At 38.5% G+C, this 72,089-nt stretch overlaps 1 protein-coding gene across 1 annotated transcript; it reads left to right on the top strand.

The window, feature by feature from the left end:
- The first annotated feature begins 29,710 nt into the window (after positions 1-29,710).
- Positions 29,711-47,668, top strand: LOC148028013 (oxidoreductase-like protein, amino-terminal protein). The gene is made up of 2 exons (XM_087688983.1): positions 29,711-30,309; positions 47,438-47,668. The coding sequence occupies exon 1, from the start codon at positions 29,765-29,767 to the stop codon at positions 30,263-30,265; it is 501 nt and encodes a 166-aa protein (XP_087545109.1). The 5' UTR covers positions 29,711-29,764; the 3' UTR covers positions 30,266-30,309; positions 47,438-47,668.
- Positions 47,669-72,089: the final 24,421 nt, after the last annotated feature.

The following is a 72,089-nucleotide window of genomic DNA, read 5'->3' as shown; positions in this document are numbered from 1 at the left end:
TTTCTTAGCATAGAGCTTGTGTGTCCTCGTGGTCTCAAGGACGATGCAAACTTAGGGTTCATGATCCTCCTCTTCCTTGGAATAAACCAATGTGTCATCAAAGAAGAAAAGTACAAAGTCATCAAGATACGGTCTGAAAATGTCCTGTGTTAGCCTATTAAATGCGGTAGGGGCATTAATCAATCCAAAGGACATTACTGTGAATTCAAAATGACCATATCTGGTATTGAATGCCGTCTTAGGAATATCCTCATCCTTGACGCGGATCTGGTAGTATCCTGACCTCAAATCAGTTTTGGAGAAGATTTTTGCTCCCTGCAATCGATCAAGTAACTCGTCTATCCTTGGGATAGGATATTTATTCTTGATGGTTACTTGGTTCAAGCCTCTATAATCAATGCAAAGGTGAAGTGTTCTATCCTTTTCTTCTAGAATAAGACTAGAGCCCCCCCTAAGGAGAACTGTTGGGGCATATGTACCCTTGGTCCAATAGCTGTTTGACTTGTTCTTTTAACTCAATAGCTTCAGGAATGGACATCTTGTAGGGCCTTTTTGCAACTGGTGCAACACCTAGCATCAACTTAATCTCATGGTCAACTTCCCTAAGCTGTGGTACTTCTGTCAATTATTCCAAGAATACATCTGTGTACTCTTTTAACCATGACAATTCTTCATTAGAGTCCTCTACCTATTCCATCTTGTTGAGCTTGATCAGATAGACGGGTAATCCTTTCCTTATCCCTTGAGCTATTCGTGTTGCCTTGGCTAGTTGGATCTTTGGTTTACATGCTCCTCCTTGAGTTGTAACTAACCCACCTTTAGGATTCTGAAAAGAAACTTGGGCCTTTCCATAATGGATGTGAGCATCATTGGGGACTAGCCAATCCATCCCGAGTAGGCACTCATGGACCCCTAGATTTATTACCCTAAACTTAGCAAATGTGGGCTCTTTTCCAAGTAGAAATTCCACCTTAGCAGTTTGTCTAGTGCAAGTAATTTCTTGCCCGTTTGCCAATTCGACAAGCAAAGTTGGTGCAGCTACAGCAATTATTCCTAACCTTCTTGCACAAGGTGGTGAAATGAAAGAATGAGTACTGCCACAGTCAATCAGAGTTTTGAATTTCTTACCTTGGTAATCCAATGGAGTTTGGATCACTGAAAATTGGTGATTCGGCCCCTTTTTATGGAGAGTAGCATAAACCGATGCCCTCTCAATCTCAGCTTCCATGGATGGGCCTTCTTCTTCATTGATTTCCTTAATGGTGACATTGGAAGTTTTTGCCCTTCCCATTGCTGCACGACCGTGGCCACGGATAGATGTGGCTTGCCCACTGAATTTTCCTTGATGACGATACTCGCAAAGTTTGGGACACTCTCTTTTGAAGTGCCCAGGTTCCTTACAGTAAAAACATCATAGATTCTGGTCGTTTCTTTGTATGGGGACAAAGTCACTATTTGCATCTTCCTTCAGCTTCTTCCATTGGCCTTGACTCTGTCCTTGAGATTTTTGCATCCCTAGATTCTGGTCTTTGTAAGACCAAGGTCTATTATTCCCGGATTTTGGCTAGACTTCTTGGGCAATGGGTCCCTCTCTTATCAATGCATCTTGTAAATTCAAAGGATGCATTGATTCCAAACAAGTGTGGATTCATCCCATCACAGAACTTTGAGACTTGTTGGGAAATACTCATTGTCGGGGTGTATTTTAACAAGGAGACGAATTTTGGATTGTACGTCTCCAGAGACAGACCCAACTGTTTCAACTTAAAGAACTCTTTCATCTTCTAAGTTTTGGATGCAAGTCGCATGTACCTTCCCTGCACTGCTTCTTTTAGTTATCCCAAGTTACAGTGCTTTCCGTGACTCCTTGATCTTTACACCACTACATTCACCAGAGCCTAGCTTTGCCGGTGAGTTTGAGCTTGGCAATCATAGCTTGGTTTGGAGGTGTTGTCCTTGTTGCACTGAAGTAATCCTCCATGGATTCAATCCATATTTCAGCATTGGCTTCAACAATCTTCCCTTTCCCGTCAAATTCTGGTGGTTTGATTTGTTTGAGAAGAAACTTCTTCTCTTGAACCTCTGTCGGCGATGAGTAACAGGATTTTGCTTCTGTGTTTGGGGTTATATCTGGATTCAATTTAAACTTTCGCATTAAGATTGCATTTACACATCTCTTCTCAACTTGTCTCTATGCACATATTATTTTTCATCAACACTATGCAACAAGTCATATAATCATAAAATTTATCATCTATTCATAAAGAGCCATAAGCCTCAAGTATAATTATTCGAGGATAGATAGAGATAGGCTAGGATGATTTTTCTTTCAAGAGATACATCAGCGCCAGGTTAATAATTCCTTATTAGATTTAGCTATATGGACAGAATAGTAATATGGGTTTGGGGAATGGATTCTTAGGAAGTGGTAAGTCATGGGAAGTTCAAGAAATCCCAGTTTTTAATAGCCATGACATTTGTATCTCCCCATTATTTTAATTCTATCTGCCGGCAAGACTTTGACCACCTCCTCATAGATGCAGTGAGCATATTCTACCTATTGGCATTCCGATGTGCAAGTTTGAGTTCACACGTGCCTAATGGAAGATGAATATCTTGATAATCTTCAAGTCCTCCAACCATTTTAGCCTCTTCAGATTGATTTGAAGATAGGCAAACCGGTTGGCATCTATGTAGTAGTAACCTACACTCCAAGTCCAATACCTTTCCACATACACCAGTGAAGGGTTGTACAGGTGATCCAGGATCCCCATCATACTGGTTCATCTGCAAGAACTTGAAGGATTCATAGCAGTCCCGAACATGATATGAAATATAAGGAACCTGCTCCATGCCTCGTAGGACAACAATCCAAAAGTGAGTAAACGAAAAAAAAATTCTAATGAAAACATCACTTCACTCTTTCTAATTTATTCTTATCTTGATTGTGTTATTTGTTGGTTTGCTTTGATACCAACTGTGATGAGTCCCAGACCTTGACACGTTTTCTAGCCCATCAAGAGGGAAATCTAAGGGGCACCGCCTGGCACTCTTGAAGAATGTCATAGCTTTAGTCAAATAGCGACTCCCGAGACTTCCTCACAACAGAGTGTATCAGCCAACCCTCTAAGGATCAACCTAAATTTTTTGGAGCTCTAATAGATAGGTCATTCTAGCAACCTTCTAGCATCGGGGTCTTCAGATGATCCACTTTGCACAGAACATCTGAACCAAAGCAGATCCGTACCGCACTTGGTTCAAAGGGAATGGGAAATGGGCGGGATGCACTACTAAACCTCTTTGTCCATAGGGAAATGTCCCATTCTAGCCCCCTAAAATAGTACAAGCCAGGGTTCTAACCTAGACATCCTAAGGCCAACGTCTTTATTGACTTTTTGAGAAGCCTCTTGGCTCATCGAGACCACCTAGCCATTGGGTGTATCCGTGAGGGATTTACACCCACCTCGGTCCCTTGGTGATATGAACATTTTTTTATTTTTTTTATTAACTAAGAGCACATTAGTGAATATGTATACAAACAGCTTCATGGATTAGTCCCATTAGACACACATTCCTTCATGTAATCTTATGCATTTACACGAAGACAGTATCAAACAAGTTTTCTCAAGGAAAGGTATTTATTATATTGAGAATCCATGTGAAGTACAATTTTTCATCCACTGTACGATCCCACAATCCCTAAGGATGATGTTTCATTTTTCCTCCAAGATTTCACCGTTACAATAGTAACAGGGGCCTCGAGAATCCATCTCGAGCATGTAGACTATTTGAGTAGGACATGGAGGCTGGGGATTTACAGCTAGAGCCCCCCTTGGCACCCAAGCATCCTCCTACGATCAAACTAATCCATGGAGAGAGCTCTCATGGTGGGTTCTTGGTCCACATTCCCGTCACAGTTATTTAGAACCCCTTGGATAGGGTTGGCGGCCAGCTAAGGGTGGCTTGGCACGCCCTTCCAAAAATTTAACCTTATTCATTATACAAGATTCTTATGAGAGCTTTCATCAAATAATCCTTTCACAAACAATGCCCCCTAAAATTACAAGCACAAACAATAATATGGGCGAGTGCTCAAAACACCTGCTAAGGTGGAGTTCCTTTTTGGATGCTTAGCATTCAACCTTTGGATTTTTCTTGCCTTGACATCAACTGCAATGCCCTACTGTGGGGATAGGGAATACCCTTGTTCCATCCTTCATTCTTATGCAATAAGAACAATAATTTATGCAATTGGACTTACATTCTCGATTGGCAACACCCATTAGTTTTCGAATGGTAAATTTTTCCTAAGTTTTGTAGCTCTTAGGTTAGATTTGACTAAAACCAATTCGACTTTGTATTGCTTTTTGATCTATCTTGTGGTTGAATTCTTAGTTTGTTACTTTTGAAAGAATAGCCCAACAAAATTTCCTCTTACAAGCTATCTTTTGTACAAATTACAATGAAGACCACATCTTATGTACAATACAATCAAAATTATATCTGTGATATCAAGAGAATCGGGATGCAAGATTTAACACCCTTGAGAACAAATGCTTTCTATGTAATGTGCGATCCTTCATGCTTAATATGGAGATACAAGCTATCTTTCCTAAACACGTCTTGAGATGCCATTCCTTACATTAATTCAATTCTAGAAAATTCTCTTAAAGATGCATCTTACAAACAAATGATATTGGTGCATACATCTCAAGAGAGCAACTTTACAAGTCCAAGACGAAAACTTTTATCTCTTCCTATGAGTTACTTACCACATTTATCCACTCTTCACGTGCGGAATCATGCAAGCTTTGTTAGTTGCATGATTTTATGAGTGTGAATGGCCTACGATTTACAAGTTGCACTTCTGCAAAAGTAACTTTAACAATATGCGCCAATTTATTCAATTCCATATGCAAGAAAACATGATCATTTCAATTGACCATTTCAATGTAAGATCATTTCAATGCAAGGAAGTATGATCTTTCACAAAACGAATCTCTTTCCTTTATCTACTATTTGCTACGTAGGAAAGATTATCAATAGCACCTGGTTATTCAAGGACGTATTATCTACACCCAAACTCGAGTTGTTGTTTGTTGTACTACCTCGACCAGTAACTCAGTTGGTATTTGTGGGATTTCCATCAACACGAGGCAATCTTCGCTTGGGGGCCATCCTAGGATACCTTTCCTTGGTAGATGGCTTGCTGATTATATGCCTCACAAAATTAGTGCATGGGAACCCTCTTAGGGGGGGGAAAGCTTGGAAACATCTTCTCTCTTACTCCTCTCTCATTTCTTGGCTACGCAGTTTGACAAGGGGAGGGAAGGGTATCACATTGTCCATCATAAGGGAGGGAAGAGTTCTTTTATAGGGAGAAGGAGGAAGGGGGGTGGTATGTGGGGTGGAGGTGCCCTTCTCCTCACCCTCCACCTGACGGCTTGCATGACGACAGCCAATTTTGGACTACCTAGGTAGAGGGGTAGAGGTGGGGGGAGAGGGAAGGGAGGTGGCACACGTGTGCCCCTCTTCCCTCATCTCCATCATCATCTTCTTCTTATTTGCTTCCCTTCCCTCCTACCAGTTGGTGGCATCAATAGGGGGAGGGGGAGTGAAAATTTTTGAAAAAAAATTAGCAAAAATTTTATATTAGGGAGGGGGGTTCCTCTGGAACACACAAAAGAGGGGGTTACATTTCGTGTTCAATGACCTATGTGATGATGGATAGGAAGTCACTAAGTCATCAAATTATGGTGGGGGGCTATTATTTTCAAGGTAGGGGAGGAGATCAATGATGTTAAGGTGACAATGGTGGCTTGTATTGACGTGAAGCTCAAGAGGGTGAAAGTGGCGACAGTTAATGGCAATGGTAGTGTGACAATTAGTTCAAGTAAGTTCATTTTAGTTTAAAACATTTAAAGGTTTGTGGCCTTAAAATTCATTGAGCCTTGAGTCACATGCGATGGGGGCAGGGGGGATTATTTGAAATGTTACATCCTCTTTTCCTTAAAGGAATTGAGATGTCCTCATCTAGAAAGAAACTGAGGATGTTGTTTGCATAGGGCTTCCTCATCAATCCAAGTGCCATCCTCTTTAGGGTAATCCTTCCGTTGGATGAGGTATTCATAATCGTCATCCTTCTTAGGTTTCTCTCTTTTACATCAAGTATTCTATCATGTTGAAGCTCAAGGACTCCTTGGCTTGGCATTATAACTTGTTGATCATCAAAAATAAGATTAGGGTTGGGTACATAACCCTTCAATAGGCTAATATGAAATACATTGTGAGCTTTCAAGTGTTCAGGGAGTTGTAACTTGTAAGCATTGAGTCCTAGACACTTGAGGATCTTGTATGGCTAGCAATATCTTGGGCCCAATTTCTTGAATTGTCCCAAGGACAAGAAACTCTTCTTAGGGTAGACATGGATAAAGATAATGTCTCCTTCCTTGAAGATTCACTCTTGCCTTCATCTATCAGCATATGCTTTTTTCTGATCCTTGGTAGCTTGGATATCTTGCCTAAGAGCCCTAACTTTCTTGTCCATTTCTTGTAAGATATTCTTGAAAATTCCTATCTTTAAGGTAGGATAAAAAATGTTGAGTGGTATAAGACATGATTGACCATATGATGCTTGAAATGGAGTCATCATAATGCTTTGATTATAGGTTGCATTGTAAGAAAATTCAAGCAAGGGTAGATATTGTATTCACCATTTAGGTTCTCTACAACAATAAGCTCTAAGTATGTCTTCAACAACTTGATCTACCTACTCAGTTTGACCATTAGTTTGGGGATGCAAGTTGTATTGAAGAAAAGTTGTGTACTAATGGCCTCGAATAAGCTCTTTTAGAAATGAGAAGTAAAGAGAGAATGAGAATCACTAATGATCCTCGTAGGCAATCCATGAAGCTTGAAGATATCCTTCACAAAGTGCAATTGTGATATCTGAAGCCTTGTAGTTGGTCTTGACTGAGCAACCTTTGTAAGCATATCCACAATCACTAAGATTGAGTTTTATCCTCCTTGAAGTGAGGGTAAACTAACTATGAAATCTATGCTGATAAACTTCCATTTCATTTAAGGTATGTCAAGTGGTTGGAGTTTTCGCGACATCTTAATATGTTCAACTTTTACCCATTTGAAACTTAGGCATTCATTAACATAAGTACATTGTCTTTGAGATTCCCTCAATTACAACTTCTCCTTTTATGGCATTGAGAGTCTTTGCATAGCCCGAGTGTCCTAAGAATGGGGAGTCATGAGCCTCCCAAAGTATCTTCCTTTTGAGTTATTGACTCAATGGTATGCATAGTCTTGTCTTGAGGTAGACCAATCATTCATCCCTAGAGAAGTCTTGATACTTGAGCTTGAGTTAAGGGTCTATCTCTTTGGCTTGGATATCCTTTAGCATTTTCTAATACTTTGGATCCTTAATTGCTTCGTCTTTGGCCATCTCTATGATTAGATTGATGGGCATTGATAAATGGTAGCTAGAGATCTTGCTTTAGAGAGTTCTTCTAAGATGAGAGTACTAAGAAATGCTTTATAGCTTAGGGCATCTACAACTGCATTCTATCTAACACTGATGCTACCTCATGTTTAGATCTGGCTAAGTGAAGATCCATCTGAGGCTTTTGTGGTCAATGACTAGAGAGAATTTATTTCCAAGAAAATAGTATCTCCATAGTTTTGAGAGCATGAATCATTACAAGTAGCTCTAGATCATGTTGCATATTTCTTCTCATGAGCCTTTAGTTTTCTAAAAGAATATGCTATCGAATGACCTTCTTGCATGAGTACATAACCTAATCCAAGAGAGATTGCATGAGTCACAACTTCAAATTCTTAGTTTAAGTTAGGTAATTAAGATAGGAGTTGTCACTAAGATTTGCTTAAGCTTTTCAAAACTAACTTGCTCAATGGGATTCCATATACTAGTAGCTTGTTTCTTGAGTAAGTCAATAAAGGGTGTAGTAATCAAGGCATAATTCTTAACAAAGAATACGTACCATTTGATTAGACTCCAAAAGCTACGTACTTTCTTAATTGTTGTTGGAGGTGCCCACGCTTGCACATCCTTGAATTTGGTAGGATCCACCCCAATCCCCTCATCAGATGTTATGAATCCAAGATACTCAATTTGTGGGCATTTGTTTTGGCCTTCTACTAGCCAGGTTAGTGCTGTCCTCAAGCCCTTTTGACATGACAACATGATCCTTGTATAGAGAACTCTGCTACCAAAAATTGCCACTCTTAGGTTTTGATTGAAGCTCTAAGATAATTGCCTTATCTTGAATTAATGTGTCTCGCAAATCCAACAGGCACATTGCTTCAAGGTGTGTATCGAGTGAGGGGTTTAATCCATGGCAAAACTTTGACATCCAGTAGGGGATGCCCATGGCTGGGGCGTACTTCAAAAGAGATACAAATTTTGAATAGTAAGCCTCTAAACTTAGCCCTAGTTGTTTCAAGTTGAAAAATTCATTTATCTTTAGGGGAAGGTACATTGGTGGAAGATATCACTTTCCCACAACCTCCTTTAGCTTTTCCTAGGTGATGGTTTCCTTGGAAATCCCTTGGTCTTTATACCATTTTTTCCACAATGGTGAGCTTCACCATCAATTTAAACTTGGTTTATCATAGCACCCTACAATAGTAAAATAATCCTCCATGGACTCGATCCAAACTTGTGCTTCAAATTCAACATTCTTTCCCTTACTATCAAACTCACCTATCTAATTTTCTTAAGAAGGAATTTCACTCTTGTGCTTTGGCTGGGGTAAGAGTAGGCATAGAAGGCATAATACCATGGGATTGAGAAAATTTACATGGTTAGATGTACAATGTGTATGCCACAACTTTCATCTCTCTCTTAATTTTTGCAATGCTAGGTTCCACATATTTAAGTTTACAACATGAGCTTAGTATAAAAGTACACAATCTTGAATGAATTTGAGATTCTTTTCCATTATTCATGGTTGTGATAATGCTAGCAAATTTTTATTACATCAAGTAGGAAAATTCATTTGTATAGATAAGGAAGGGACAATAGACAGTTGTATTCATAGCTCAAGGTGCTTACAACTTTTCATGATAGAGAGTTACAAAAACTCTAAGAATGGAAGTCTAATATATGAATTTTATAGTAAGTAGGTGGGCTTCTATCAATATCCAAGAATATATATTCTTGAGGAAGTTCAAGGAGACCTTCGACATGGGAGCCTCAATAACCACAAAGTAGCCTTGTACAATTATCCTATCAGTTGGGATCACTTTTGTTAATTCATCATAGATCTAATGGTCTAAGAAAATCTGTTAAATGCTTGTAAATAATGTAGGGTTTCTTTTGGATATGGAAACTATGAAAGCATTAACAACTTTCAAATTCTCCATCCACTATATTTACTTTTTGTCTATTGTAGATATAAGGAAGATGATCATCATTAATGTAACAATATCTCCCATCCCAAACCCAATGTCTTTGGGGATCATACAGTTGGTTCAAGATACCTATCACTTGACTTCTCCATCCAAAATCAAGAGAATGTAGAGCCGATGTGTGTATTTCCCAAAACACCAAGAAGCATTCCCAAGCTTTGTTACTCTATCAAGATCCAATGTGCATTAAAAAAGAAAAGTAAACTTTATTTTTTTAATCTTAAGTTACTATTTTCATAAGTTCTTTCAAACATGCCTACGTTTGTGACTAATCTTTTCTTGCGATCTAGTACAATGTGTAACATGCTTGACTAAGAAGCCCTCAAACGCCATGATTTTAGTGGCCCATCAAGAGATTTTCCTTAGTAATAATGTTGCTCGGCACTCCTTGGAATAACACGAGGTTTGTCACCTAGGTTCTCTCGAGTCCACTTCACAATAGAAGGTTCCAATGGTAACCCATGAGGTTCGACTTGAATTGAGTTCAACATATGTGTTGCACTTGGTTTAAAGAGAGTGAGAAAAATAGGAAAGTAGTTACTACAGCTTAGTTACACTTGTACACAACATTATTTCCATCATATTGTGCAGCACTACTAGAAAATAGTGTGGTGGTAGTTAATATTGGGAGAGGAGCGTGACATCTTGGGAGGGGGTGTCGGTTAGGATTTGTGGCCACCGTGTGATAGGAAGGAGGGGCACTATCGTCGGGAAAAAAAAAAGGAAGAGAGATTAGCAGGGCATCTGCTACAGATGGCTGCGAAGAAAGGGCCCAAAGTCTCTTTATCAGACATAGCCAACGACGAAGCCCATGCACTTCTTCAAGTGGTGTTACTAGAGCTGATAGCTTTGCACAGAAATTATGCCCGATAACAATGGAGCACGTGAAGGAAGGAAGATAGAGAGAGAGAGAGATGTCTCATTTGCCTAACTGAAATGAAGTCCAATCCAAAGAGGGGGGCGTTGGAATTGAAGGGCAGCATAGTGATTTACTTCTCCAGCATCATCTCGATTCAATGTTTGATCATCTGCGCATCAACACCCTTCAATTGAGATAGAGAGAGATATATATTTCATCTCGACATGAATAGGAGGGCGCCATTCTTTTTCCTGCAACTGTTCAAAGTGAGAGAGAGAGAGAGATAAAGCATCTCTAAAGCAAGATTAAAGTCACAAAACTCATCAAGGTCACAATCAAGAAGAGCAAGAAAGATGAATTGCTCCATCAATGCCTTCATCACCACACGACGCCATATCTCTCTCTCTATGTGAATTCGGAGCTTCAATATACTTGCCTAATCTGAAGTGGTAGGCTGGATGAAGAGTTTTTCCTCTTCGAAACGCCTAATCTCGTGCGTGGTTCTGTGGCCAGACTGCCAAGATATTCAATTAGTTCTCTCTTTCTCAATGAGTCATCGCCTGTGAAGACACCATAGCCATGGATTTAAAGCTTTTAATTAAAGCTTAATAGCTTTGAACTTATAAAGACCATTCCTATTGCCATAGAGCAATAGTCACGCGAGGGTCGGTGGGAGAGGAAAAAGAATTGATAATCTCACGATTGGAACGACTGGCCGGACCACACAATTGCCTTGGCTGGACTGCAAGAGGACGCGGACCCCAAAGACGCGACAACGACCCGCGGGATTTACAAGTACGTGCCTAAACCGTTTATAAAAAATAAATGATATAGCATGAGTAAATGTTCAGTTTAGTATTTTGAGAAAATGCCTTGAAACATGTTTTCCTGTGCTGAGTGATTGTCTGCATTTATGTGCACCTGAAATTATTTTCTAAAAATCAAAAATACTGAAAAATACTCTAAAATGGTTCAAAATTGACATATATGAATTTTTACAAAATTTTTGGTTGATCCAATATGACTTATGATATTTTTTTATAAAGGCTATGTCCTTAGAAATTTACTAAAAAAAATTCATAATATTTAAAGGAGGAGGAGGAACTTGAGTAATCAGGGGAGTAGCTGGTTGTTGAGGGAGATGACTCCATCCTTATCCGCCTCACTCGAGGTGAGGTCTTTTTACTCTTCTTGACTTGAGAGTCCTTCTTCCTTCTAGGAAGCTTCTCAGCAATTGGATGCTTTGCACCTTCACCATCAATTGGTGCAATGGTGTTTCTTCTAGTATCACCATCTTTTGGAGGATTCGGTCCTTCATAAGTAGCTTCTTCCCTTGCCCTTAAGCTATCAATCAATTGACGTACTTTGAGAATTTCCAACAGGGAGGCAAATATTTTGGCCCTAAATCAACTGTGGACGTAGAGCAATTATCCTCTTGGAGTTGGGGTTATAACGATTGTGCGCAAACCATAGTTCTACTAGCAACACACTTTGGGCTAATAGATGCAGTAGAGATAAATACAATTAGTGTATCGTACCACTTTGATTGGTATTATCACAGCTCTTACCGAACCTTTAGAAGAGTGGTCTGGGATGATGTGCTACCCTGGATACGTGTATCCAGAGGTCTAAAAATTACTTTTGACACAAAAGACGTCAGAGAGGTTGCTGAAATCTTAGGCTTAATCCCCGAGCAAGAAGAAAAGTTGCCTTATGGGGAAATAGACCCAGAGTTGCCAACTATTTTGAACCTTCTAAGCGCACACACAAGCAAAAACCTAATTTTATAGCTTCGAATAAAACGAGCGTAATTTTGGAGTATGACAGTAAGAGCTAGTTTAGTAATCGTGGATGAATTCAGAAGAGAGACGAAGGCAGCAAAACGAAGCTAGAGATCAGCGAGCTAGAGAATGAGCGGCGCGACAGAAGGCTTGGTTATTAGAAAGGCTTGAGAGGGTCAACGCATTACTGAACTTGGGGATAGACACTGTGTCTAACTCAAACGTAGAATCTTTAGAGCCTAACATCTCATTTGATAAGACACCATCGAAGGAAAGTGAAGCAGCTTCATACCAGTGGGATCGAGTGGTTTCAAGCACTGATAGTCCTACTAAGGTAAAGAGTACGCAAAGTGAGAGTGTGGGGAGTGAAGCTAATGCCACTATAGGGAGTAACAAATCTACATTTAGTTCGAATTTAGAATTTACTTTTGGGATAAACTACTTATTTAAAGCACCAAAAGAACCCTTGTGGATAGATAGAGTGACAGATTTGGGATTACGTTCTTTGTTTCGCATTCCCCATTAAAGAGAGCAATCAAGAACCGTATATGACATTTGATTAAGATCCTTATTCAGAGAATCCAAGGAGCCCGTGTGGTCTGACTCTACTTCAGATTTTGGACTAGGAACACTATTTAAGGAAACAATGGCTCGAAACCCAGTCAGATTAGCTGACTTTACGCAATTTGGGGGACTGTGGGACGAAGATCACGATGCCCATTTGCAAAGATTTGAGGTTACATGCCAGATAGGGCAAGAGCAACAACAAGCTCGTTCAATGCAAACGAATTATAATTATATGGATCATAATAATACAACTTATGAGATTGGACCACCCAATCAACCTTTTAGGCCACGAGGATTGCCAACCCTGGATAGGCCTCCAGTACCCCGAAACAATTATAATAGTGATACCAAATCGAGGGAGAAATTCTCCTTTTAGAAGAAACAATGGAAATTTTTGTAATCCAATGGGGCAGGGTGAACAACAGCGGCCTAGGGGACCAGTAATTTGTTATCGATGCCAACAAGAAGGTCACATAGCTACGTATTGTCAAAATGCACGTAAAAATCAAGACTATATTCCTCTTTGCAGGAAGTGCAGTGGTGAAGGACATTATGAGGAGAATTTCCCTAAGAGAGAGGATAACAAAATTACTGACAAAGGTAAACAAGCCTTTAATGAACCTTCAACGTCTCCTGCAAATTTAGTTGAAGTAGAAACAATAAGGAAAGATACTGGAGTTAAGTTAAAATTTATACCTCGTAAAGTGACCTTTAAGGCTGACCCTATGATTGGTGTCATTACTAGGGCACAAAAGCAACAACAAAAGGAGCAAGGTTTAGAGGAAGAGAGTCCACAATTAAACGGAGCAGTTAAGGATAAATCTAAGGACATAGATCGTAATGTAGAACTACCTGAATCGGATTCTCCACAGCATTCCTCTGACCACCCATTATTACCTGTGCCCTTAGCAAATCCTAAGATTCAAGTGGGAGTAGCTCCTTTTCCTGAAAGATTGATTCCTCCTAAGGAAGGAAGTAAAGAGCAATCGGAAGTAGGAAATAAGACCTATGATCTTTGGGCTGCATTAGAAGAAATATCATTGACCATTAACCTTCGGCAATTGCTAGAAATAGCGCCTGTTTGTCAAAAGCAACTTTATCCTAAATTAGTTCGGCGTCAAAGGAAGAGGATTGAGATTAATGCTTAGCAAAAATTCTTCCAAAAGAAAAAAAACTAAGGATGTAAAAATAGTAGATTTGTTTGTGGATCCAGGAGCTCCAGTCATCGATACTACTATTAATGGCCACTTGCTACATGAAGTGCAGTTGGATGGTGGCTCAGCAGTTAATTTGATGACAGAACAGGCAATGCAAGAATTAGGGTTGAAGGATCTAGAACCTACTCATATTGTTTTACGAGTGGCTGATCAAAGAAAAGTAATTCCTTTGGGGTTACTGCGAAATGTGAAATCAGTAGTAGCTGGATTAGAATTTCAGGTGAACTATTTGATCGTTCGTTCGTAGACAAACATTTCATCATATTCTGTGTTGCTAGGAAGACCTTGGTTATACCAAGCAAGATGCATTCAAGACTGGTATAAAGGTTCAATTGTGATTGGTCCTAGAAATGATAGGGTTAAAATACAAGTTATTTCAAAAGGGTTTTTGAAAGAGTCAGGAGATGAGGCGGTTAGTGAAATGGATGAGAGATCCAACGGTGAGTTTTATGATTCAGAAATGGAGAGGACTGATCATGAAGGGCCTTATGCCTGGTTATTTAAAACACCACACCCAGTTGGAGCAGAGAAAGTAGAGGTCAACATAGTACATCAGCCTCACAAGGTCGAACAGATGGGTATTGGTGAATATGCTGTAGCATTTTCCTCCGACAATGATTCGGATAGTGATATTACCCATTGATTATCTACATCCGAAGATATAACCCTAGACTACTTAATGCTTTCTGCAAAGGAAGCAGAATACTTTGATGATTCGCTTGAAACACGTTTTCAATTATCCACGGATCAAGAAGAGAATAATCAAGAAAATGAATTTTTTGCATACAGTAGGTCAGAAGAGGTTTCTATGGATGAATTAGAGGAGGAAGAGATGCTTGAGTTAATGACATCTGAGGTGGCTGACATCTCAATAACCTCTTCAAAAAGTATGGAAGAAGATGATGTTATTGATAATAATAATAGTATGCCTGAGAGTAGGATCTTAGCAGCTCTTCCTTATGGGGAAAATGCTTTACCCTTTGGATTTGGACAACTGCCAGATAGAGCCAAAAGGATTTATTATTACCAGCTAGAAAGAAAGGAAAGAGAAAGGAGAAGTAGGCATGGGTGCAAACCCTTACAAAGACCACTATCTCGTGAGGATGAGGATGATTCATCTTCGCCTTTTAATAGGTTTTCACAGACTTCTCGTGAAGATCATGGTAATTACGTTAGGATTATTAGAGAATTGAACGAGGCATTGGAAGTAGTGTGTGAGGCACGTTGATTGTTGTAAATGAAGCAATGAAGAAGATTACTGAGTTGCAAAAGGAAAAGGCAGAGTTTCAGTTTAGAGAAAGGCGACATCTAGATGAAATCTCGCTTTTAGAATTTTATTTAGAAGAACAGAAGTCTAAATTCAATAATGGGGAGTTATAGATGGAACAAGCTCTACCTATGGATATGAATTATTGGGAAGAATATGGAAAAACTAATAGGTTTTTGGAAAAAGATAAATCTAAGGGTACTTTTGAGCCAAAGACCCAAGAGAAAAACCCTACGAGTGTTCCCTGGTTGTGTCATTCTTTTAAGCGTTCCAATGGAATTACGCAGAAGATGTATCGCTATTCTAGGGGACCATTAGTTGGTTATCAACGAGCCCAATCTGAACCCACCAAGGTCAAATTGCAAAATATGCAAGAGGTGGTGTTGCCTCATCCAAAAGAAAGAGTAATGGATTTTACTATCTATGGGGCTGGCCAGGAGCCACAACTTAGATGGTTTGAACCTGCAACACCTAGGAATTTTATGGAACTGAAACAAGTCATACATTATTTGGGCTATCGGATTCAGGGCAAGGAAAATGAGGATTTACATTCGTTAATTCTCAAGCTTAAAGATAATCAATGGTCTTGGAGTGTAGATGATCAAGAATGTTTAGAAAAGAATAACAAAATCTTACGTCGATATCGTCGTAGGTTACATGCTCAATATCCATGTAATTTAGAGCAGATACCTAGCGTAATTGACTCTGTAAAAACCTCATTGATCATGAAATCTCATAAAGATTTAAATGCCAATAATGGCTGTTTAGATAAATATTGGAAGGGATATACTGAAAACTCCTTTCCTGAGATAGCAAATGTCTATGGAATTGAAGCGGATGGTGCTACTCAAGATAATCTTGCTATTATTCCTTATAAGGCTTTACCCTTAGTACATTCTGTGAATGTGAGGGAAGAAACACCAGAATCAAGTACTAGGCATAGTCTGCTTGAAAATGTATCGATGCAGATATCCGAAGATGTGCCTACAATTAAGCCATAAAGAATAGCTTCTCTATTTATTGAAGAGCCTGCAATTGAAGTAGTTAAACTTAAAATGGCAGAATGAAAATATTTAAATTTAGGAGACCAATTGGAATCACCACATCGTGAAAGATTTGAAGAAGTCTTACGAGTGCACGTTGACGCTTTTGCTTGGTCATATAAGGACCTTAAGGGTATCAAAGCTGAACTATGTCAGCATTATATTGATCTAGAGCCAGGCACGAAACCCGTATGTCAACGTCAACGACGGACAAACCCTGTATATGCAGAGTTAGTGAAGGCTGAAATCACTAAACTTTTAGATGCTGGGTTTATATATCATGTTGCATACAGTGAATGGGTGTCTCCTATTGTGGTAGTACCCAATAAGAATAGTAAGAAGATTCGTATTTGTGTCGATTATAGAAAACTGAATAGCAAAACACGTAAGGATCATTTTCCTCTGCCATTTACTGATCAGGTACTTGATAAGGTTGCTGGTCATGAGCTGTATTCTTTCATGGATGGATTTAGTGGTTACAAGCAAGTACTAATTCATCCTGAAGATCAATCCAAATCTACATTTACTATTGAATGGGGTACATTTGCTTATAAAGTAGTGCCTTTTGGTTTGTGCAATGCGCTTGCAACATTTCAAAGGGTTATGATTGCAGCCTATCAAGATTTTCTACGTCAATGGATGGAAGTCTTTCTTGATGCTTTTTGTGTCTATGGGACGGCAAAAGAAATGCCTGAGCTACTAACGCAAGTGTTTGAGCGTAGTGATGACGTAGGTATCTCCTTGAACCCTGATAAATGTGTTTTTGGAGAGCCAAAAGGAACCTTATTGGGGCATATCGTTTTCTAAGGAAGGCATTGCTATGGATCCAGCTAAAATTGCAAAGATTTCTGCACTTCCACCTCCAACAAATCTTAAGCAAATGCGTGGTTTTTTAGGACATCTAAATTATTATCGAAGATTTATTTTAGATTTCGCAAAGGTGGCATCACCTTTGACAAATCTGCTACGAAAGGATACTCCTTTTACTTGGGATGATGTCTGCCAGAAAGCATTTGAATTTCTTAAACAGAAGTTTATTGAAGGACCAGTATTAGCACCCCCAGATTGGACAAAAGAATTCCATATTCATGCCGATGCATCTATGTATGCTGTAGGGGCTGTTACGTGCCAAGCAAATGATAATAAAGTGGATCATCCAATTTATTATGCAAGTCGAAATTTAAGTGATGCAGAAAGGAATTATACCACCACTGAGAAAGAATGCCTATCAATGGTATTTGCGGTGGAAAAATTTCGTCATTATTTATTAGGGAATAAATTTACCATATATGTTGATCATGAGACGTTAAAGTATTTGCTTAATAAAGCAGAACTTCCAGGATGTGTGATTCGTTGGATGTTGTTATTCTAAGAATTTGATTTTCAAATAGTTACTCGTCCTGGTAGAGCTCATGTCTTAGCAGATCATCTATCACGATTATTAACATCAAACAAGGAGGAAGGTGTGGAAGATGATTTGCCGGATACATCACTTTTTACTGTGGAGACACAAGTTCCATGGTATGCTGATATTGCAAATTTTTTGAGTACTGCTCGATATCCACCTGGTGCTGATAAGCGTCGGAAACGTCAGATATTAATGCAAGCACGCTCTTATGGATTATTAGGGGGTTACCTTTATAATTTTTTTCCACGCGAGGATATCTATCGACAATGTGTAAGGGAAGATGAAGTCCTAGTGGTTCTTAAGGCATTGCATGATGAGCCGTGTGGTGGCCATTTTGCCGGTGAATTGACTGCAAGGAAAGTTCTATTAGCTGGTTATTGGTGGCCCACCCTATTTAAAGATTCTTATTATTATTGCCGAAAATGTGATGTATGTCAAAGGACTGGTCATCCTTCTAAAAGTTTTGCAATGCCTTTGACACCCATATTAGCATTAGCACCTTTTGAGAAGTGGGGAATTGATTTTGTGGACCCAATTGATCCACCTACGAGATATCGATCAAATCGTTATATTTTGGTCTGTACTGACTATATTACAAAGTGGGTGGAAGCAAAAGCGCTAAAGACAAATAAAGCCATTGACGTGGCTAAGTTTATGTATGAGAATATTATTACACGTTTTGGTTGCCCACTAGAATTAGTAAGTGATCGAGGTTCCCATTTCTTGAATGGTCTTATCAGCGAGCTAATGGAAATCTACAAATCTAATCATGGCAAATCAACGCCTTATTATCCCAAAGCTAATGGTCAGGTTGAAGTAACCAATCACATTATTTGTGGAATTTTAACTAAAACGGTTGCTCCTCACAGGCGAGATTGGGATGAACGTTTATATGAAGTGTTATGGACCTATAGAACTACTTATAAGGTGACAGTGCAAAATACACCCTTCAATTTAGTTTATGGAACCAATGTTATATTCCCTATTGAGCAAGAGTTGCCCACTTTACGAATAGCTCTATCATTACGACTAGATGAGGTTGAATCTTTGAAACAACGGATTTTACAATTGGTAAAGTTGGATGAAGAGAGATTATTAGCTCTACAAAGTCTAGAAGCAATGCAAAAATGTCGCGAAGAATGGCATGACCAGAATATTAAAGTACGGGAGTTTAAAGAAGATGATTTAGTTTTACTTTATGATAATCGTTATTATAAGTTTCCTGGGAAGCTTAAAATTCGTTGGTTAGGACCTTTTAAGGTTGTTCAAGTTTATGATAATGGTTCTCTTGATGTGCAAGATATTAATGCTGAAACTGAGATATTTAGGGTCAATGGCATGCGCCTTAAACATTTTGTGACTTAGGATAGCTAGGTATAGTTAGGGTAGTAGTTAAAATAATATTTTGACTAATCTACCTTTGGATTTCTTTTCTTTCTTGGGGGGTTTTTTTACATGGGATGCAGGTATGGTTTTTTTGTGGATGGATGCACTTTACCCTTGTCTTGATGCTGATAGTTCTGATCCTATTCATGTCGGGCCTTACGATATTCCACGTTTTCAGACGCATGACAGGTTTTTATATGCATGGAGGGGAGAGGCCTATTGTGGTTCTTCTTTTGTGATTATTTTTTGTTTACAGTACCATCCACCATTTGGTTGTAGGTCTTGTTAGTGGCATTTATTTGTGCATGCTCAGCTCTTGTGTTGGCAGTGTTGCACATACTTTCGACGCTATGGTACCACTGCCATGTAGGATATGATTGGTTATACCTACCAACGTCATGATTATACTAGTTTTTTTTCTCCTGAGCGTGGTGCTGGTCAATCTAGGGTAGGTAGAGAGTAGGCAGAATTTGCGAGATATCGTTCTACTATCTACAACCTTACTTCATCTTACCATGATTTGCAGACTAGAGCTCCATATCCATGTTGGGATTATATCTGTTGGTATATGGATGCGACTGAGGGGCATTCTTTAGATGCTTTACCAATGGCCCCTATGCCCTACTATGATGATGAAGCTTCGGCTCCGCTCCATGATGTGATGGAGGTTCTCAGCGATGCACCTGATAGCGGATCTGTGACCTCTGATGTGCCTATATTAGAGGTTTTTCCTGAGCATCCTATAGCTGATAGTTTAGTTTATAGGTTTGACTTAGATAGTGATGCTGATTTCGGATTAGGATTATTGTTTGCACTAGAAGATCTTAGAGAGTTTGAAGATTTTAGTTTAGATCTTTTGCTTTCTTAGTTTTTTTTTAGGTTTCTATTTTATTCTGCATTTATTTTTAAAAAAAACAAATAACCTTTAAAAAAAACTTTTAGAGTTCATGTTTTTTTTAAAGGTTTTAATGCACTCTAGTTTCATTCTTCACATAGTTAGGTAGCTAGCTTGCACGCACAATTAGGGTATTCCTTTCAGTGCTGGAGTTTGGGATACTTAAGTTAGTGAGGTGGACAATTCTATAGGCAAGAATGGTTATCCAGTAGAAAACTATACTGCTCTAAACAACTAAGCAGTGGAAGCATTACGATAGCCTAGTTGATCAAAATTGTGACATGAGCATACGACAATTCTTTTGTCAGGGGGAAAGTTTTATTTATTTATTTATCTAACCCTTTAACATTGTACTGTCTAGTGAATGTTTCATGTGCAGATTTGACTATGATTTTGAGTTACATACTGTTGCATGCTTCTCTTGATGATTCTCGGCGTTGCAATATCCATGTACAAATCAGGTTGTTTCATACCTATACTCTTTATCTATATTCATTCATTTGAAAGGCAAAGTACAACAATAGAAATTGATTGAGCTGACTCAGAGATTTCAATAGCCTAAGTAATTATAGAAGAAATATTTCAAACAACTATGAATGACACATATCTAATTCTGTATATATGAAGTCCACTCACAAGGGATAGGACTTGGCACTAGGACGAGATTAAAAAGGGGGTGATGTGTGTGTATAACATAGTGAATTCCATTGTATGGATATCTGATTAGGAATCCTATAGAGTTTTCTCCTATCTTTTGATCGCTTTTCTACCAATACCGGGGATAGCTGAATAACAAGGTTCTCTCCACAAAATTTTGACTAGGAGTAGCGTGGAAGAGAGATGCTGAACTGGTGAGTATTCTTTGCTTATCATTTGCCCATGTAGAGTGACTAGTATTATGCGCTAGATTAGATTCCTCGAGCAAAGTTGTTGAGCTGAAATGTTTGATTGTTCAATTAAGTGATGTATTCTTAGCTCTCTAGTTGATCTTTATTTTTAAAAAAACCTATTTAACACCCAATCCAAATATTACATGTTCAGAAGAGTCTATATATTTATTCTTTTAAAATTAAAAAAATGAAATGAAAGAAAGAAAGAAAGAAAAATGCCTTGAGATTGCAAGGTTTGAAAAAAAAAAACCAAAAGAAGATAACCATCGCCTCTGAGGTCCTGGTAGGCTGTAGGGATTTTCTTGACGGGTGCCCTGCGTCCGATGCCTTGCATCTCTTTGAGGTGGGACCTTTTGGAAGGAGAATAAATGTATATACTCTTTTGACACTGAAAAGAATGCCATTAAAACTTAAAATTAAAAGAAAAACTTTGGACACTTGGAAGCAAGGGATCATTGGCTGGTTGTTCTAGTAGAACATGGAGGGTTAGCAGCTAAACCTTAGGAGTCCTATTTGGTGTTATAGTATTAGCTTACCTTGTTTGGGTTCTTTGTTAAGTAACGATCTTATTAGTGAGGCTATTTCAGAAGCAATATTTCTAGTAGGATAGTAGTGTGGCAATTTATTGCCTCGAGGGATTATTGTTGTTTAGCGGCTCTAGACAGCTTCCTAGTTGGTATATTCTATGCAATGGATGAAGCTCTGTTATGCATTTTAGTGGGAAAAGTGAGTAAGCGGAATGTTAGTTTGCACAAGTTTTTCCATAATTTCCTTGACTAATTTCCTTGACATGTTTGTATTGTTTGCGTTTTAATATGACACCAATAAGTATTTTTTCTACCTTTGTAGTATCTACTAGTTGTCCATGTGCGGTTTTGCAGATCTTGTAGTTGTGCTCGTGAGGACACTTCGCAATTAAGTGGGGGAGAGTATATTTTTTCTTTCGAAATTGCATAGCAGTGCTCGTGGTAGCTGTGTTCGTGATGCTGGATGTTCGTGATGTAGTTGTGCTCGTGAGGACGCTTCGCAATTAAGTGGGGGAGAAAATGACAACACCTAAAAACACGGCATTTATTGCAATAATTTTTTGGCAAAATTGTATACAATTGATACCTTATTACCAAATTTTTACATGAATTTAATGCAGATGCGGTGTTCATTGTTGTTGTCTTTGGAGGCTGTGTCCTTGCAGTCTGGCCAGGAAATGTCGGTACAAAACTCAACTTTTGGCCTGTGTACAACCAAGAAAAACTCTTATATCTCATTTGCAAGGCAATGGGCTATGGAGACCAAGAATTAGAGACTGTAGGACTTTGCAAAATGAAGTTCTTTGAGCTTATGCAATCCACATCCTTAGAGCCACTAGAAATCATGTCATCCATGGAAGAATATGCAGTTCTCTTTGAGTTTGATGAGCTAGGTTACAACAAAGGAGAATTGTGTCAAAGCCCTCAATAGGAAATTGAGATGGGACTAAAGGTACAAGAGCATTACACAAAGATGATCCATCATTGTGGATTCCCACTTATAAGATGTCTGACCATCCCCTAGCTTTCAAGGATATGAATAATGGCAAGAGAACCTAGAAGAACTAGAGAGAAGGTACTAGGAAAAAAAAATAGACTTGGCTATAAATTTTGACATTAAGTTCTTACAGGAGGATATGTTCTAAAAATCTATACCCTTGACCATAGTTCATATACTATGCTTAAGTTAAGGGAGAGCACAGTTAGAAGATCAATAGAGCAACAAAATATAGATGCATTATGGGGAGATTTTTAGCTTCAAAAAGACACGCCCAAAAGTGAATATTTGGTATTGAAGCCTTGGGGTGTTTGGAAGTCTCAACTAGAATGGTAGCATGCTATCTTGGAATTAGACAACATTATTTAGTTAGTATTCTAGTATTCATGGCCTTATGATTGAGCAGATCTACTTTACTATCCTTATCCCAAGTGATACAAAGACTATAATCCATAGTGCCATGATCGGACAAATCTTTTGAAGTTTTCTAACATCAATACTCCAAGAGACAATAAATTAAAGGTATTCCAACCACAAGACCTTAGGCCTTCCTCTGACACATTCCTCAAGACATTTATCAAATTTCATAACTACCAAAAATTATGTTTGCCTCTTGTTAAAATTCACATGCATGTGCCAATAGTATATGAGGATGGTCTACCACAACTATTCTTCAATATCAATACTTGAATAATTAAAGTTACTACAGCTTAGTTACACTTGTACACAACATTCTTTCCATCATATTGTGCAGCACTACTAGAAAATAGTGTGGTAGTAGTTAATATTGGGAGAGGAGCGTGACATCTTGGGAGGGGGTGTCGGTTAGGATTTGTGGCCGCCATGTGATAGGAAGGAGGGGCGCTATCGTCGGAAAAAAAAAAGGAAGAGAGATTAGCAGGGCGTCTGCTACAGATGGCTGTGAAGAAAGGGCCCAAAGTCTCTTTATCAGACGTAGCCGACGACGAAGCCCGTGCACTTCTTCAAGTGGTGTTACTAGCTGATAGCTTTGCACAGAAATTCTGCCCGATAACAATGGAGCACGTGAAGGAAGGAAGATAGAGAGAGAGAGAGAGAGATGTCTCATTTGCCTGACTGAAATGAAGTCCAATCCAAAGAGGGGGGCGTTGGAATTGAAGGGCAGCGTAGTGATTTACTTCTCCAGCATCATCTCGATTCAATGTTTGATCATCTGCGCGTCAACACCCTTCAATTGAGATAGAGAGATATATATATTTCATCTCGACATGAATAGGAGGGCGCCATTCTTTTTCCTGCGACTGTTCAAAGTGAGAGAGAGAGAGAGATAAAGCATCTCTAAAGCAAGATTAAAGTCACAAAACTCATCAAGGTCACAATCAAGAAGAGCAAGAAAGATGAATTGCTCCATCAATGCCTTCATCATCACACAACGCCATATCTCTCTCTCTATGTGAATTCGGAGCTTCAATATACTTGCCTAATCTGAAGTGGTAGGCTGGATGAAGAGTTTTTCCTCTTCGAATCGCCTGATCTCGCGCGTGGTTCTGTGGCCAGACTGTCAAGATATTCAATTAGTTCTCTCTTTCTCAATGAGTCATCGCCTGTGAAGACACCATAGCCATGGATTTAAAGCTTTTAATTAAAGCTTAATAGCTTTGAACTTATAAAGACCATTCCTATTGCCATAGAGCAATAGTCACGCGAGGGTCGGCGAGAGAGGAAAAAGAATTGATAATCTCACGATTGGAATGACTGGCCGGACCACGCAATTGCCTTGGCTGGATTGCAAGAGGACGTGGACCCCAAAGACGCGACAACGACCCGCGGGATTTAGAAGTACATGCCTAAACCGTTTATAAAAAATAAATGATATAGCATGAGTAAATGTTCAGTTTAGTATTTTTAGAAAATGCCTTGAAACATGTTTTCCTGTGCTGAATGATTGTCTGCATTTATGTGCACCTGAAATTATTTTCTAAAAATCAAAAATACTGAAAAATACTTTAAAGAAAAATCATAGTTTACATTTAAATAAAATGTGTTATCTATCAATAAAAATATGGATCTTTACATGAAAGGCTAAAAAGACAATTCTTGATTTGCTGATGAAGTTTTGTAAGCTTTAAAATGAAAACAAACAATAGTCTAATTATATTCTATTGAAAGAAACATTTTCATATAAACATGGTGTTTTTATTTTGAGTAAATAAAACAATACGTGATGTACTATTAAATAACACAAGGATGGGTAAGAATGAGAGATACAATAGTATTTTATGATGTTTGCTGATGATAAGAGAATTATAACCTTAAATTTAAATTACAAATATCAGATAATCATTTTGATGGCATGAGGGAAAGCCTCAGCATCCATATTTAGGATCTATATTTTGTTCGAATTAAAAAATGATGATCTGCTGATTGCAAGGAAGAGTGGAGGGCAACTAGGACTAACTGATAAATTAAAGGAAAATATGGGGATTTAAAAATGAACTATGTATGTGTTTACGTTAGAGTGCAGAGAGTATCTGTTTTTATCCTGATTTGTATTTAGTAAAGAAGAAGAAAGAAAGGACGTTATTCTCGCAAAACGAATTAATGATTGAAACACTAAAAAGCAACGATGAATTGCAATACGAAGAGGGAAAACATTACAAGGAATTAAAATTTTGGGTTTATGGTACGTTAGAAAATTTGTTTTGAATGTTTGCTATCACTTAAATAAATAAAAAGAATTAATTTTAATCAGTTGGAGAAGAGAAATATAAAAATGAATTTAAATGGAGATATTCAAATAGATCCAAGGGATCTATACCTTGAAACAAATTTCTTAAAGTCAAACATCAAAACTTCCTGGATAAACCGGCACTAGTTTGGCAGGAGCAAATTATGAGGAGCTGCCCCTGAGAGATGGGGAGAAGCCATAGTTTTCCTAGGTTAGCATTCTAGTACCCAACATAGAGACCTAGTTGTTTAAAGAAATGAAATATGAGATTGAATAAGCTTACTAAGTTTTGTTGAGACGATTAGTTGGACTACTGCTAATAAGTGTCACGAATAAAAAGGAAGGCTAGACTAAATTGCAAGAATTAGTTATCAAAATCACCTGTTTAGTGCAACAACTCTTAGAAGTTGGCTTGCCGACCTGGTTAAAAGTGGCTTGGTCTTTGGCCAGTCAACAATCATAAGTCTTGAATTATTTTAGGTAAACTACCTAGGACATTGGAGATATTCTAACACAAGACTCACTTAGTGGTCATCACTAAATAGTTTCTCAAATGTGTATCTTATTTCCCAGAGGAGCATAAGTCCCTAACATTTTGGGTGAAGGATCAATGAATTCTTTTATTTGTCCCCTCCTAATAAGAGTCATACATACATGCCCTAGGTAGGTCTATCTTAACTATTTTTAAGGTCTTCTAATGGATTAAAGCAAAAATATCATATTTTTCTGAAGAATTCAACTTGCTTAAATTTTTCTTTAATGACAAGCACAATTTATCTTATCAAAAAGGAAATTGTCTAAGTACTTAACTTATGTTTTAACAACATAATGAGTTGGTTTCTAACTAATTAAATCCTTCATGTTCTATCTCTAAATGATCAAAGATACCTTAAATTTGTAATATGTATATTTTAGCTAAGATGATACCTTATGCAAAAATTCTAGTTTGATTTCTCTAAGGTTAAGTTTCAATGAATTTGGTTAAAATGGACTTTTCATCACTTGATCCTAAATTTAAGAGATTTCTACTATTTTGTTCTTTATTTATTCAAAAAGGAAGAAAAATTTGGCATTAAAGTTTCAAATTTTTCCTTTTCTAATTGATAATTTTCTAAAACCAATAATCCTAGATCATTCATCCATTATTTTCATGCATTAAAATGTTTCCTAAATCATGAAGCAATTGTTTTACAATGAAGGAAATATTATTTCATTTCCTTTTAATAATTTAAACTTAATAAAGGGAGAACCTAGGATTGATTGACTAGCGATGGGGTGTTATCCCCACTTGCAACTCCACTTATAAAGCTTCACTTCTTTGGGGCATCGTGGATGGAGAGCTTCTTATGCACGATGCTCCTAACTTTAGTGGTCTTGATGATGCCCCATGTAGCTTGGGTAGCTAAGAAGGAGATGATTGTCTTTGCAAGAGATGAGGGAGACTTTGCAAGAAGCAAAGTATCTTCACGAATGGATGTGCCTTCGAGATGATGAAACCTTTGGAATGGTAGCCTTCGAGAGGTTGGGACTTTAGATTCTTGAGGTTTGTGATGATGATAGAGTCTATCCTTGTTTCTTCTCCTTCTCACTATCTCTATCTCTTGCTCTCTATTTCCTCTTCTTCCTTTCTCTCTTTTGTCTTCCTCCCTACCTCTTTTTCTCTCTCTCCTTCTTTCTTTTATCTTCTTCCCCTCCTATCTTCCCTCTCCAATTCTCTCTCTCTCTCTCTCTCTCTCTCTCTCTCTCTCTCTCTCTCTCTCTCTCTCATGTAGGAATGGCAAAGGAAAGATTAGCACAAGGGCTGAAAGCTAAGGCTTTTATAGCCTTAGATTAATGATAATAGTCCCTCCTTGTTGTTCAACATTGTTGTGGGCTAGAATTTCTCTCTCTTACTCACATGATGCTCAAGGCTTCTTGCGTATTCAACCACCTGTGTGATGATGGATGAGAAGTCACCATTCATCGGACTATGGTGGGGGGTGTTGTTTCTGAGGCAGGGGAAGATAATGATGCTATTGAGGTAATGATGGTAGCTAACATGGACATGGAGCTCCAGAGGGTGATGAGTGCAACAGTTGGTGGTGACAAAAGCATGATGATTAGTTTAGGTAAGTTATTTTTAATTTTAAAAAACATTTAAAGATTTATGACCTTTAAAGTCCCCCTTCCAAGCCCCAAGTCACAAGCTGGGGGGGATTATTTCAAATGTTACACCTTCAAGCAAAATGACCATCTAGGAAGACCATGTGGTCATCAAGGATATCAAGATATTAATGTGTAGTGGTTTTTATTAAAAAGCTACATAGCATCAAGAGTACGAGACATGTGGAGATTATAGTCAACCTTAGTGGTCAGTATCCCTTAAAGGAGTAGAAGGGCTGAATATTAGGTTTAGGGAGGGTAATAAGATATCTCAATACCTTGTCCCTACTTAGGATGAGATGTGCAATTTTTAGGGCATGTCGAGTTTGGGAACTAGAAGGCCAAAATCCTCATTATCTCATAAAGCATTTGCTCACATTTAGAACCCAAGATAATCCCTTTTTGAAGAAAGATATATGACTATGCTATGCTAGAGGGTTTAATTCTATTTCTCCCTTACTCCATGCTCTTTTATGAACCAAGTGTGGGACCAGTCTTTTAGGATGAGGTATCAAGAAATGAAAAGGGTATTGTTTTGGGTTTTGACCATGTTTTTCTCATGAGGTAGAGTTGGGTTCACTATTTGTCAAGTTTCCCAACAATGAAAGATTGGTTAAGACATATATGGTTTCCTCTTATTGGATTCAATTGTAGAAATTACACGACATAGCATACAGAATCTAAGGAGTAGAGAACACATAGAAAATATGAGAAATTTAGAAATTTCTTTAATTTCAAATGAGCTAATACAAAAATGACTCTTTCCACCTATGCACTTCCACTATGAAGCTTAGATGGCAATCCAAATCGATGATAGGCAAAGAGCTTGTGTAGCTGGAAGAACTCTTACTATGTGAAAGATAGATTGGCGATAGCTTTGGAGGGGTCTTCCTTTTATAGCTTGGGAAGGCAATCTGGTTGGGCTCTTTGTTCATATTATGAACCTTTCCTAATCAGACATGGAATATTCCAAGGAATAGATATTGTATGGTTTCTTACTAGGATAGATGATTTGACTTGTTTCTCTTATCCTTTGGAACATGTGCATAAAATTCACATCCAAAAGTTCTAAAATGTGAGACAAATGGTTTATTACTAGGATAGATCTCATGAAGATTTTTTCCCTTAATATCCTTTGTGTAACTCCAATTAAGAATGTAGATTGCAGTATTAATAGCTTCTGTCCAAAACTTGTCAGGCAATCCCTTGCCGTTAAGCACCGTTAAGCATACATATTGCCATTCCACAATAGTAAGATTTCAACGTTCAATAATGCCATTATGCTAAGGTGTGTGAGCCATCATCAATTGATGCTTAATCTCTTTGCTCTTGCAAAAGTCTTCAAACTCCTTTGAGTTGAACTCTCTACTACCACCATCTGTTCTAAACTTCTTCACACTTTTCCATGTTTCATCTTGACAAGTTTTAGCCATTTTTTAAACTTATCAAAAGCTTGAGCCTTATCATAAAGGAATTACACCCATATCTTTCTACTATCGTCATCAACGATCAACATAAAATAAGAAGATCCTCCCAAGGCTTGTGTAGGCATTTTACCGCACAAGTCTGCTTGTCCATTACACAAAACTTCACATGGTTCCTTCATTTCAGTTTACTAGAGGTAGGTGAGCAACTGTACCTTACTTATGCTTCTCCTTTAGCATTGCAAAATCAATGTGACAAAATCTTTTATACCAAAGTTTACTTGTGCCCACACCAATGGTGGCTCTAAAAGCACTTAGCGCATATAGGTTGCTCCTTCTTTCTCCTTTGCCAACAACTTTGCTAGCACTATCAATGATTTCTACACCTGTCTTAGTGAACCTCATCTCATGGCCAATATTAGTTTATGGAAGCAACTGATAGAAGATTTCTCTTGATCTTTGGAATATACAACACATTTGAAATATTTTTGAGTTCACCATTTTGTAGCAACAAAGAAAATGTGCCAGCTTATGTTGACGGTATATTGGTGAATCATGCCATTGTGGATGTAGGATCCTTCGTTAACGACCCAATCATGGCCACCTTAAGCTAGCAGTCAAGATGAGGTTGAGGAGGGATTTGTAAGAGGAGAAGACGAAAACCCAATGAAGGTTCAAAGTAAATGGAAAGACCAATATCCACATGCCAATGTGAGTGCTTGGAAAATTATATTGGTTCAAGAGTGGAGGGTCACACCAAGGTGACAAACTTAAAACTGCTTTTGTGGACAATTGTCACTATACGAAGTTATCCCTTCAAAGGATAGGATCGAGAGATGGATAACAATCAATACAAATTGCATGGTTTGGGGCTTAATAAGACGAGCAAACATATATAGAATAATAGGAATAGAGTTTTGATGGGGAAAGAAAGGAAAGCTTGTGTTGCTTGCTGGGAGAGACCTTAAATGGCATTAGACAAGATAGTTTGGCTATAATTAGGGTTTTGAAAAAGCGCATGCATGGATTTAAAGTCGGATATAAGCGGCTGGGCAGTGGGCAGATGCTAAGGTTTTGAGGCTTAGGGCGTACTGATGTAAATATTCAAAGCTATTATTTTTTTGTTGTAATATAAAACTGGCATTGCCCCCCACCGCGGGCTAAGGGCTATGGTCAGGGTCTAACAGAGATTCAGAAAATTCGTACCTCTTGGATGATCGCAGTCTGCTGTCGGCGTATAAAGTCTCTTTTAACTGTTAATGTTGTAATCCTATTTTGGTATGAACGAATGAGGCTAGCTTTTCGAGTCGGCGCTTCTTCCTCCGCCTTTTTCGTCGGTGGTCCTCTCGTCGCAAAACACTCCTTGTCTGCGATCTCGCATCCGTCTCGAGCACTAGGGCTTCCAGAAACCCTAGCTCTGCGCGCCATGACCGAGAAAGGCTCAGTCTCTCTTCCTTCTCTTGGTTGCGTGGACGAGGTGAAGAATAAGAAGAAGAAGGAGGAGGATCAGGAGGGGCCAGGGAAGCCGCGGGACGAAGATGAGGACTACGAGTCGCTGAAACAGCGGATCGGTGAGCCCCCCGAGAAGCCACTCCCTGGCGATTGCTGCGGCAGTGGCTGCGTCAGATGCGTCTGGGATATCTATTTCGAGGAGCTTGAGGAATTCAACCAGCGCAAGGCTGCCATCATCGAATCTCACAAGAAACAGCAGTAGCAGCAGCAGCAATCTCCTCCTCCTCCTCCTGCTGCTACCGTAAGGTAGAGATTCTCTGTCTCTCTCCTTCTCTCCACCGCCACACATTTATATGATTCTTATTGCCGGCCCTTGTCATTGTGCCTTATTTCCTATTTCACAATTGTGCAATTACTTCCACCATATTCTTCATTGTCAAGTGGTTTGTAGCATTATCGTCTGCAAGTCCGTTGTTGTGTGTCTTGTTTCTTGTCATGGCCAAGTTATGTTTATCAAGACGTCAATAGCGCACCAATTTGGGGAAGTTATATGATGATGCCTGGATCAACGCCGTTATACAAAGCAGAGTATAAGATTGTGCCTTGTTCCTACTTCACAATTGGACAACTACTTCCATCATGGTCTTCATTGTTAAGATAATCGTTTGCAAGTCCGTTGTTGTGTGGCCTACCTCTCTTCATGGCCAATTTATGTATGAGTTGGCGACTTCTTACGTACATAGTAGGGTACACTTCTAAGACATACATACTTCATCTACATAACATACTTGATCTTCATAAGAGATACTATAGAATGCTTCAACGAGAACCTAGTTTTTTAGAGAAATTTAACAGTGTAGGTTTAAAAATTGAATAGGAATGAAAATTGCATTTTTGCCTAGAAGATTCATGAAAGATTAGAGGGTCTTAATGAGATTGGGGAAGGACATTGGGAAACATCTCAATTTGTCTTCAACTTTATGCATAGAAATCATTCGTTAATTACGAGTTAACTAAATATGTTGAAATACCGAAATGGCCAATCTAAAAACATGGGAAGGGGCAAGCAAATTGTAGGATAGTACAATGCATACAAATCATTTATCATAGTTGATTCACATGGAGGTGCAAAATGGAGTGGTGAATCCAAAGTTCCACCTCAAATGCCTCTAGGTAAAGTTGCATCAGCCAATGTTAGTGATTGAACACCTCCTCTCAAGCCCACAAAGGTCTATACTTATTTGAGTAGGCAAGGTGGCATAGGGTAGGTAGTTAAAGTTGTTGTAGATGGGATGATGCATGGATATGTGGATGGTAGTAGGTTCATTCTCACTTGTCATCTCGCATTTAATCGTCCAAGCAGTTCATTGAGCATTGGATTCAATTGGGTATTCATGTTGGCCACGAGTGCACATTACAACACCATTTGCTCAAAGGCCTTGAGCATGTCCTTACTTAGGTTGTTCGGAAGATTGTAGATGCTCACAATTGGTAATGGGTTAAATGTTTTTTCAAATGATTTCCATGCTGGAAGAACTAAGATTGGAATGCCTCTAAAGTATGCTTATGGTTCCATTAAGGTAGTTCCATTGTGGCAAGTAATATTGTTAAAGTTTTGCAAATGTGATAGTAGTAGTACTTGTACTAGCATTTCTTGAAGGTGTAAAATATTGAATGAATGAATAGTATTTCGAGTGTAAATGTATTGTTTTTTTTTTTTTTGAGAGAGAGAGACAGAGAGAGAGAGAGAGAGAGAGAGAGAGAGAGAGAGAGAGAGAGAGAGAGAGAGAGAGAGAGAGAGAGAGAGAGAAGAAGAAGAAGAAGAAGAAGAAGAAGAAGAAGAAGAAAGAAAGAAAGAAAGAAAGTTATATTAACGTCTATAAAGGCCAAATCAGCCTATCAAAACAAAATATATTCTATTTGAAAAGTCGAGGAATTTTCCATGTCCCAAAATAGTTGTCATCTAATGCTATGATTAACTAAATGAAAAATAAACAATAGACAATACGTAGCTCATGAGTACAAAATGATGTCTAAGCTAGATACAATGTGGAATTAATTAGGAGGCACTTTCATTTCAAGATATCTCTCATGGATCTGTCTAGCATAGAGAGGCTGAAGTAAGGAGGTCGGGTCTCTTGATGATGGTGTAGTATCCTCTAAATTTGCAGATGTTGCCTTCTATGAGGGTGTGGACTAGTTGGGTATGAATGATGGGCTTTGCATCTCTCTATGTGGCTGTGTTTAAGAAGGTCCTCATGGTGGGATTGAAACGTCTCCCTAGGATCCATCTTGTGTATGAGACATGACACAAGTCCAACTCGACATAAAAGGGATTGAACAGCAAACTTGTCTCCCAACCTTAGAGCCAAACATGCTCACCCTTAAGCTTGGGAGCTAGTAGCACTTCGGGCCACAACCACATTTCAAGGATTGGTGTCCCATACTACCATCCGATACCATTTCGATGTATGGATGCATTGGCCAACGAGTTAAGAGTCCAAGAGTGGTGATCACACAATGAATGTGCACAATAGGGCATTGAGTCCTATTTATAGGACTTGGTTGTCCTAAACTTGAAGGGTCCTTAGTGTATTCGCACTAAGTTACTTTGTTACCATTGTGACAAATGCTACTAGTGCTCTTTTAGATGTCTAGGGATGTAACACTTTCCCCTTATGAATGATATCCTAAGCAATACCCTCATGAATGAAGTGAGGAAAATGACTCTTTAATGAACATATTGACCCCTAAGTAGCCTCCATTTTTTGGCAGTTTTTCCAATTGACCAAATACTTGGGATATATGATTCAACGGGATCATTTAGTCCTAAGGTCAAGAACCAAATTGGATTCAAGTGGAACATAACAAGCAGTATCTTCAAGGTGCGGGAGCTCCTTAATCGAGACAATCTGTTCACCTTGTTATAGCCATTTTTTGAAATGACTCATGTGGAACATAGGATGAACTCAGATTTTTGAAGGTAGGTCTAACTCATAGGATATACTAATCTTCTTACTAATCTAGAAATGACTGTAATACCTCAAAGATAATTTATAGTATTGTTGGTAGTCATTAAATCGGAGTCCTTTGGGGCTTTAAGGTAAATCCACATGCCTTCTTGGAGCTCCCTAGGAGTATGATATTGATTAGCATAAAACATAGCATGATCTTCGTCCATTTTAATGCTTTCTCTCATAATCATCAACGTCTCTTGCATATCATGGCAGAAAGTTGACTACGGATTGCGTTTTCATCTCCGTTAGCTTTATGTCAATCGATGGTTTCGTCTCATAACCATATATAAGCATAAACGGACTATAACTAATAGTCAAATTCTTAGCACTATTATAAGCAAATTCAATTTGAGAATGGTAACGATCCCAACTAGATTGTTTATGGGAGATATATGCGTGAAGTACATCCTCCATCATTTGATTTGTCCATAGTTTGTCCACTGGTTTTAGGATGTTTTGAGGGTGACATGGACAATTAAATTTTCAATTTTTGGAAGACTATTTGCCAAAAATGACTAGTGAACTTAGGATCCCAGTCATTAACTATTTCATTGGGCAAACCATAAAGTCTATAAAGGTGTTAAACAAAGAGACCAATCAACTCATGGTTTTTCATGGTCATCTTTGTAGGAATGAATTGAGCCATTTTCGTCAATCAATCGATCACAATCCATAGTGCATCATGACCTCAATTCGTATGGAGCAATCCTACTATAAAATCCATAGAAATATTGCTTCATTTCTTATTAGATTTTTGCAAAGGATGCAACGTTCCCACCTATCTATGCTGTTTAGCTTTGTTAAGCTAACATTGCAAGCACTCACATACACAAGACTTAACCATAGTTGTAATATGTGGCCAATAAAAATAACGAGTAACCAAGGTCAAAGTCAAGTGTATACTAGGGTGTCCAATGCTTGGTGCACACTTTGTCTTATTTAAAAAGTAATCCATTTCGAATGGAATATCTTTTTGCCATATTTCTCAATAGTGAGTCTTTGGACCTTTGAACCACCTAAGCTTCTTGGACTCCTAGGTTCCTCTTGAACTAATTGCCAAACCTTACTAAAATAAAGATGATTTTGGAAATACTCTTTGAGAGAAAGAAATAAATTAGTTGAAATTTCAAATGAGGACAAGGCACTGACTTTAGTAATTCAACTAAGAGCATTAGCAATCATATTAGTTGCACCCTTTCAATAGGGAATTTCAGAGTTAACTTCGCCAATCTCGCCTTAGGATCATGGAGATCGGGTTGACTACATAGGTATTTTAGTAAGTGATGGTTTGTCTAAATAATAAATCGAGCATTGTACAAATAATCACACCATACTTTAAACACATGGATGATCATGAATTATTCCTTTTATTGGATAGTATAACTTGTTTAGGCATTAATGAGCTTACGGCTCTTGAATGTTACAGATTGGCCATCTTGATAAAGAACATCATCTAAAGTATAATCACTCATATTTGTATAAAAATCAAAAGATTTATTCGAATCGATAATTTGCAACATCATTGTAGTAGTAACAAGTCGTTTCAATGTTTGAAAATATTGGTTGAGCTTACTAGTCCAAACATGAGACTAATGTGTTTTTCCTTGCTTGAGATACCCTTAAGCAAACATGTTAAGAGTTCAACAATATAAGCATACCCTTAATGAATTTTTGAAAAAAACATGTAAAACCTAAAAAAGATTTTACTTGCTTTATGGTCTGCGAAATAGGCTAATCGAGTAGTATTTGTATATTTTTGGGATCAATTCGAATACCATTAATTGAGATGACATGACCAAGTATAACAACTCTGTGCAAAAGTATTTGCACTTAGATAGTTTAGCGAACAAATGCTCTCATTTTAAGAGCTGTAGGACAATATGTGAGTGTTTGGCATGTTTCTCCAATGACTTACTATAAATAAGGATATTGTCGAGAGAAACGACTATCCAATTTCCAAGATACATACAAAATAAATCATTCGTCATCTATTGCAAAGTTGTGAGAGCATTGGTTAATCCAAAAGGTAGGATAATAATTTGATAATGTACATATTGTATTCGAAATACAATTTTCACGACATGCTCTAAAGCTATCTGTATTTGATGATATTCGGACCTTAGATCAATTTTTGTGAAAGAGCACACATCAAAAGTCGAGCTATAATATCATCCATTCTTGGCAATGAATATTTATTCTTGATGATCACCTTATTGAAGTCTTTGTAATCGAGATTAAAGTGCATTATGCTATCTTTTTTTAAATGAGAAAGACAAGCATGTCACATGGAGACTTACTCGGCTCAATATTACCCTTAGCCAAATACTCCTAAAGTTATCTAGCTATCTCGTTCCTCTTTTAGGCTAAACCTATAAGGTTGCTGAGAGATGGGATGGCTACTAAGTGAAGTTTCAATTTTATGGTGTAAGGCTCTACTACGAGACGACATAAGTATTTCAGATTGCTTGGACGAAAAAACATCAGCATACTCATGTAATATTGGATCTAAATACTCACTTATATTTCAAGAACTCATATTAAGATTAGTATTAAAAGAAATTGATGACTAACAATTGGATCAAAAAAATATTGAGTAAACTTCATTGTTGAAATTATATGTACATTATTTTTTATAATCTTGGTGAACAAATATTTCTTAATCACACGAAAGTGGTTATCAAACTCAAAAGAAAGTACATGATTTTATAATTAATATACAAAAAGTATTTTTCAAAGAACCATAGCATTGCTACGAATGACATCCACATGGTCAAGGCTCATAAGTCAAAAATCCATGATTTGATGGTATTGTTCGATCAAACGATCCAAATCTGGCACCATCCAATCCTAGTGATTCATTGTAGAGCCCTTTGTATATTAGGCATGATAAGCTTGGTCATTGGATATCATGTGGAGTCATAGTCTTTGCATCAAGCAAGAAGAAATAATATTATAAGTAGGACTATCAAATAAAACGTCAATGTCTTGATTATTTATATGTCCTATGACCTTAAAAAGATCAAGCATGCTAATAGTAGTTTTATTAATGGGATTAATGTTACTATTACTAATATTAATAAAACATTCTTCAAACAAAATTTCAAAAGAAATACTTGGAGCCTCAATGACGACCCTTTGAGCCATCCTTGTTGTGAGTGACTTCATACTTGTCATTTATTTTTATATGCAACTCCGAGATTGATTGATGAGTTTTTGCTAGGAAAGATGACTTCTTTGACTTAAAGATTGAGCCAGCTGCATGGGAACTCCTAGTCGACCAACTACACCTACTTGCAACCAAAGTCTTGTTAAATTTTTTTGCATATCTATAGATGCCTTGAGCGAGTGAAGAGGATTGCAGAGCATCTCATTTTGATAGTTCGACGGTAATCCAAAGATGTATTGCATGTAAAGTAATGCTCGAGGGTTATCCAAGGCATTTGTTTTATGTAATAAATCTTTGAATTCTCGTAACTATTTATCCAATGTTGAAGGTAAAGACCCTTGTGCCTACGCCACCATGTATTCACTATACACACCTGTACACTTGTATATTACAAAGGGTGATCGTTTATCAAAATCACTATTTTTAATTCTTTCAGTAACTATAGAATAAAGGAAGGCCGGCCACACATTGTGATTGTTGGAGTTTCCATATTTTGTGTGTCTCTATCTTGCTCTCTTGCTCCATTCTCCATAGCTTGCATCTCTCTTGCTTCCCCTTGCTCATGTTTTCACTCGGACTTCACCCTTTAATTGGTATCAGAGCCAACCATTCGAGGAGCCTCTCCATCATTTGCTTCAGCTCGAATTTCAGGCTTCAACTTCAAGGTTTCATGGCAACTGCTCAATGAGGTAAGCATTAGTCTCATTCCTTGTTTGGTCATCCCTACCATTTTCGACATTAATCAAGGCCTTTCCCTCGAGTTCTTAAGCTCCAACAAGTGAGCCTTATGCTCAGTTACAACATACAAAGTCCTAAGAATAGCCCTTGCAATTTTTAGTGCATTTTTAGGGGGTTGTCCTATTGTTCCCCTCCTACCTTTTGGTTTTGCCCTCTTGCTCGGTGCTTGGCCCATGATTTGGGGGTCCTTTTGACTTCTTTTGGCTTCAATCTTAGCACCGGTTGGAGAGTTTTAGATTAACCATTGCTCTATTTGATATAGACATGATGTATACCTTGTGGACAACAAACAACAAATTCCATAATGCATGTTTAATGCTTCGAGGATACTATTTTATATCCAGATGGTATGGTTATGATTTGGGATGCTATTTGGATTGTTTAGAGCTTGATTACCTTAGTTTTGTAGATTTTATTGCTGCCATAATAGTTTGGACAACAAGCATACAACAATGAGCTCTATACTTTAAATGTCTATTGTTTTTATATGATATCTTAGGCATGCTATATGTCTATAGTGATATCTAGCATTGATGTATGAGATTGGATATGGTTGTGGAATGCTTTGGGACTTAAATGTGAGTTATATTTGATATCTTGGAGCGTTGGCTACTTGCTTTAGTTGCTTCAGTGATTGTCATTTTACGAGTTTAAAGACTTATTGGGTTTTATGCTCTTAGATATATTGGTTGACTTGATGAGCTGGATGCTGTCAAAAGTTAGCTCAAGAAGAGCTCTAAGATGAAAGACATGGGATATGTCTCATATATTCTTGGGATATGCATTACATGTGACCGCTCTCAGGGGCTCCTTTACTTGTTAACATGACTATATCTAGAAGGTCCTTGAGCGGTTTCATATGTAGGATGTTAAGCATGTTGACTGTCCTTTGCCTTCTCATGTGAAGGTGAGCCAGGTCGATTGTCTGTAGTAGTTTGATGAACAGAAGGCCGAGATGACCAAGATTCCTTATGCATCCACAATGGGCAGTTTGATGTATGCCATGATAGCCACTCATCCTGACATAGCTTTTGCAATGGGAGCTGTGGCACGCTATATGGCTACACCTAGCAAGCAACATTGCGATGCTGTCTCAAGGGTATCATGAGATATTTGAAGGGCATAGTAAATATGTGCACATGTTATGGTGGTCAGGATACAAGAGTCATGGGGTACATTGACTTTGATTATATAGGACATGCAGAGAGTATGAAATCTACCTCTGGCTATGTGTTTACCCTTGTTGGGGGTGTTGTTTCTTGGATATCGAGGGCATAGAAATGCATGGTTCTCTCTACTACAAAGGCCAAGTATATTGCAGCACTGAGGTTTGCAAGGAGGCTCTCTGGTTAGGTGGTTTGGTGGTAGACCTTGGTATGATTGACATGGTTCCTACATTGCATTCAGATTCTATGAGTGCTATCTAGTTAGCCAAGAATTTGGTCTTTCATTGCGAAGATGAATGTAATATTTCAAGGCAATAAAAGTTAGTTAGTTAGTTCAAAAGTTAGTTAGTCAATTAATAAGTTAGTAAGGTTGCTAACTAAAGTTTAAAAAAAAACCAACGTAAATAACTAACTAATATTAAAAATAAATAAATACATAAATAAATAAATAAAATCAAGAGTCGTAACTCGATATTTTTTATGAATTAACAAGGACCGTAGCCACTCTTTATGCAAGTTACAAAGTGAACAAGAGAGATGAGTTATATTAATCACTAATGTTAATGTGTATAGTAAGGATGGTCTAAAAATATTAGATTTTTGGACAAGACTAGAATATTTTAGATATTATTCTTTTAGAAAAAAAAGAGGTATGGAGATTTCTAGAACTGGATGTCATTTAAAAGAAAAGACAAGTGATGTATTAGTTAGTTTGAAGATTTTATTTAAAAAAAAGAAAAGAGAGATTAACGAAATTGCGCGCGCCACGATCGCAGTCTACAGATAGAAAACAACACTTCAAACGGAGAAAATGAGTGAACTTAGAGCTTTCTAATCAAGTGTATTGGGGTTTTACCCCCCTTTCGAAGCCAATGGAACCATCAGATTTATGATCTGAGCTTCAGATCACTAATCTTTTTAAGATCCCCCTCCATAAAGAGCTCCTATTCTCAGCCATAATCCTTCTTTTCCAATTCACTATAAATAAGAGGCATGGGGGGCAGTTAGGAAGACATAAGGAGATCCCGAGAGGCTGCGAGAGAGAGGTGGAGAAAGAGAGGTAGAAGGATACCCCTTCAAGAGGTTGTGGGAAGAAGCTAGAGAGAGAGAGAGAGAGAGAGAGAGAGAGAGAGAGAGAGAGAGAGAGAGAGAGAGAGAGAGAGAGAGAGAGAGTTAGCTCAATTCCCTTGTCTCGATCTTTAATTAAGCCATATTCTATTACGCTCTCTCATCTCAAATCTACTCCACCTTCCATATCTCTCCAACCACTCGTGGATGATGGCTCCAAAGCGACGAAGTGGAAAAACCATAGGGACCAACGCAACCGGTCAAGCAACGGGTATTGCCAATGATGGTATGGGAGTGCTTGAGGTTGCGGGAGTTGCCATTACCAACGGAATATCGGGTGTGGCTAATGCAAGCATGAGTAAAGACAAAATTCCTAATGTCGTTATGCTACCAAACCAGGTTATTTATTACTAGATTATTATTTTGCTATATAAGATAATTACATAAGATATTAGCTTCCATATTCTTTACTTACACAAATTGATAACTCATCTAGAAAACATATTAGTACAAGCATAAACAATTAATCGCTATGATTTGCAGTTAGATTAATTGAGATTCTAAGTCATAGAATCATGTTAGAATTAATTGCCAAAGGTTATTGTATATATGTCTTTATGCGCATTCGATATAGTTATGGTCAAATGCGACAAGGTTGAGAGTTGACTAGAGATGGTTATAGAAACTGATTGTTTATTTAAGAGTCCTATAGGTCATCTCATTGAGTTATTGGTACAATATATTTCTTTAAGGAATTTCACTTATGTTGGGTACGATAGCCCAAACGTGAAATTCATGCCTTGCTTAACATGTTATAAGAGATGTACACAACAGTTCTTTATGGGGAGGAGAATCCTCATTAGAATGTAAGGTTACCTTAGTATAAGGTCTACCTTGGCTATGTGAAGCTGTGAATTGCATGATGGGGTGATTGTCATTGTATCATTTGATATACATTTGAAAGGATTGTTTGTGTTTGCTAGAATTTAGATCTCTGATTGAAATTAGTGTCAAACAGAATAAAAGGAAGGATATCACTAGGCTACCCCTAAGCTAGCGGGGATACCCTACTCTAAGGGGGTCATGATTATTGCTATGAGAGGCTTGGACTGGCTTTGTAGACGAAAGGTCTGTCAGTAGGGATGGTCTCGGACAGTAGGAAATGTAGGTGCCAGAGGGGGCTCTGGCTGTAAATCCTGCATTGTTTCCAAAATCTGACGAGCCCCTTCGTGACCCCGGATGGGATCCTGGAACCCTAAATACTAGTTATGAGGGTGGAATCTTGGTGGACAGAATATCCTTATGAAATTCTGTGTATCTTCCGTTGGGACGGAAAGATGGAAATTGTAATAAGCTTCCAATATAATAAAGAAGTTTGCTTTAATGTTCGAATTGTATGCGTGTCGATGAGATAAATTATGTGAAGAAACCTGTGACTTAATGGACTAATTAAGGAAGTTGGTTGTATACATTCCAATAAATGTGCTATAGGTAATTAAAAAACTAAAGATGACCCATCATCAAAGGAAAGCGCGTGGGCGTCACCCCTGACAGGTCTGTCCAATGGTAGGGTGGTCCCGGTTAGCTGGGAGCTTTTCTAAATCGGCAATAGAAATAGGAAGATGATAAATTGACCAAGTAGTCGCTAGGTAGAACCAACTTGCATTGTTTTAGGGGGCCGGAATGAGATTTTGCCTTATGGTGGACAAGAGGTTTGACGTACCGCACTCCCCTCTGTCTCCCATTCTCTTTGAACCAAGTGCAATGGCAAGTTTGCTTTAGATCGAGTAATTGTGAGAAAGTGGGACTCGAAATTACTGATGCTAGCTGGCTACTAGGAGACCTATTCAATTTTAGGAACCCAAAACTTCAGGTCGATTCTAGTGGGTTCGGTCAGAACTCTCCTATTGCAAAGTACAAGGGAGCACCGGGCGGCATCATTTTCGGAAAACCTACTAATGGACTACTAAAAGGTGTGCCGTGGATTGAGACTAGCGGACATCTCATAGTTGGTATCAGAGCGCACGTTAGTATAGATTACGACGTAAGCTTAAGAAAAATATTTTTTCCAAGCATAATTTAGGACATGTTTCCTTCTCTTTATTAATGTATGTTTTTGAATTATGGCAGAGTAACGAATCTTGAAAACGATTCTTAATCTTTCGAGTAATGTTTATGTCAGCTATGCATTCATCCAGTTTTTCTTGGAGAATTCAGATGATACGGGTACTAGATCAGTTGTACAATCCCTCGCCTCCATATCGTGAAAGACGGTGGATGATTAGTGGAGGACATTCCTATATCGATGCAAGCCACCTAGATTATCTTCAAAATAATCTGAAAAGGGTAAAATGGATTGAAGATCTTAAAGTTGTCAAGATCTATCTATTTCATGAGGCCAGTGTAAACTCAACCCTGTATACTAGAGGTAAGAAGATCAAACTAAATCAGTATATCTACGAGGAAGTTACGAAGATCCTTCCGGCTAGCAGAATAAAAGTCATAGGTCGTTCTAGCTGCCACAACTACAAAAAAGATGGATTTTCTAAACTCCCTAAAAAATATAGATTCCTAGATATCTACTCTCCGAAACCAAGTTACTTAATAAAGAATGTATTAGAGTGTCATACTTAGATTGTAGTAGGGGAATTCTTTTTTGAAAGAAAATAAGATGAGCATGCAAGCCATCCGAATAATGTATTTCTTTCCATTTGATTACCTTGTACATCCGTTGTAATAAAAGATTGATTGATACTTTATTAATCAAAGAAATAATGCAACCTTATTTTTCCTTGAAACCTCCGAAATTGCAATTTAACTTTAGCAAAGGGAAGAGAGTTTTATTTGAGAGTTGTTTCAATAAACTAAGCGAGAGATAATTTGAGTATTGAACTTTATTATTGATGCTATATAAACTCGTAAAATTTAACTTGCAAATTGCTGAGAAATTCTCAGAATCTTGCAACCACAATAACTCCCAATGAAGCTCAAGAGAAAATGAATCTTTTGAAGCAAGTTAAACCTCCAGAGTTTGACGGGAAAGGCGAAAATGTGGAAGTCGATGCAGAGATTTGGATCGAATCTATAGAAGATTATTTTACTGCTGTTGGAACTATCCCAGCCAACCAAGCCATGATAGCTAAGCTTAAATTAATTGGTGAAGCTCGACTTTGGTGGAAGCAGTGGTGCCGAGATCAAGGTATCCTTGAAAATACCATTACTTGGGATTTGCTGAAAGAAGCTGTAAGAGGAAGTCATTTACCTCTAGCTTATCGCACCCAAAAGATGAATGAGTTCTTCAATTTGAAGCAAATGGGACTGACCTTGGAAGCATACTACTCCCAAGTTTGTTTCTCTTCTTAAATATGCACCCCCCATTGATACTGTTCAACAAGTATCCAAGTTCTGCAATGGGCTAAATTATCCTCTGAACACTTGTTTGGAATCAATGCGCTCCATAGACCTCCAGGATTCTTTGATTCGAGCTGCTCCTATTGTGCAGGAAGTACAATCAAAGCCTAACAACAATAAGTTCTAGAGCTACATTAACCAAAACAAAGGAGGATTCAAAGATCAAGAAAAAAGAACCCAAGGCTAATTTTCCCAAGGACACAAGAAAAAGGAAAAATCCAACTCAGTTGGAAAATTTATTCCTACCCAAGGAAACAGGGATGGTCTTAGATGCTTCCACTGTAATGAGACAAGACATTTTAGGAGAGATTGTCCAAAGCTTGTTAGAAACCATTACCAAGGCCGATTTCGAGGTCAAGGCAGAGCTGCCCAAGGCCGTGGTCAAGTAGCTATGGCAAGAGAAAGAATGTCAAATATTACCCTAAAAGAGATTAATAAGGAGGAAGACCCTACTATGGAAAAAGATATTGAAAGAGCAACTGTTCATGCTACATTCCACAGGAAAGGACCAAATCGTCAATATTCGGTAATACAGACACCGGTGAGCCACTAAGGTAAATCATTTAAAGTTTTGATTGACTGTGGAAGTACACACATTTATTTCACCCAAGTGTAATGAGAAGATAGGAATATATACAGTAAATGCATCAAAGCTGCTTGTGGAATTAGCAAATGGAAAGGAAGTACTTTCTACACAACAAACTGCCAAGGTAGAGTTTAACCTAGGAGAAAACCTTTCAAGTATGAGGTTCAGAGTAATGAGAGCCTATGAATGTTTACTAGGAATGGATTGGCTAATTCCCAATGACGCTCATATCCATTGTGCAAAAGATCAAGTCACATTTCAGGATTTGAATGGTGAAATAGCAACTACATAAGGTGAAACAGGGGAACCTAAAGTTCAATTAGCAAAAGCTTCTTGAATTGTGAAAGGCTTGAAGAAGGGATTACCTGTTTACTTGATCAAGCTTAATAAGATAAATCAAGATGGTCAAGTAGAAGAACCATCCTGGTTAAAAGAGTACATTGACATATTTCTTGAAGAGCTAACTGAGTTACCTCCAAAAAGAGAAGTTGATCATGAGATCAAACTTGTTCCAGGAGTCACTCCAGTGGCAAAGAGACCTTACAAAATGTCTATTCCTGAAGCCATCAAACTAAAATAGCAACTCAACCAACTTCTAGAACAAGGATATATCTGGCTAAGTAGTTCACCATGGGGAGCCCCAATATTATTCCAAAAGAAGAAAGATGGAACTCTTAGTCTTTGTATCGACTACCGAGGGCTAAACCAGGTAACAATAAAGAATAAGTACCCAATTCCGAGGATAGATGAGCTTCTTGATCATCTACAAGGAGTAAAGATCTTTTCTAAGATTGATCTTCAGTCAGGATATTATTAGATTAGAGTCAAGAATGAAGATATTCCAAAGACCGCCTTTAATACAAGATATGGTCATTTCGAATTCATTGTGATGTCATTTGGGTTAACAAATGCTCTAGCTATCTTCAATAGGTTAATACAAGACATTTTTAGACATCATCTTGATGATTTTGTTCTTGTATTCTTTGATGACGTCCTAACTTATTCTAAGGAGGAAGAAAATCGTGAACCACATCTTCGCACTGTCCTAGAGACAATGAGAACACACAAGTTATATGCCAAGAAGAAGAAGTGTGCCTTCTTCAAAAGGAAGATTGAATACTTGGGATTCATAGTGTCTGCTGAAGATATATCAGTAGATCCTACCAAGGTCAAGGATGTTCAAGATTGGCCACCCCTAACCACTATCAAGGAAGTGAGAAGTTTTCTAGGTCTAAAAGGATGGTATAGGGTATTCATCAGAAACTATGCTCAAATTGCAGCACCTCTTACAAACTTACTTAAGAAGTAAGTTGCCATTAATTGGACGCCAATCGAACAGTCTAGCTTTGAGCAACTAAAGCATAGTTTGGTAACTGCTCTTATCTTAAGGTTACCTGACTTAAGGAAGGAATTTGAAGTTGTCACCGATGCAAGCTCTCTTGCATTGGGATGTGTACTAATGCAGGAAGGACATCATGTAGCTTACTCTTCAAGAAAATTGAAAATCCATGAGCAAAAATATGCTACTCACGACCTGGAGTTGGTAGCTGTGATTCATGCTCTCAAATTATGGAGACATTACTTGCTTGGAAATACGTTTTCCTTAGTCACAGATCATAAAAGTCTTAGATGAATTTTTACTCAGCCTGATCTTAATATGAGGCAAGACGTTGGATCGAGATTCTACAGGAGTATGACTTTGAAATTAAGTTCAGACCCGGTAAAGAAAATGTAGTAGCAGATGCTCTTAGCTGTAAAGCCTTCATTAATGCTCTTATCACTGAAGAACCATCTAGGGCAGGAACTCTAGCTACAATAGTATCAATGCCAACTAATCCTATCATCTAGTTGACCAAAGATGAAGCAAATAAGGACCTAGACTATTAATAAAATTTTTGGGAAGTTCAGAATAAGAAACAAGATCCCAAACTCAAGACTAAGTTCTCTATAGATGAAAACGAAAGACTTGTTTATTTCAGAATGAGATTATGCATTCCTTCAAGTTAGACTCTCAAGAGAAGGATACTTTGGGAAGCACATGATTCTCCTTCTTCAGGACACCCTGGGAATGCAAAAATCCTTAATGATGTCAGTAAAAGTTATTACTGGCAAAAACTCAAGGGTGATGTACTTAAGTATGTCATTGAATGTCTAAATTGCCAAAGGGTAAAATTTGAACGTGTCAAGTTACCAGGAAAACTCCACCCACTTGACATTCCCTAAATGAAATGGAAATTTATTAGCATGGACTTTGTAGTTGGGTTACCTTCTATACAAGGAGGATATAACTCAATAATGGTGATAGTAGATATGCTAACAAAGGTCACTCATCTTATTCCAACAAAAACCAATTACAAAGCTTCAGATATTGCTAGAATTTTTGTAAAAGAGATTTTCAGGTTACATGGGTTACCTTAAAAGATAATCAGTGATCATGATTCTCTTTTCATGTCACACTTCTGGAAGAGTTTATTTGAAGCCATTGGAATGCAACTTTACTTCAGTATTGCTTATCATCCACAAATTGATGGGCAGGCAAAACGAGTTAATCAAGTAATTGAGGATATTCTGCGTGAATATTGCAGCAATGAACCTAAAAGGTGGATTCAGTATCTATTCTTAGTGGAATTTGCCTATAATGCCTTATATCATCGAAGTATTCAGATGGTTCCATTTCAGGCACTATACGGTCAAGATTGTCATATGTCACTTAATTTTTTCGATCTTGCTCTAAGAGTAGAAGCTTTGAGAAAAATGCTAGAAGAAATGGATGATCAAATCAAGATTATCAGACATGATATTCAAGCTGCCAAGGACCGACAAAAGGTGTACGCTGATCTAAAAAGGCAAGAACGAATCTTCAAAGAGAGAGACATGGTCTTCATCCGTGTCCATCCAAAAAAGAGTTATTTGTCTTTAGGAGAATTTAAGAAGCTAAGTCCAAGATATTGTGGACCCTATAAGATTCTCAAGTGCTCAGGACCAAGCGCTTACAAGATACAACTCCCTACGAATATAAAAATCCACAATGTATTTCATGTTAGCTTATTGAAAGCATATATAGCTAACCCTAACTATATCCTTGATGATCAACAAGTTGTAATACCTAGCCAAGGAGTTCTTGAGCTACAATTTGACAGAGTAATTGATGTAAGGGAGAGAAAATTGAGGAGTAGAATCCTTAGAAAATACATTGTTCAGTGGAAGGATTACCTTGAACAAGATGCTTCATCGAAGATGAGGGTGCTCTTCATCAACAGTATCCACCGTTTCTCTTGAGATGAGGACATCTCAATTTCTCTAAGGGAAGAAGGATGTAATATTTCAAGGCAATAAAAGTTAGTTGGTTAGTTCAAAAGTTAGTTAGTCAATTAATAAGTTAGTAAGGTTACTAGCTACAGTTTTTTTAAAAAAATTAACTAACGTTAATAACTAACTAACATTAAAAATAAATAAATAAATAAAATCGAGAGTCGTAACTTGATATTTTTTATGAATTAACAAGGACCGCAACCATCCTTCATGAAAGTTACAACGTGAATAAGAGAGATGAGCTATATTAATCACTAATGTTAATGTGTATAGTAAGGATGGTCTAAAAATATTAGATTTTTGGACAAGACTAGAATATTTTAGATATTATTCTTTTAGAAAAAAAAGATATATGGAGATTTCTAGAAGTTGATGTCATTTAAAAGAAAATACAAGTGATGTGTTATTTAGTTTGAAGTTTTTATTTAAAAAAAGAAAAAGAAAAAAAGAAGAAAAAAATTGGTGAAATCACGCGCGTTGCGATCGCACTCTACAGACAGAAAACAACACTTCAAACAGAGAAAAGAAGAAGGAGTGAACTGAGAGCTTTCTAAGCAAGTATCTCAGAGTTTTACTCCTCTTTCGGAGCCATAGAACCATCAGATTTATGATCTGAGTATCAGATCACTAATCTTTCCAAGATCTCCCTCCACAAATAGCTCCTCTTCTTAGCCAGAACCCTTCTTCTCTAATTCACTATAAATAAGAGGCATGGGGGGCAATTAGGGAGACATAAGGAGGCCTCGAGAGACTGCGAGAGAGAGATAGAGAAAGAGGTAGAAGGATATCCCTTTAAGAGACTGCGAGAAGAAGCTAGAGAGAGAGAGAGAGAGAGAGAGAGAGAGAGAGAGAGAGAGAGAGAGAGAGAGAGAGAGAGAGAGAGAGAGAACGAGAGTTAGCTCAATTTCCTTGTCTTGATCTTTAACTAAGTCATATTCTCTTATGCTCTCTCATCTCAAATCTATTCCAGGTTTCTTATCTCTCCAACCACTCGTGGACGATGGCTCCAAAGTGACGAAGTGGAAAAACCATGGGGACAAACGCAACTGGTCAAGCAACGGGTATTGCCAATGATATGGGAGTGCCCGAGGTTGCCAGAGTTGCCACTACCAAGGGAACATTGGGTGTGGCTAATGCAAGCTCGAGTAAAGACGCAATTTCTAATGTCATCATGCTGCCAAACTAGATTATTCATTACTAGATTATTATTTTGCTATATAAGATAATTACATAAGATATTAGCTTTCATATTCTTCACTTACACAAATTGATAACTCATCTAAAAACCATATTAGTACAAGCATAAACAATTAATCGCTATGATTTGTAGCTAGATTAATTGAGATTCTAAGTCATAGAATCATGTTAGAATTAATTGCCAAAGGTTATTGTACATATGTCTTTATGCGCATTCGATATAGTTATGGTCAAATGTGACAAGGTTAATAGTTGACTAGAGATGGTTATAGAAATTGATTGTCTATTTAAGAATCCTATAGGTCATCTCATTGAGTTATTGGCACAATATATTTCTTTAAGGAATTTTGCTTATATTGGATTAGATAGCCCAAACGGAAAATTCACGCCTTGCTTAACATGTTATAAGAGATGTATCCAACACTTCTTTATGGGGAGGAGAATCCTCATTAGAATGTAAGGTTACCTTAGGATAAGGTCTACCGTGGCTATGTGAAGCTGTGAATTGCATGATGGGGTGATTGCCATTGCATCATTTGATATACATTTGAAAGGATTGTTTGTATTTGCTAGAATCTAGATCTCTGATTGAAATTATTATCAAATAGAATAAAAGGAAGGATCGCGTTAGGCTACTCCCAAGCTAGCGGTGAGACCCTACTCCAAGGGGGTCATGATTATTACTACGAGAGGCTTGGACCGGCTTCATAGGCAAGAGGTCTGTTAGTAGAGATAGTCTCGGACAGTAGGAAATATAGGTGCCAGAGGGGGCTGTGGCTGTAAATCCTGCATTGTTCCCTGAATCTGACAAGCCCTTTCATGACTCACGATGGGATCTTGGAACCCTAAATACTAGATATGAGGGTGGAATCTTGGTGGACAAAATATCCTTATGGAATTCTGTGCATCTTCCGTTAGGACGAAAAGATGAAAATTGTAATAAGCTTCTAATATAATAAAGAGGTTTGCTTTACTGTTCGAATTGTATGCGTGTCAGTGAGATAAATTATGTGAAGGAACCCGTGACTTAATAGACTAATTAAGGAAGTTGGTTGTATATGTTCTAATAAATGTGCTGTAGGTAATTAAAAAACTAAAGATGACCCATCATCAAAGGAAAGCGGGTGGATATAACCCCCGACGGGTCCGTCCAATAGTAGAGTGGTCCTAGTTAGCCGGGAGCTTTTCTAAATCGGCAATAGAAATAGGAAGATGGTAAATTGACCAAGTAGTCGTTAGGTAGAACCGATTTGCATTGTTTTAGGGGGTCAGAATGGGATTTTGCCTTATGCGCAGGAGGATTGACGTATCACACTCCCCTTTATTTCCCATTCTCTTTGAACCAAGTGCAATGGAAAGCCCGCTTCAGATCGAGTAATCCTGAAAAAGTGGGACTCGAAATTAGTGACGCTAGCTGGCTGCTAGGAGACCCATGCCCAAAACTTCAGGTTGATCCTAGTGAGTTCGGCCGGAACTCTCCTGTTGTGGAGTAGACTCAGTAGGGCCTAAGTGACAAACCTTGTGATGTTCCAAGGGAGCACCGCGGCATCATTTTCGAAAAACCTACTGATGGACTACTAAAAGGTGTGTCGTGGATTAAGACTAGCAGACACCTCACAATGAAGCACATTGAGGTGCGGTACCACTTTATTAGAGAGGTTATTGAGGACAAGTTTGTTGACCTTGTCAAGATCTCATTTGACCAAAATCTTGCAGATCTACTCACAAAAAATCTCTCAGTAGAGTGTTTTCCCTTCCTTATAAAGTTGATGGGTGTTGGGTGAGATGATCTCTATTCCTCATCATGCTGTACTCTATGTACACATTGTACTTTGTCATTTTTTTCTTGTTCTCTCTTCACTCGAGGCATATTTTTCTTTAAGTGGTAGGTCGTTGGGGGGTAAAGGTGCCTGTGCCTAGCCACACGTGGATTACTATACTAGCAGTATCCACGCTTGCACACTATAGGCAGCAAGTGTCCATTAATGTCACTTCATTCTTTATTCTTTCAGTGACATTTAAATAAAGGGAAGGCTAGTCACACATTGTGATTGTTGGAGTTCCCACATCTTGAGTCTCTCTCTCTTGCTCTCTTGCTCCATTTGCCATAGCTCATACCTCTCTTGCTTCTGCATGCTCGTGCTTCCACTTGGGCTTCTCCCTTCACTTTTATACTCCGAATGTGCTTCAGTGGTTGGGTGGATGCGTATTTCAGCTATTTGCATTTACTTGGATACATTGTATCAAAGCTTTGGATTTTCTATGCAGTCAAGCTTGGTTTACTGAGATAATGAGACTCTTGCATTATGTACATGCTCTCTTTGATACTCTTGGATGCAATTACCTCTACTAGTGGATTGATTTGATTTACATGCTTCAGACAATGACACTTAAATCTATCAATAGGATTGAATGATGTATATATACTTTTTGGTTATGTATTGAGCTTTATTACTCTTTGTTTAGTCGTTTATATTTGAGGATCTTTGCACTTGTTCTTGAGATCTCTTACATACACAATGCCTATGCCTATGTGACAATTGGTTACCTGGATATTTGTGGCAATTGGAGCTCGGTTCTTTTTTAATTATTTGCCCTCCGTGATCTTGGTCATACTACTACATTTATTATAGTAGTGCTATAATTATAGCTTTTAATATTGTCTCAAGGAGTAGACATTGTAGTTTGGCAGTATATTACTTGCAATCGGTGGAGAACTCTATCTTTTGACATTTCCTCTTGTGTTGCCTTTATTTTGGTTGAGATTTGTAGTTGATTTACAATCATTTACAATAGCTCACTCTCTTAGATTTTGCATTGGTATGCGTCATTATGGTCGATTCTTCGAATGATAGTGCTATTTTCAATATTGAAAAGCTAGATGGCACAAATTTCACCCATGGGAAGACACACGTATGACATGTACTAGTCCAAAAGAAGTAGGTTAGGCTATTGAAAACCAAGAGTATAAAAAGCCCGAAGATATGGATCAAGATGATTGGGATGAGTTGGATGAGATATGTAAATCCATCCTTATACTATCATTGTCTAAACATGTTTATTTCAATGTTATTGCATATGAAGATAATGCTTGGTAGTGAGTTGGCAGTTAAGGGAAAAGAAATACAATCTTAATGACAAGTAAAGTTTTTCATCATAGATGTATTGGTAGAAGAAACTTATGGACCTTCGCAAGAAGGGACTTCTGTGTGCACTTACTTGAATGAGTCTCATTTGATTTTCAACTAGTTGACTTTGCAGGGCATTGAGTTCAAAGGTTATCTACCTTCCTTGTTCTTGCTAGTGATACTTCTCGAGTCATGGGACACTTTTTGTATATCCATGTGTACTAATATGCCTAAGGATGGCTTGAGAAAATCCAAGTTATTGAGGGTGCTTTACTCATAGAAGAGAAACAAAAAGAATGTAGATGCAGCCCACACATCTCATGCATTGACTATAAGCGACATACTTGATAGTAAGAGCAGTAATGATCATTGTGGGAGAGACTCTTAAAGGTCTCAATCTCATTGATAGTCTCATAGTAAGTCCAATGGTCATAAGTCCTCTCTGACATGCTATTACTATGGGAAGCAAGGTCATCTTTGGCCATAGTGTCCTAAGATGTGTGATGACCAACACAAAGAGACAGGCAAGAGCAAAGTGCATGTAAAGTATAATGATGGTAGCATTGTTCCTAAGAAAATTGGTGTAAAGATTGAAGAGATAAATATAGTATAGCTTGAGTTGGACGATGAGTATATCTTGGCAGTTTTCTCTCTTGATACTTTTGAGTTGACTGATACTTTGTCTACCTATTCTTAGTGTTGGCTGCTTGATTTGATTGATTTTTTTCATATTTCCTCACATAGGGATTGGCTTTACTCCTATCGTAGCATGATAGGTTCTGTGAGATTGGAAAATGACTTGGCATTGGATATTAATTAGCATTGGGGATGTATGGTTGTAGTTTTCTTCAGGCAACTCTTTTACTCTACATAATGTATATTATGTATTGATTTTGACCAAAAGTGTTCTATCTACTAGACAATTTGATTATGCGAGCTATTATGTATCTTTTGGTGATTCCACATGAAAGATTACCAATGGAAATCTTGTTTTTGCTCGAGGTGCCAAGGCTGCCAGTCTTTATCCTTTATTCCTATCTAGATCCCTTCACCATGTTTTAGCTGTGGGTGGCTAAGCTACTATATGTATCTTTATGGCATCGTCGCCTTGGGCACATATCCTTAAAGGGAATGAAAATGCTTGCTCATTTGTAGTATCTTTATGGAAAGAAAACTTATAGTTCTCATAAGAAGTTTGGCATTACGCGCATGGGTGAGTCTCTCGCTCTTGTGCATTTCGATATATGTGGTCCCATGTTGTGTGAGTCATTGGGTGGCACGAAGTACTTTGTTATATTCATTGATAATTATTATCATAAGTTTTTGGACATATCCTATTAAGTGAAAATTGGATGTCTTTTCTACCTTTTAGGGTTGGCTAGCTCTTATGGAGAACCAGTCTAGGAATAGGTTGAAATGCCTTAAGGTCTGACAATGGGGATAAGTATATTTCTAAAGCATTTGAGCAATTTTTGTTGAGAGGTGTATTATGCGTCAGTTGATCGCCCTATATACCTCATCCGAGAATGATATTGTCGAGCACATGAATATGACTGTTCAGGAAAGAATTTAAAGCATGCTTAGTCATGCAAGCTTACCGTAATATTTTTTAGATGAAGTAATTACTATTGTTGTGCATTTGATAAACAGATCCTTATGCACTCTTTTTGATTGTCATGTTTGAGAGGAGGTATGGTTTGGTAATCTTGCCTCATATATATATCTTAGAGTCTTTAATTGTGATGTTGTTTGCCATGTATCCAAGGACAAATGTAATAAGCTAGATTCTAAGTTGGTGAAATGCATCTTTCTTGATTATGAGAATATATGTGAGATGGGCTATTGTTTATGGGATCCACAAACTCGAAAGTTCATTTGCAACCATGAGGAGAAGATGTATAAGTGGCCTAAGTTGTGAGGTGTCTGCTAGTCTCAATCCACGACACACCTTTTAGTAGTCCATCAGTAGGTTTTTCGAAAATGATACTGCCTGGTGCTCCCTTGGAACATCACGGGGTTTGTCACTTAGGCCCTACTGAGTCTACTTTGCAATAGGAGAGTTCTGGCCGAACCCACTAGGATCGACCTAAAGTTTTGGGTTCCTAAAATCTGATGGGTCTCCTAGCAGCTAGCTATCATTAGTAATTTCGAGTCTCACTTTTACAGGATTACTCGATCTGAAGCGGACATGCCATTGCACTTAGTTTAAAGAGAATGGGAGATAGAGGAGAGTGCGGCACGTCAACCCTCATGTCCATAAGGAAAAATCCCATTCCAGCCCCCTAAAACAATGCAAGTCGGTTCTACCTAACGACTAGTTGGTCAATTTACTATTTTTATATTTCTATTGCCGATTTAGAAAAGCTCCCAGCCAACCGGGATCACCCTACCATTGGACAGACTTGTCGAGGGTTATGCCCATCCGCTTTTCTTTGATGATGGGTCATCTTCAGTTTTTTAATTACCTACAACACATTTATTGGAATATATACAACCAACTTCCTTAATTAGTCCATTAAGTTATATGTTCCTTCACATAATTTATCCCAATGACACGCATACAATTCGATCTATAAAGCAAACTTCTTTATTATATTGAAAACTTATTACAATTTTCATATTTTCGTCCCATTAGAAGATACACAAAATTCCATAAGGATATTCTCTTCACAAAGATCCACCCTCATAACTAGTATTTAGGGTTCCAGGATCCCATCATGGGTCACGAAGGGGCTGGTCAGATTCCAGGAGCAATGCATGATTAACAGTCAGAGCCCCCTCTGGCACCTACATTTCCTACTATCCGAGACTATCCCTAGTGACAGACCTTTCGCCTACGGAGCCGGTCGAAGCATCTCGTAGCAATAATCATGATCCCCTTGGAGTAGGGTCTTGCCACTAGCTTGGGGGTAGCCTAGCGCAGGTAGCCTAGCGCGATCCTTCCTTTTATTCTGTTTGACACTAATTTCAATCAGAGATCTAGATTCTAGCAAACACAAACAGTCCTTTCAAATGTATATCAAATGATGCAATGACAATCACCCCATCATGCAATTCACAGCTTCACATAGCGAAGGTAGACCTTATACTAAGGTAACCTTACATTCTAATGAGGATTCTCCTCCCCATAAAGAAGTGTTGGGTACATCTCTTATAACATGTTAAGCAAGGCATGAATTCCACGTTTGGGCTATCGTACCCAACATAAGTGAAATTCCTTAAAGAAATATATTGTGCCAATAACTCAACGAGATGACCTATAGGAATCTTAAATAAACAATCAGTTTCTATAACCATCTCTAGTCAACTCTTAACCTTGTCGTATTTGACCATAACTATATTGAATGCGCATAAAGACATGTATAATAACCTTTGGCAATTAATTCTAACATGATTCTATGACTTAGAATCTCAATTAATCTAGTTACAAATCATAGCGATTAATTGTTTATGCTTGTACTAATATGTTTTCTAGATGAGTTATCAATTTGTGTAAGTGAAAAATATGGAAGCTAATATCTTATGTAATTATCTTATATAGCAAAATAATAATCTAGTAATGAATAACCTGGTTTGGCAGCATGACGACATTAGGAATTTGTCTTTACTCGTGCTTGCATTAGCCACACCCGATGTTCCATTGGTAGTGGCAACTCCTGCAACCTCAGGCACTCCCATACCATTGGCAATACCCGTTGCTTGACCGGTTGCGTTGGTCCCTATGGTTTTTCCACTTCATCGCTTTGGAGCCATCGTCCATGAGTGGTTGGAGAGATAGGGAAGGTGAAGTAGATTTGAGATGAGAGAGCATAATAGAATATGGCTTAGTTAAAGATCGAGACAAGGGAATTGAGCTAACTCTCTCTCTCTCTCTCTCTCTCTCTCTCTCTCTCTCTCTAGCTTCTTCTCACAGCCTCTTGAAGGGTATCCTTCTATATCTCTTTCTCTACCTCTCTCTCGCAGCCTCTTGGGATCTCCTTATGTCTTTCTAACTACCCCCCATGCCTCTTATTTATAGTGAATTGGAGAAGAAGGGTTGTGGTTGAGAAGAGGAGCTCTTTGTGGAGGGGCATCTTAAAAAGATTAGTGATCTGAAGCTCAGATCATAAATCTGATGGGTCCATTGGCTTCGAAAGGGGGGTAAAACCCTAATACACTTGGTTAGAAATCTCTCAGTTCACTCATTTTCTCTGTTCGAAGTGTTGTTTTCTGTTTGTAGACTGCGATTGCGGCACACACGATTTCACCAATCTCTCTCTCTCTTTTCTTTTTTAAAAATAAAATCTTCAAACTAACTATCACATCACTTGTCTTTTTTAAAAAATGATATCCAATTCTAGAAATCTCAATATTTATTTTTTTAAAAAGAATAATATCTAAAATATCTAAAATATTATAGTATTTTCCAAAAATCTAATATTTTTAGACCATCCTTACTATATACACAAAAACTTTAGTGATTGATATAGCTCCTCTCTCTTGTTCACATTGTAACGTCCATGAAGGGTGGCTACGGTCCTTGTTAATTCATAAAAAATATCGAGTTACGACTGTCGATTTTAGTTATTTATTTATTTTTAATGTTAGTTAGTTATTAACGTTAGTTAATTTGTTTACTTTAGTTAGTAGCCTTACTAACTTATTAATTGACTAACTAACTTTAAATCAACAAACTAACTTTTATTGCCTATAAATATTACATAAGTAGTTGAGGCATGTGGGGTGATCTTTTAGGAGAAACCTCCTATTACTATACAACCAGTTAGACAGCTTGCAGCAGCTGATGTTTAAGTGGTCCATAACCATGATGTTGAACAAGATATACAAGCCCCATTATCTATTTTGAGATAATCTACTAGAGATGGATGTCAGCTTGATTGGTTTGTGTCCGCTAGGGACTATGTAATGATGACAAATTTTTGTGATTCTATTACTTATGAGAAGGCCATGTGTACATGTGATAGTCACATTTAGGAGAGGGCCATGGGGTCCGAGCTTTATTAACTATAAAAAACCATACATGGGATTTGATTCCTTTGTCTAGTGGAAAATATGCATTGCCATGCAAGTGGATGTACAAGTAGAAAAGTATACTTGGATGCCTTAAGCCAGCATATAAGGTTAGATTGGTTACTAAGGGTTTTAAGCAGGAGCATGGTGTTCACTTTAATGAAGTATTTTCTCATGTAATCAAGATGACTACCCTATGATTAGTTTTGGCTTTGGTTGTGCAGCTATATGCAGCAGCCTAAGGGCTTTATGGAAAAGGGAAGGAAACAACTAATGTGCAAGTTGAGAAAGAGTCTTTATGGCCTTAAGTAGACACCTAGGGAATGGTACTATAAGTTCAATACTTTCATGCATTCGTAGGGATATACTTATAGTGATATGGATCTGTATCTTTATATAAAGAAGGCTTGTGACGACATCGTTATTAAATTGGTACTTTATATCGACGATACATTGATTGTTGGGAGAGCTTATGATAAGCTAGATGCTTTGAAGTCTCAGCTTAAGAAGAGCTTTGAGGTGAAGAATATTGGGCAAGCCTCATATATTCTTGGTATATGCATCATGCACAATCACTCTAAGCAGCTTCTTTATATGTCATAGCAGGTTTACATATGGAAGGTGCTTGAGGGATTCTATATATAGGATACTAAGCCTATTGGCTATTCTTTACTTTCCCGTGTGAAGGTCAATCAAGTCAACTATCCCTAGTATAATGAGCAAAAGGCCAAGATTGGCCAAGATCCCTTATACGTTCACAATGGGGACAATTTAATGCATGCTATGATAGCCACTCAATTTGACATAACATTTCCGGTAGGAGTTGTGATACACTATACATCTACACTTGGTGGGTGACATTGGGGTGTCATAAAGGATATCGTAAGGTACCTAAAAGGCACTACAGATATATACATTTGCTATGGTAGCTTGGATATTAGAGTCGTGGATTACACTAACTTCAACTATACAAGTCATGCAAGTAGTAAGAAATCCACCTCTAGGTATGTATTTACTTTTGTTGGATGCATTATTTCTTGGATATCTAGGCTGCATAAATGCACAAGCTTATCTACTACTGCGGCTGTAACATGTCCACCTGTCTACTTGCAGGTGTGAGGTGTCCGCTAGTCTCAATCCACGGCACACCTTTTAGTAGTCCATCAGTAGGTTTTCCCGTAAATGATGCTGCCCGGTGCTCCCTTGGAACATCACGGGGTTGTCACTTAGCCCCTACCGAGTCTACTTCGCAACGGGAGAGTTTCGGCCGAACCCACTAGGATCGACTTGAAGATTTGGGTTTCTAAAATCGGATGGGTCTCCTAGCAGCCAGCTAGCGTCAGTAATTTCGAGTTTCACTTTTTAGAGGATTACTCGATCTGAAGCAGACTTGCCATTGCACTTGGTTCAAAGAGAATGGGAGATGGAGGGGAGTGCGGTACGTCAACCCTCCTGTCCATAAGGTAAAATCCCATTCCGGCCCCCTAAAACAATGCAAGTCGGTTCTACCTATTGACTACTTGGTTAATTTATCGTCTTCCTATTTCTATTTTCGATGTAGAAAAGCTCCCAGCTAATCGCGATCACCCTACCATTGGACGGACCCGTCGGGGGTTACGCCCACCCACTTTCCTCTGATGATGGGTCATCTTTAGTTTTTTAATTACCTACAACACATTTATTGGAACATATATAACTAGCTTACTTAATTAGTCCATTAAGTCACATGTTCCTTCACATAATTTATCTCACCAACACGCATACAATTCGAACAGTAAAGCAAACTTCTTTATTATATTGGAAGTTTATTACAATTTCCATCATTCCATCCCAGCGGAAGATACACAAAATTCCATAAGGATATTCTGTCCACCAATATTCCACCCTCATAACTAGTATTTAGGGTTCCAGGATCCCATCCTGGGTCACGAAGGGGCTCGTCAGATTCTTGGAACCATGTAGGATTTACAGCCAGAGCCCCCTCTGGCACCTATAATTCCTACTGTCCGAGACTATCCCTACTGACAGACCTTTCGCCTACGGAGCCGGTCCAAGCCTCTCGTAGCGATAATCATGACCCCCTTGGAGTAGGGACTCGTCGCTAGCTTGGGGGTAGCCTAGAGCGATCCTTCCTTTCATTCTGTTGAGAATAATTTCAATCAAAAATCTAGATTCTAGCAAACACAAACAGTCCTTTCAAATGTGTATCAAATGATGCAATGACAATCATCCCAACATGTAATTCACAGCTTCACATAGCCAAGGTAGACCTTATTCTAAGGTAACCTTACATTCTAATGAGGATTCTTCTCCCCATAAAAAAGTGTCGAGTACACCTCTTATAACATGTTAAGCAAGGCATGAGTTTTCCATTTGGATTCACTTATCGAACATAAGCAAAATCCCTTAAGGAAATATATTGTGTCAATAACTCAACGAGATGACCTACAGGATTCCTAAATAGACAATCAGTTTCTATAACCAACACTAATCAACTCGTAACCTCGTCGCATTTGATCATAACTATATTGAATGCGCATAAATACATATGTACAATAACCTTTGGCAATTAATTCTATCATGATTCTATGCCTTAGTATCTCAACTATTCTAGCTACAAATCCTAGTGATTAATCGTTTTATGCTTGTACTAATATGCTTTCTAGATGAGATATCAATTTAATGTGTAAGTGAAGAATATGAAAGCTAATATCTTATGTAATTATCTTATATTGCAAAATATCAATCTAGTAATGAATGACCTGGTTTGGTAGCATGACGACATTAGGAACTTCATCTTTACTCGCGCTCGCATTAGCCACACCCGATGTTCCATTTGTAGTGGCAACTCCCGCAACCTCGGGCACTCCCGTATCATTGGCAATACCCGTTGCTTGACCGGTTGCGTTGATCTCCATGGTTTTTCCACTTCGTTGCTTTGGAGCCATCGTCGACGAATGGTTTGAGAGATAAGGAGGGTGGGATAGATTTGAGATGAGAGAGCGCAAGAGAATATGACTTAGTTAAAGATCGAGACAGGGGATTTGAGCTAACTCTCCTCCTCTCTCTCTCTCTCTCTCTCTCTCTAGCTTCTTGCAGCTTCTTGAAGGAGTATTCTTCTTTCTCTCTTCTTCTCTTTCGGAGCCTCTCGAGGTCTCCTTATGTCTCCCTAAGTGCCCCCCATACCTCTTATTTATAGTGAATTGGAGAAGAGGGCTTGTGGTTGAGAAGTAGAGCTCTTTGTGGAGGGGGATCTTGAAAAGATCAGTGATCTGATGTTCAGATCATAAATCTGATGGTTCCATTGGCTCTGAAAGGGAGGTAAAACTCCAAGACACTTGATTAGAAAGCTCTCAGATCACTCCTTTTTCTTTTCTCTGTTCGAAGTGCTGTCTACTGCCTGTAGACTGCGATCGCGGCACGCACGATTTCGTAAGTCACTTTTTTTTATTTTTATTTTTATAAAATCTTCAAACTAACTAACACATCACTTGTTTTTTTCTTTTAAATGACATTTAGTTTTAGAAATCTCCATATCTCTTTTTTTTAAAAAAATTCTAAAATATCTAAAATATTCTAGTCTTGTCCAAAAGTTTAATATTCTTAGACCATCCTTATTACGCACATTAATATTAGTGATTAATATAGCTCATATCTCTTGTTCACGTTATAACTTCCATGAAGGGTGGCTACGGTCCTTGTTAATTTCGTAAGAATTATCGAGTTACAAATCTCGTTTTATTTATTTATTTATTTTTTGTTAGTTAGTTATTAATGTTAGTTAATTTTTTCCTTTAGTTAGTAACCTTACTAACTTATTAATTGACTAATTAACTTTTGAACTAACCAACTAACTTTTATTACCTGGGAATATTACATCCTTCTCCCCTTAGAGAAATCGAGATGTCCTCATCTCGAGAGAAACTGTGGGTATTGTTGATGAAGAGCATCCTCATCTACCCATGAAGCATCTTCTTCAGGATAATCTTTCCATTGGACAAGGTATTCTCTAAGGTTTCTACTCCTCAATTTTCTCTCCCTTACATCAATTACTCTATCAGGTTGTAGCTCAAGAACTCCTTGGCTAGGTATTACAACTTGTTCATCATCAAGGATATGGTTAGGGTTAGCTACGTATGCTTTCAATAAGCTAACATGAAATACATTGTGGATTTTTATATTCTCAGGGAGTTGTATCTTGTAAGCGCTTGGTCCTAGGCACTTGAGAATCTTATAGGGTCCACAATATCTTGGACTTAGCTTCTTAAACTCTCCTAAAGACAAAGAACTCTTCTTTGGATGGACACGGATGAAGACCATATCTCCCTCTTTGAAGATTCATTCTTGCCTTTTTAGATCAGTATACGCCTTTTGTCAATCCTTAGCAGCTTAAATATCCTGTCTGATGATCTTGATTTGATTATCAATTTCTTCTAACATTTTTCTCGAGGCTTCTATCCTTAGAGTAGGATCGGAAAAATTAAGTGGCATACGACAATCTTGACCATATAGTGCTTGAAATGGAGTCATCTGAATATTTCGATGATAGGAGGCATTATAGGAAAATTCCACTAAGAATAGATACTGAATCCACCTTTTAGTTTCCTTGCTGCAATATGCACGCAGAATATCCTAAATTACTTGATTAACTCGTTCTGTCTGCCCATCAGTTTGTGGATGATAAGTAGTACTGAAACAAAGTTGGGTTCCAATGGCTTCAAATAAACTCTTTGAGAAGTGTGATGTGAAAAGAGAATCACGATCTCACTAATGATCCTTTTAGGTACCCATGTAACCTAAAAATCTATTTTACAAAAATTCTAGCAATATCTGAAGCTTTGTAATTGGTTTTTGTTGGGAGAAGATGAGCGACCTTTGTTAGCATATCTACTATCACCATTATTAAGTTATATCCTCCTTGTACAGAAGGTAAACCAACTACAAAGTCCATGCTAATAAATTCCCATTTCATCTGGGGAATGTCAAGTGGCTGGAGTTTTTCTGGTAACTTGCCACGTTCAAATTTTACCCTTTGGCAATTTAGACATTCAATGACATACTTAAGTACATCACCCTTGAGTTTTGCCATTAATAACTTTTTCTAACATCATTAAGAGTTTTTGTATATCCTGGGTGTCTTGAAAAAGGAGAATCATGTGCTTCCCAAAGTATCCTTCTCTTGAGAGTTTGACTTGAAGGAATGCATAGTCTCATTCTGAAATAAACAAGTCCTTCATCTTTATCTATAGAGAATTCCTGATACTTAGTCTTGAGTTTGGGATCTTGTTCCTTATTCTGAACTTCCCAAAACAATTGTTGATAGTCTAGGTTCTTATTGGCTTCATCCTTGGTCAACTCGATGATAGGATTAGTCGGCATTGATACCATTGTAGGCAGAGTTTCTGACCTAGATGGTTCTTTATTGATAAGAGCATTAAGGAAGGCTTTACAGCTAAGGGCATCTGCTACTACATTTTCTTTACCGGGTCTGAACTTAATTTCAAAGTCATATTCTTGTAGAACTTCGATCCAACGTCGTTGCCTCATATTAAGATCAGGCTGAGTAAAAATCCACTTAAGACTTTTATAATCTATGACTAAGGAAAACTTATTTCCAAGCAAGTAATGTCTCCATAATTTGAGAGCATGAATCACAGCTAATAATTCCAGGTTGTGAGTAGCATATTTCTGCTCATGGATTTTCAATTTTCTTAAAGAGTAAAGCTATAGGATGTCCTTCCTGCATTAGTACACATCCCAATGCAAGAGAGCTGGCATCTGTGTCAACTTCAAATTCCTTGCTTAAGTAAGGTAGCCTTAAGATAGGAGCAGTTACCAAACTATGCTTTAGTTGCTCAAAGCTAGACTGTTCGATTGGCATCCAATTAATGGCAACTTGCTTCTTAAGTAAATTTGTAAGAGGTGCTGCAATTTGAGCATAGTTTCTGATGACTACCCTATACCATCCTGTTAGACCTAGAAAACTTCTTACTTCCTTGATAGTGGTTGGGGTTGGCCAATCTTGAACATCCTTGACCTTGGCAGAATCTACTGATATACCCTCAACAGACACTATGAATCCCAAGTATTCAATCTTCCTTTTGAAAAATGCACACTTCTTCTTCTTGGCATACAACTTGTGTGTTCTCATTGTCTCTAGGACAATGCGAAGATGTGGTTCATGATCTTCTTCCTCCTTAGAATAAGTTAGGATGTCATCAAAGAATACAAGAACAAAATCATCAAGATGGGGTCTAAAAATGTCCTGCATTAACCTGTTGAAGGTAGCTGGAGCATTTGTCAACCCAAATGACATCATGATGAATTCGAAATGGCCGTATCTTGTGTTGAAGGCGGTCTTTAGAATATCTTCATTCTTGACTCTAATCTGATAATATCCTGACGGTAGATCAATCTTAGAAAATATCTTTGCTCCTTGTAAACGACCAAGAAGCTCATCAATCCTTGGGATTGGGTACTTATTCTTTACTGTCACCTGGTTTAGCCCTCGGTAGTCGATACAAAGATGGAGAGTTCCATCTTTCTTCTTTTGGAATAATACTGGGGCTCCCCATGGTGAACTACTTGGCCGGATATGCCCTTGTTCTAGCAGTTGCTTGAGTTGCTCTTTTAGTTCGATGGCTTCAGGAATAGACATTTTGTAAGGTCTTTTTGCCACTGGAGTGGCTCCTGAAACAAGTTTGATATCATGATCAACTTCTCTTTTCGGAGGTAACTCAGTTAGCTCTTCAGGAAATATGTCAGCGTACTCTTTTAACCAGGATGGTTCTTCTTCTGCATGACCATCTTGATTTATCTTGTTAAGCTTAATCAAGTAAATATGTAATCCCTTCTTCAAGCCTTTCACAATTCGAGAAGCTTTTGCTAATTGAACTTTAGGTTTCCCTGTTTCACCTTGTGTAGTTGCTATTTCACCATTCAAATCCTGAAATGTGACTTGACATTTTCCACAATGAATATGAGCATCATTGGGAATTAGCCAATCCATTCCTAATAAACATTCATAGGCTCCTAGGTTCATTACTCTAAACCTCATACTTGAAAGGTTTTCTCGTTAAACTCTACCCTGGCAGTTTGCTGTGTAGAAAGTACTTCCTTTCCATTTGCTAATTCCACAAGAAGCTTTGATGCATTTACCGTATCTATATCTATCTTCTTAGCACACTTGGGTGAAATAAATGAGTGTGTACTTCCACAGTCAATCAAAACTTTAAATGATTTACCTTGGTGACTAGCCGGTGTCTGTATTACCGAATATTGACGATTTGGTCCTTTCCTATGGAATGCAGCATGAACAGTTGCTCTTTCAATATCTTCTTCCATAGTAGGGTCTTCCTCCTTATTAGTCTCTTTTAGGGTAATATTTGACGTTCTTCCTCTTGCCATACATGACCACGACCTTGGGCAGCTCTGCCTTGACCTCGAAATTGGCCTTGGTGATGGTTTCTACCAAGCATTGGACAATCTCTTCTGAAATGTCCTGTCTCATTACAGTGGAAGCACCTAAGACCATCCCTGTTTCCCTGGGTAGGAACAAAATTTCCAACTGCGTTGGATTTTGCCTTCTTCTTTTGTCCTTGGAAAAATTGTCCTTGGGTTCTTTTTGCTTGACCTTTGAATCCTCCTTTGTTCTGGTTATTATAGCTCCAGAACCTTGACCTTTAAATCCTCCTTTGTTCTGGTTATTGTAGCTCCAGAACTTATTGTTATTAGGCTTTGATTGTACTTCCCACACAATAGGAGCAGCTCGAATCAAAGCATCTTGGAGGTCTATAGGGCGCATTGATTCTAAACGAGTGTTTAGAGGATAATTTAGCCCATTGCAAAACTTGGACACTTGTTGAACAGTATCCATGGGGGGTGCATATTTAAGAAGTGAAACAAACTTGGAGTAGTATGCTTCCAAGGTCAGTCCCATTTGCTTCAAATTGAAGAACTCGTTCATCTTTTGGGTGCGATAAGCTGGAGGTAAATACCTTCCTCTTACAGCTTCTTTCAGCAAATCCCAAGTAATGGTATTTTCAGGGACACCTTGATCTTGGCACCACTGCTTCCACCAAAGTCGAGCTTCGCTAATTAATTTTAGCTTAGCTATCATGGCTTGGTTGGCTGGGATAGTTTCAGTAACAGTAAAATAATCTTCCATCGATTCGATCCAAATTTCTGCATCAGCTTCCACATTTTCGCCTTTCCCATCAAACTCTGGAGGTTTGACTTGCTTCAAAATATTCCTTTTCTCTTAAGCTTCGTTGGGAATTATTGTGGGTGTGAGATTCTGGGAAATTTTTAGCAATTCGTAAGTTAAATTTTACAAATCTATATAGCGTCAATAATAGAGTTCAGTACTCAAAATATCTTTTGCTTAGTTTATTGAAACAACTCTCAAATAAACTCTCTTTCCATGCTAAAGTTAAATTGCAATTTCAGATGTTTCAAAATTTTATTTTATTTTATTTACATTATTTCTCTAATTGATAAAGTATCAATCAATCTTTTATTACAACGGATGTACAAGGTAATCAGATGGAAGGAAATACATTATTCAGATGGCTCGCTGGCTCATCTTATTTTCTCTCAGGAAAAGATTCCCTACTACAATCTAAGTATGACACTCTGATACATCCTTTATGAAGTAACTTGGATTCGGAGAGTAAATATCTAGGAATCTATATTTTTGAGGGAGTTCAGAAAATCCGTCTTTTTTGTAATTGCGGCGGTTAGAGCGACCTATGAATTTTATTCTGTCAGCCGGAAGGATCTTCGTAACTTCCCCATAGATATATTGATTTAGTTTGATCTTTTTGCCTCTAGTATACAGGGTTGAGTTTACACTGGCCTCATGAAATAGATAGATCTTAACAACTTTAAGATCTTCCATCAATTTTACCATTTTCAGATTATTTTGAAGATAAGCTAGGTGGCTTGCATCGATATAGGAATGTCCTTTACTAATCATCCACCGTCTTTCACGATATAGAGGAGAGGGGTTGTATAACTGATCTAATACCCGCATCATCTGAATTCTCCAAGCAAAACTGGATGAATGCATAGCTGACATAAACATTACTTGAAAGATCAAGAATTGCTTCCAAGATTCGTTACTCTGCCATAATTCAAAAACATACATTAATAAAGAGAAGAAAACATGTCCTAGACTATGCTTAGAAAAAAAAATATTTTTCTTAAGCTTACGTCGTAATCTATACTACCGTGTGCTCTGATACCAACTGTGAGGTGTTCGCTAGTCTCAATCCACGGCACACCTTTTAGTAGTCCATCAGTAGTTTTTCCCGTAAATGATGCCGCCTGGTGCTCCCTTGGAACATCACGGGGTTGTTACTTAGGCCCTATCGAGTCTACTTCGCAACGGGAGAGTTTCGGTCGAACCCACTAGGATCGACCTGAAGATTTGGGTTCCTAAAATTGAATGGGTCTCCTAACAGCCAGCTAGCGTCAGTAATTTCGAGTTTCACTTTTTAGAGGATTACTCGATCTGAAGCGTACTTGCCATTGCACTTGGTTCAAAGAGAATGGGAGACGGAGGGGAGTGCGGTACGTCAACCCTCCTGCCCATAAGGCAAAATCCCATTCCGGCCCCCTAAAACAATGCAAGTCGGTTATACCTAATGACTACTTGGTCAATTTATCGTCTTCCTATTTCTATTTCCGATGTAGAAAAGCTCCCAGCTAATCGGGACCACCCTACCATTGGACGGACCCGTTGGGGGTTACGCCCACCCGCTTTCCTTTGATGATGGGTCATCTTTAGTTTTTTAATTATCTACAACACATTTATTGGAACATATACAACCAGCTTCCTTAATTAGTCCATTAAGTCACATGTTCCTTCACATAATTTATCTCACCAACACGCATACAATTCGAACAGTAAAGCAAACTTCTTTATTATATTGGAAGTTTATTACAATTTCCATCATTCCATCCCAGCGGAAGATACACAAAATTCCATAAGGATATTCTGTCCACCAATATTCCACCCTCATAACTAGTATTTAGGGTTCCAGGATCCCATCCTGGGTCACGAAGGGGCTCGTCAGATTCTTGGAACCATGTAGGATTTATAGCCAGAGCCCCTTCTGGAACCTACAATTCCTACTGTCCGAGACTATCCCTACTGACAGACCTTTCGTCTACGGAGCCGGTCCAAGCCTCTCATAGCGATAATCATGACCTCCTTGAAGTAGGGTCTCGTCGCTAGCTTGGGGGTAGCCTAGCGCGATCCTTCCTTTTATTCTGTTGACAATAATTTCAATAAAAAATCTAGATTCTAGCAAACACAAACAGTCCTTTCAAATGTGTATCAAATGATGCAATGACAATCATCCCAACATGTAATTCACAGCTTCACATAGCCAAGGTAGACCTTATCCTAAGGTAACCTTACATTCTAATGAGGATTCTTCTCCCCATAAAGAAGTGTCGAGTACACATCTTATAACATGTTAAGCAAGGCATGAGTTTTCCATTTGGATTCACTTATCGAACATAAGCAAAATCCCTTAAGGAAATATATTGTGTCAATAACTCAACGAGATGACCTATAGGATTCCTAAATAGACAATTAGTTTCTATAACCAACACTAATCAACTCTTAACCTCGTCGCATTTGTTCATAACTATATTGAATGCGCATAAAGACATATTTATGCTTGTACTAATATGTTTTCTAGATGAGATATCAATTTAATATGTAAGTGAAGAATATGGAAGCTAATATCTTATGTAATTATCTTATATTGCAAAATAATAATCTAGTAATGAATAACCTGGTTTGGCAGCATGACGATATTAGGAACTTCATCTTTACTCGCGCTCGCATTAGCCACACCGATGTTCCATTTGTAGTGGCAACTCTCGCAACCTCGGGCACTCCCGTATCATTGGTAATACCCATTGCTTGACCGGTTGCGTTGATCTCCATGGTTTTTCCACTTCGTCGCTTTGGAGCCATCGTCCACGAGTGGTTTGAGAGATAAGGAGGGTGGGATAGATTTGAGATGAGAGAGCGTAAGAGAATATGGCTTAGTTAAAGATCGAGACAAGGGATTTGAGCTAACTCTCCTCTCTCTCTCTCTCTCTCTCTCTCTCTCTCTCTCTCTCTCTCTCTCTAGCTTCTCGCAGTCTCTTGAAGGAGTATTCTTCTTTCTCTCTTCTTCTCTCTCGCAGCCTCTCGCGGTCTCCTTATGTCTTCCTAAGTGCCCCCCATGTCTCTTATTTATAGTGAATTTGAGAAGAGGGCTTGTGGTTGAGAAGTGGTGCTCTTTGTGGAGAGGGATCTTGGAAAGATCAGTGATCTGATGTTCCGATCATAAATCTGATGGTTCCATTGGCTCCAAAAGGGGGGCAAAACTCCAAGACAATTGGTTAGAAAGCTCTCAGATCACTCATTTTCTCTGTTCGAAGTGCTGTCTACTGCCTGTAGACTGCGATCGCGACGCGCGTGATTTTGCTAGTCACTTTTCTTTATTTTTCTTTTTATAAAATCTTCAAACTAACTAACACATCACTTGTTTTTTTCTTTTAAATGACATTTAGTTCTAGAAATCTCCATATCTCTTTTTTTAAAAAAATTTAAAATATCTAAAATATTCTAGTCTTGTCCAAAAGTTTAATATTCTTAGACCATCCTTATTACGCACATTAACATTAGTGATTAATATAACTCATATCTCTTGTTCAGGTTATAACTTCCATGAAGGGTGGCTACGGTCCTTGTTAATTTCGTAAGAATTATCGAGTTACAACTCTCGATTTTATTTATTTTTTAATTTATTTTTTGTTAGTTAGTTATTAATGTTAGTTAAATTTGTCCTTTAGTTAGTAACCTTACTAACTTATTAATTGACTAACTAACTTTTGAACTAACCAACTAACTTTTATTGCCTGGGAATATTACAGCAGGACACATCTTAGCAGCCCATCAGGAAGAGTCTAGAAAGTGCCGCCCGGCACTTCCATGGAATGTCACGGGGTTTGCGATCTAGGTCTTCCCGATTCTGCCATGTAGTGGAAGCATTCCGGCTATTTCCACTTAGGACCGACCTGAATCAGGGCTTTCCTAGTGGTCAAATTTCTAGAACGGTAGCGTCGAACCCCAATGCAGAAACATCAGGGTTGAAGTGGATTCATGCTGCACTTGGTTCAAGAAGAATAGAAAACGAGAGGGATGCAAAGCTCGACCTCTCTGTCCATAAGGCATAGTCCCATTCCGTTCCCCTAAAACAATATAAATCGGGACTCTAGTACTCTAGATTCTAGGATATCGTTCCTCGCTGTCAAATTCCTTCGAGAAAAGTTCCCGACCAACCGGGACCACCCTTTGTAGGACGGACCCATGGTCACATCCACCGCAATTTCCTCAGGGTTGCTTTAGTTATCTAATTACCTACCACATTTAGTTTGACACGCAAAAAGAGCTTCCTTAATTAGCCAATTAATCACCGATTCCTTCACGTAACTTAAGCATAGACATAGAAAAGTAATGTCAAACAAGTTCCTTTTCAACATTTGATCTTTATTTATCAGTTTTTGGAATACATCATATAATGGGGCCCGAAGGCTATTCCATAATCCGTCCGAAGGCAATTCCATAATCTGCCCGAAGGCAATTCCAGCAATTCTCAGGGATCGCTATTCCAAGTTTTCGCCCGTAGACTAGTATGCGGGCCTCGAGATCCAATCTCAAGTTACGTCGGCCTCTTGTGCAGGACCCGGAGGCAAGGGATTTACGGCCAAAGCCTCCCCTGGCACCCAAGCGTTCTCATGCTCCAAGTAGCACCAACGGAGAGACCTCTCATGGCCGGTTCGGTCCACGTACCTGGCGCGGCTAACAACCCCCTTGGATAGGGTTAGGCAGACAGTCGGGGGTAACTGATACTGTCTCTCCCTCCAGGCCTTCAACCTAAAGTATTAATTATTTTCCAACATTAGATTCTTTGAGCAAAGAAGAACAAATAATGCTCTTAACTGTACAAACACAGTCAATCCAGTGGTCGTTTGTTTGGCCAACTGCTAAGGTGTAAATCCTTCTCTCCGAATGTATCCAGCATTCGATCCGGGATCAATTGCGACTTGACAAGATCCCTTAAGGGTTTTGTTGCTTGTTTACTCTTTTATCCTTGGGTTAGGGTTTATACCTTGTTAACCTAATCAACAAATACCTTAGGTTCCCTTACATTAGGGTCAATAATTTCTAGGCAACCTCATCGCCCTAACTTGATTGGTCAATTGATTGTTAGGCAATTCATAATTACCCTAACTTGGCAAATCAGCCTCAAAGAAGGGTGATGAAGCATGATATCTACTCATCCTCTAGAACTCGCCAACCTTGTTCTAAGAAGTGGCAATACTATTTTGTGATTAGTCACAAAAACATGCGACGTTGCAACTTGTTGCACAAGACAAGTGTCGCATCTAACTTGTGGGATTATTTCTCCCATCACACGGTATTCCCGGGTCAAGATACCTTTGGTCAAGATGTAGGGTTTGGGAGTCCTCTCGACCCAACCCAACCCTAACCTTACTAGGCCGACAACGTTTGGCCCTAGGGTTTCTAAACTCAATCGGAAGTCTAGTATTAGGCCAATTTACCCTAGGGTAAAAACCCTAGATCGTTATTGTCTAACTAACCCCAACATTCCGTGAATGTGGGTTGGACCTTTGGGATTGAAAGTCTTGACTTGGCATCCCAAGTGCGATATTAGGCAGAATTTTATCGCGGCTTAGCTCTACTTAGCGCATTGAGGTGGTCATCATTTGAGTTACATCATTACAAGCGATTTACCTAATTGATCTAATTGTCTTGTGACAAGGGGTGATCTTTCCTTAGAGATGCAAATACTTTTCCTAGGAGATGTAAATAATTGCAAGACATAACATTCCATGTAAATATGCGATTCATAGACTTTTCCTTCTATGCAGCTAAAAGATTTCAATGATCATGCGGAATCAACTTTTAAGAACTTGGGCATTGAGGTTCGAGGTGTTGTCCATACGCGAACTCGAGGTAGAAGCTCCCACATGTGCGCCTCACGTCTTTAGCTTCGGAGCCATCTATGCAGTGTATTTTATCGCAGCCACTTCCCCTTTGATTACTCGCGTGTCCCGAAGTCTCACACTTTGCGATCTCCCTCTCTCGCACAGGACACGGTCCTTGGAGACTTGGCTTTAAAGTTCCCGGGGAAGGCACCGGGGGGAACGGGACTTAAGGAAGCTTAAAATTAGAAGCTTCTAAAGAAGCTTCTAAGCTTCTATTTTCTGACAGAAACGTGGGGAAGAAAAACGTGATGATGGAGAGGATGAAGGAGAGGGCGATGGCGATGGTGACGATTATGATGATGGTGGAGGTGGCGTGGCAGGAGCGGCCTAGCATGACAGCAGCGTGGTGGGCGGCATGGCATGGCGGCTCCTGGCAGCATGTCCTTTCTCTCTTCTCTCCCCTCCCAAGCTCCATGGGGGGGGTTTCATATAGTTAGAGGGGGGAGAGAATGGCCACATACGTGGTCAGTAGTGTGCCTCCTCCCCCCCATGCTCTCCTACACCACTCCTCTTACACTCATGTTCTTCCCACACTCCCTCTCCTTGCCATGTATCGGCTGAGGGGAGGGGGTTAATAATAAAAAAAATTATCTCAATTTTAACCATTATTCCCTTTTTTCCCTTTGAAGAGGTGTTCTCGTGGGAGCTACGTGTTTTAAGCCTCGGCTCTTGTGCTCCATGCGGCTATAGTTTATTGGCGCGCGCACGGGTAAGCACTTAACCAACCAACATTTACCGGTGCGGGAGATTATTTTAGTTTGCTTTTTGCGCATATTATGGGTCTTCAATATTTCGTGGTGGAAATATTACATTCTCTCCCCCTCAGAGGAATTGAGATGTCCTCATCTCGAGAAGAACTGGGATATTGATGGGTTGAGAGTACTTTCATCCATTCAAGTGGCATCCTCTTCGGGATAATCTTTCCACTGGACGAGGTATTCTCTCAAGATTCTAGATCTCAAATGCCTCTTCCTAATATCTAAGATCCTGTCAGGCCGTAGCTCAAGGACTCCTTGGCTAGGTATTACAACTTGTTGATCATCAAGCACGTGGTTAGGGTTAGGTACATACTTTTTCAGTAGGCTGATATGAAATACATTATAAACTTTTAGGTTTTCAGGGAGTTGAAGTTTGTAAGCATTAGGCGCTAGGCACTTAAGAATCTTGTAGGGTCCACAATACCTTGGACTTAGCTTTTTACATTCCCCCAAGGATAGGAAACTCTTCTTTGGACGTACGCGAATGAAGACCATGTCACCTTCAACGAAGGACCTGTCTTGACGTTTCAAGTCCGCGTGCTTCTTGTCATATTGACTTGATTTGGTCATCCATATCTTCCAGCATTTGCTTTGAAGCTTCAACCCTTAAGGTTGGATATGAAAAGTTCAAAGGACTACGACAATCGTGCCCATACAATGCTTGAAAAGGGGTCATCTGAATGCTCTGTTGGTAGGAAGCATTGTAAGCAAACTCGACTAGTGGCAAATATTGAATCCACTTTTTAGGTTCACAACAACAATGTGTCCTTACCATATCCTCAATGACTTGGTTGACTCGCTTTGTTTGGCCATCGGTTTGGGAATGGTAAGCCGTACTGAAACAGAGTTGAGTCCCTATGGCCTTGAAGATAGCCCTCCAGAGTGTGATATGAAGAGAGAGTCACGATCACTGACGATTCTTCTGGGTAACCTATGCAGTTTGAATATTTCCTTGATGAACAACCTTGCAATGTGTGAGGCTTTATAGTTTGTCTTAACAGGGATAAGATATGCAACCTTGGTGAGCATATCCACCACAATCATAATGGATTTGTATCCTCCCTGAACTTGGGGGAGGCCAACAACAAAATTCATACTAATGAATTCTCATTTCATTTGGGGAATGTCAAGTGGTTGCAATTTTCCTGGCATTTTGACATGTTCAGCTTTAATACGTTAACAAGACAAACATTCAGTGACATATTTGAGAACGTCACCTTTCAGCCTTTTCCAATAATAGCTCTTTCTGACTGCATTGAGGGTCTGGGCATAGCCAGGATGTGCTGAGAAAGGGGAGTCATGAGCTTTCCAAAGTATCTTCTGCTTGAGTGACTCGCTCGCCGGTATACATAATCTCGTTCTATAGTAGACAAGTCCACTATTGATAGAGAATTCTTGATACTTTGCCTGTAGCTTTGGGTCTTGATCCTTGATAGGGGTCTTTCTTAGC

This window comes from Lygodium microphyllum, chromosome 12 (assembly GCF_053477565.2).
Source record: "Lygodium microphyllum isolate KBCC chromosome 12, Lygodium_microphyllum_v1.1.10, whole genome shotgun sequence".
Classification (NCBI taxonomy): domain Eukaryota; kingdom Viridiplantae; phylum Streptophyta; class Polypodiopsida; order Schizaeales; family Lygodiaceae; genus Lygodium; species Lygodium microphyllum.
The sequence above is the reverse complement of the archived record's forward strand: the minus strand, read 5'-3'. Positions and strand labels throughout refer to the sequence as shown.

Bases quoted from the DNA above. Each gene is read 5' to 3' on its own strand.
- LOC148028013 (XM_087688983.1), top strand. From the start codon at position 29,765: ATGATCGCAGTCTGCTGTCGGCGTATAAAGTCTCTTTTAACTGTTAAT.